Raw genomic sequence first — 55,578 nt, 5'->3', positions numbered from 1 at the left:
GCAAAGGAAACAGTGAACAAAACCAAAAGACAACTGAAGGAATGGGAGAAGATATTTGCAAATGACATATCAGATAAAGGGCTAGTGTCCAAAATCTATAAAGAACTTAGCAAACTCAACACCCAAAGAACAAATAATCCAATCAAGAAATGGGCAGAGGACATGAACAGACATTTCTGCAAAGAAGACATCCAGATGGCCAACAGACACATGAAAAAGTGCTCCATATCACTCGGCATCAGGGAAATACAAATCAAAACCACCATGAGATATCACCTCACACCAGTCAGAATGGCTAAAATTAACAAGTCAGGAAATGACAGATGCTGGCGAGGATGCAGAGAAAGGGGAACCCTCCTACACTGTTGGTGGGAATGCAAGCTGGTGCAACCACTCTGGAAAACAGCATGGAGGTTCCTCAAAATGTTGAAAATTAGAACTACCCTATGACCCTGCAATTGCACTGCTGGGTATTTACCCTAAAGATACAAACATAGTGATCCGAAGGGGCACGTGCACCCGAATGTTTATAGCAGCAATGTCTACAATAGCCAAACTATGGAAAGAACCTAGATGTCCATCAACAGACGAATGGATAAAGAAGATGTGGTATATATACACAATGGAATACTATGCAGCCATCAAAAGAAATGAAATCTTGCCATTTGCGACGACGTGGATGGAACTAGAGGGTATCATGCTTAGCGAAATAAGTCAATCGGAGAAAGACAACTATCATATGATCTCCCTGATATGAGGGAGAGGAGATGCAACATGGGGGGTTGAGGGGGTAGGAGAAGAGTAAATGAAACAAGATGGGATTGGGAGGGAGACAAACCATAAGTGACTCTTAATCTCACAAAACAAACTGAGGATTGATGGGGGGGAGGGGTGTTGGGAGAGGAGGGGTGGGGTTATGGACATTGGGGAGGGTATGTGCTATGGTGAGTGTTGTGAAGTGTGTAAACCTGGCGATTCGCAGACCTGTACCCCTGGGGATAAAAATATATGTTTATAAAGCTGTAAAAAAAAAAAAAAGAAAGAAAAAAGAAATGCCATATTCTAGAAATAAACTGAATCTTATATAAAATCGAAATTCACAAATAGTTTCATATAATTATACAGTCCAAACTGAGCTACACTATAATTTTGTGCAACATATTTGACAGTTTGTTTCTGACACAGTTTTTTTTTTTTTATTTGACAGAGAGAAATCACAAGTAGGCAGAGAGGCAGGCAGAGAGGCAGGCAGAGAGAGAGGAGGAAGCAGGCTCCCTGCTGAGCAGAAAGCCGGATGCGGGGCTTGAACCCAGGACCTGGGATCATGACCTCAGCCTAAGGCAGCAGCTTAACCCACTGAGCCACCCAGGCGCCCCCTGACACAGTATTTTAATAAGTAAAACATGTTTATTCGAGTGTTGGTATGGTAACAAAATTGGAACTCTCATTATACAACAGCAAAGGAATGTTTATTTACATTATACTATAGGAATCCCATTACATTTGTTTTTGTTTTTGTTTGTAGTGTTTTATTTACTATGTTCAATTAGCCAACATATAGTATATCATTAATTTTTAGTGTTCGGTGATTCATTATTTGAATTTTTTTTAACAACTCTGCAGGTAACACTATGCTCACCACAAGTGCAGCTACCATCTTTACCATGCAACACTATTACAATGCCATTGACTATTCCCTATGCTGTACCTCTTCTTCCTGTGACTTACTCATTACATAACTGGGAGCCTTTATGTCTCATTCCCCTCACCCCCCCACCCTCTGACAACCATCAGTTTTTCTAGGTATGATTCTACTCTGTTTCTTTATTCATTTGCTTTTAGAGTCCACATAGAAGTGAAATTGTATGGTATTCGTTTTTCTCTCCCCAAGTTTTTCACTTAGGATTATACTCTCTAGTTCTAAAATCTCATTTCCCTCTCTCTCTTTTTTATATATAGAGAGAGCACACACGGGGATGGGGGAGCAGCAGGAGAGGGAGAGAAAATCCTGAGCAGGCTCCACAACCATTGCAAGCCCAATGCAAAGCTGTCTCATGACCCTAAAATCATGACCTGAGCTGAAATCAGAAGTGGGACACCTAACTGACTGAGTGACCTGGGTGCCCCAAATCTCATCTCCTTTATGGCAAACAATATTCCATTGTATATATACAACATCTTCTTTATCCGGTCATCTATCATTGGACACTTTGGTTGCTTCCATATCTTGGTTATTTTAAATAATGTTCCAGTGAACATATAGGAGTGCATATATCTTTTCAAATTAGTGATCTTGCTTTCTTTGGGTAAATACCCAGTAGTGGAATTATTAGATCATATGGTATTTCTATTTTTATGTTTTCAAAAACCTCCATATTTTTTCTTCTGTCCATTAGTTTACATTTCACCAAGGTTTGTTTTTGGTTTTTTTTTGTCCACATCCTTGTAAACACAACATTTCTTGTGTTTTTGATGCTATCCATTCTGACAGATGTAAAATGATTTCTCACTGTGGTTTTGATTTGCATTTCCCCGATTAGTGATACTGAGCATCTTTTCATGTGCCCATTGCCATCTGCATGTCTTCTTTGGTAAAATGTTTGTTTAGGTCCTCTGACCATTTTTCAGATTGCTTGGGATTTTTTGGTATTGGTTGTGTAAGTTCTTTGTATATTTTGGATATTAACCCCTTATCGAATGCATTAGGACTTTTAAATATTTTAGACAATATTTATGATACAAGGTATGAAATACATCAATATAGTTATAATATAAAGCCTGAGTGACCACAGTTGGCTCCAATGTTACTCCATTAATGAGGTGTCCTAGGTCAATTGCCACCTACCTCTGCTGCTGTTACCTGGCTATATAGCCTGGGTGGGGACATGGCTCAGTGTTCCTGCTGCTTTTATCCCCTTGGCCTCCTCCATCTCTGCTGGTAAGCTGCCACCTGCTGCTGATCATCTCACCTGCACTTTTCTTATTCACAATGCAAGCTGTATTTCAGACTCTGAAAGACAGGGTTCTGAAACATCATGCCCAGCTTCCTAGTCTAGGACTTAAGGTTTTTCTAAAACCGGTGGAATGCACATTCATTGGAATATACATTCAGTGTATCTGATGGGTTCATGGCTCACCTTAATAATGTTGTTAAGATTAATGGAATAATGTCATAGCCTGTCCTATTCCTTTTGTACAGAAGGGTTCAGTTTATAATGCATGTTGTTTCCTGCTACTTTACTTCAAGTATGCAGTGGTATGGATGATCCTGATCTGGGTGTTTGTAAAAGAAACTGTGGTATTGTGAAAATGAGCAGAAAAATTGGCTTCAAGCCTCAAGAAAAACCAAGAATAATATGTGATTTAAAGGAAGAACACAAGACAACTCTAATAACTTTTCCTCACTATGGAGTTATAGACTTAAAATAGTTTTCACATTATCACAAAAAAAATTGCATGTGACATATCTAAAGCAGGCATTGCTGTCCAGATAATCTTTGATCATAACGGTAATACCAAAAAAGAAGCAACAGTACAAGTACATGGTTGATGAATCACCCAACCATGGGACAAGTTATGTTCACAATCCAAGTGAGTGCATAGCATAAATAGTATGCCTCCACAAAGTAAATGTTGCACTGCCTTTTTTTGGTATCAGCTGAACCTAACATTTTAGACTGAGACCATCTTAGAGGAAATTGGGATGGTACATAACACTCAGGTAACATCATAATGTGTTTCCGGATCATAATATTTGGTGAGCTCCAAAATACTTATCTTTGCATTTCCTGCCCTCCCTTTAACTAGTGTACAAATACCATTCAGGGCCCAGTAAATACCTGATGCAGAGCATGGATGATGGGAGTCTTATTCAATTTTTCGTGGTCTTATTGCCAGATGTCTAAAGCTTCATGAGCTGTCATCTTTGGATGTCAACATAGTTTTTACCAATAAAAGGTAAAAGAATAAATGGTACCAGATAACATCAAGTGATTTTATAAAGCTACAAAAAAGTATGTGAAGCTTCTTAAGTTGTGTATGTGAGACAAAATATAAAGGTGGATTTATTTTTATGAAATTACTTTTTACATGCTAAATGGATTTTTCGATAGATAGCACAAACCTTTTGATGTTAAATGTGTGAAAACAAGAATTCTAATGGGATTGTTTTTACTACTGGAACTAAATCATAAATTAATTGCAGTATTTTAAACCATAAAAGAAACATTATTTTGTTTATCCAATATGGATATCCACCTAAATTTTTATGAAATTAATTTCTTAAAAATTATATAGTAATTTTTGAAACATCTTATCAATGATTTTAGGTAGCAAACATAAGCAACTTCTTACCTTAGAAACTGCATAATCATGTGAGGTTTCTTTAATTCAAATATATAACAAAGAATATACATTTATCATTTCAAACAAATAAGGTAACTTTTTAAAATGATAGTAGCCACAAGAAAAAAGTAAGTCTATGTTTCCTCAAGTTTCTTCTTGTCTACGTGTTCAACAAATCTATCTTGTGAGAGACAGTTGGGAGAGCAGCTTGGAACTCACATACCAGATCTTCAATTTATGCATTGCTGATTTCACCTCTTTATTTCTCAATGTATAGATAATGGGGTTCAATATAGGTGTAAAAACTGTAGAGAACACAGAAAGGACTTTAACCACTGGGAAGTTGCTGAAAGGCCATGCATAAATGACGATACAGGGCCCAAAAAAGAGAGTCACTACAGTGATGTGGGCAGTCAGAATGCTGCGGGCCTTGGCCAGGCCCACTGAGGAATGATGTTGTACAGTGATTAGGATAACCATGTAGGAGATCAGCAAGAGTAAGAATGAAGTCACTCCCATGAGACCACTGTCCAAAAGCATCAACACTTCAGGGACATAAGTATCTGTGCAGGCAAGTTTAATGACCAACATAAGGTCACAGTAATAACTATCCACTATGTTTGGGCCACAGAAAGGCAAGTTTATAATGAAAGCTAACTGGCTCAGGGAGTGCATGATCCCAATGACCCAAGATCCTACCACCAGGCCTGTACACTTGCACAAGTTCATGATGGTTGTATAGTGGAGAGGTTTGCATATGGCTACATACCTGTCATAAGCCCTGGCTATAAGAAGTACCATCTCACCACCAGCAAAGACATGGAGCAAGAATATCTGGGCCATGCAGCCCTCAAAGGAGATAGTGTTAGATTCATGAAGGAAATCATGAATCATCTTGGGGGTTGCATAAGTGGCTAGAAACACATCAAGAACAGAAAGGTTACTGAGCATGATATACATGGGTGTGTGCAGGGCAGGTTCAGAAATCACAGTAAGGACAATGAGGAGATTGCCCAGCACAATGGTAATGTACAAGAAGTTAAACAACACGAAGAAGAAATATTGTAGTTCCCAGGAACTAGAAAGTCCCAGCAACACAAACTCAGCCACCCTAGAATAGTTTCCTTGATCCATGGTCTCAGGATACAAGAGAAATACCTACAAAGAGAACATTAATAGATTATTATCAAGAACAAAAAAAAGTAGACCACAAAACTGAAGAGTCTTCTCAACATTAATTTGAAACGATTTAGAATTAGTCCTGTTAGGAAGTGGTTTATCTGTAATTCTGACAAATATTTCTTCTCTAAGTTGTCCTTACTAATGAAGGAAAGCTATAACTCCATTTTATACACTTGTGGGTTAAATCTGATGGTAAAGAAATAACAGAATTGTATTAGGAAAACCACAATTAAGACAAGAAGCTACAGTATCCAGATTCTTGTACTAACTTCCTTGTGCTGCTGTTGTGCATTATCTGCTTGGGATTGCTAACAGGCAGCTTCAGTTCTTAGAGAATTCTCAAGAGACCACGTTTACATTTAATTTCCTGTTTTTTACTGTGGTTCTCCTTTTGCCTCTGTCCTTTACTACTTAACCTCCACAACTACACCATTAAAAGTGTTTAATACATAGTTTCTCTGAAGTTGTGATGTCTGTTTTGGCTTGAAGTCCCTTGAAGCTAACATTGTATTATATGGAAATAAGTGAACAGAGATGGCCAATATGTCAGAATAGAATACTGATAGACAAGGTAATGATAGCAATGAAATGCAAAGATCGAATTTAGTAACAGTGGTTGAAAAGGAGGAGTAAGTTAGGGGAAATTGGAGGGAGAGATGAACTATGAGAGACTGTGGACTCTGAAAACAAACTGAGGGTTTTGGGGGGGTGGTTGGGTGAGCTTGATGGTGGGTATTATGGAGGGCACATATTTGATGGAGCACTGGGTGTGATGCATAAACAGTGAATTCTGGAACAATTAATTCTGGAAGAGAAAAAAAAAAGACTATGATCTTAAAAAAAAAAAGGGTAGATCATTTGAAGATCAACTGTAACATGTTATTTACCAATGTAGAAGGCTTCCAAAAGAAATAATTATATCCAGGATATAGAATTTGTAGGCTTTGATTAGGATTTCTGTCACTTAATAAAATAAGGTACATTCCTTAAAAAATATCTGGCAACACCATACTTTCTCAGTAGGCAAAAATTGAGATAATGAACAATGAGAACAAAAATAAATAACATGATACAGAATTGAAATAATGAACAACTTGCAAATAGATTGTTAGATAATTGATTCTGCTTATGTTCTCTCGCAGCTTCTTTGGGAGAATGCAGGAAAAGCTTCTAAGGAGATAAATAAGGATTTGAGAATTCATTTTTTTTAAATTGTGTTTAGAAACACAAGAGTCTTTTAATTGAAAGGAAGGCCGTTAGTTTATACTTTTTTTGCAATCCGTGCCCTCTCTAATACCCACCACCTGGTTCCCCCAACCTCCCACCCTCCCCACTTCTTCAAACCCTTCCGATTGTTTTTCAGAGTCCATAGTCTCTAATTGTTCACCCCCCCTTCCAATTTCCCCCAAATGCCTTGTCCTAACTCCCCATGTCCTCCATGCTATTTGTTATGCTCTACAAATAAGTGAAACCATATGATAATTGACTCTCTCTGCTTGACTTATTTCACTCAGCATAATCTCTTCCAGTCCCGTCCATGTTGCTACAAAAGTTGGGTAGTCATCCTTTCTGATGGAGGCATAATACTCCATAGTGTATATGGACCACATCTTCCTTATCCATTCGTCCGTTGAAGGGCATCTTGGTTCTTTCCACAGTTTGGCAACTGTGGCCATTGCTGCTATAAACATTGGGGTACAGATGGCCCTTCTTTTCACTACATTATATCTTTGGGGTAAATACCCAGTAGTGCAATTGCAGGGTCATAGGGAAGTTCTATTTTTAATTTCTTGAAGAATCTCCACACTGTTCTCCAAAGAGGCTGCACCAACTTGCATTCCCACCAATAGTGTAAGAGGGTTCCCCTTTCTCCACATCCCCTCCAACATATGTTGTTTCCTGTCTTGCTAATTTTGGCCATTCTAACTGGTGTAAGGTGATATCTCAATGTGGTTTTAATTTGAATCTCCCTGATGGCTAGTGATGATGAACATTTTTTCATGTGTCTGATAGTCATTTCTATGTCTTCATTGGAGAAGTGTCTGTGAACATTAAACTTTTTACAACAATCTGGTGTGCCGAAGGTGGTTGTCTACAGTTTTCATGTAAGGAAATTGAGACGCAGAAAGGTTAACTAATGTGTTCATGATTATACAAACAGCAAGTAACAAATCCAGAACCTCATCCCAGTTCTTCAAAGCTTTTTCCACAGTCCTTGACAGTGGAATCTCTAATGGAACCTAAAGGTATGGTATGAGGAATAGGCAAGTAGAATTATCAAGATTAGAAAATGAGAAAAAGTAGTTGATGTAAAGCCCTATTAAATATTACTAAATGTATCATAAATGCACTTGATGATAATAACCCTTCCTAGTTACAAAGGTAAGAGGCTGATATGTATTTTGTTTTCCAAAATTGTTAATGCTTTTGCCTTAAAGGGGTAAATTCTAGTTTAAAATGTATTAGCCTGGAAAACTTTATGCCCTGGTAATATTTGCTAACTGGGTTGTTACTATATTGTACTGTACAAAGGTTCTCCCAAAAGTAGCATAAAAAAAAACAAGTGAAAAGGAAAAATAATCAAATGAATGAACAATGAATACTGTGACAAAATAACAAAAATGGAACCATTCCAAAGAATATTTAGATCAATAATTATCACTTAGAATGAGAAGGGGCATCCTCCCTGGAGCATTCTCTTGTGGGGAAGGGAATTTGTATTCAAAAGGATAAAGTATGGTTTAAGGAAGGATAAGGAATAAAACTATTCTTATCTTTTAATTTGGTTAGTCACCTATGAAGTCACAACTTTCTTTTAGTAAAAGTGAATGAGAAATAAAGGGGTGTGGGAAGCAGGAGAAGAAAAATGCCAGAAATCTTCACAGAGAGTGATGCTTCATCCTTGTTCTGAATGCCATTTTTGTCTCGGTGTTGGACTGGGCTGGGATGAACTATGATAAAGATAAAATGATGTCACTGTGCTCTTGTAAAGTCTCTTCTCACTTTTTCAAAAGAAAAAGAAAACTTAGAACCAAAGGAGAAAAAAAAAAAAAAGCTCACATGTTACAGAAATTGATCCTTGAATCATTTTCTATCACACCCAAGTCAAATTGTATATACTAGACTAACATGGATATAAATATTTTACAGTCAAGGCAAAAGAATTTTCATAAAACTATAAGTCCAAATATCATAAACCATTGCTTTAATTTCCTTTCTGTAGTTTATTAAAAGTCTCATTAACATTTTCCAAAGATTAAATCCCAAGTAAATGTATCAAGCAAATGGTTGACATAAAATAAACAAACCTGATTCAGTTATCTGAAGATTTGTAAGGAAACTGAAGTAAGTGTTGGCTTCTTTCAAATCAAATTCTCTTATAAGAGAGTAGAAAGAAAAGAGCTACATCAGATGTGTATATGCTTTTGAGCTGAGATACAACTACAGTAAATATTGACTTGGGCAAACCTCAGCATTCTTTTTCACCCTTTTTCCATTTTATCATTTCTTTACTTCATTCTAGATTGTAGATTGAACTGGGACTATGGGAGAATAGATGTGTCCCATGGTGATTTTTTGTCATTACATATTCACTGATTTGTCAAACAGGGAAAATGGCCAGAGAGTCAAACTACTTTTACCTTTGTCTTAGCAACAAATCAAGCATTTCCCCTGTGTCTTACTTATTACCAATTATATGCACTATGTTTCTAATAGATTTAGGGAAATTTTGACATGTAGGGTTTCTGAAATACTTCAACAAGAATTGAATCTTCAGGGCCACCTGGGTGGCTCAGTTAGTTCAGCTCCGCCTTCAAGTTCAGGTCATGATCCCAAGATCCAGAGGTTGAGTCCTGTGTTGGGCTCCTTGCTCAGCAGGGAGCCTGCTTCTCCCTCTGCTCCCCCTGCTTGTGCTCGCTTGCTCTCTTTCTGACAAATAAATAAAATCTTAAAAAAAGATAATGAATCTTCAGTGATATTCCCTGACCTTAGTGGAAAAACGGAAAAATTCAGAGAACATCTAATCCCCCCAATGGAGATAATAAATTCCTCTTTTAAGATTATGCTGAGTGAAATAAGTCAAGCAGAGAGAGTCAATTATCATATGGTTTCACTTATTTGTGGAGCATAACAAATAGCATGGAGGACAAGGGGAGATGGAGAGGAGAAGGGAGTTGAGGGAAATTGGAAGGGGAGGTGAACCATGAGAGACTATGGACTCTGAAAAACGATCTGAGAATTTTGAAGGGGTGGGGGGTGGGAGGTTGGGGGCACCAGGTGGTGGGTATTGTAGAGGGCACGGATTGCATGGAGCACTGGGTGTGGTGCAAAAATAATGAATACTGTTATGCTGAAAAAATAAATTAATTAAAAAAAATAAATTCCTCTTTTAATCTTAACTGTTAAATACCATTAATAGAGCATCCATTGTGGATGTATTCGCATTCCTGGCATAAATTCTACTTAATTGTGATATGTTATATGAGAATATCAGCCTGGATTTGATATGTTAACTTTTATGTAGGATTTTTGCATATAGATTTACAAGTGAAATTTGCCTGTAGTATTTTGGAATTGTTTGTGCTACCACATCTAATTTTGGTACTGAGGCAATGATAAACTCATAAAATTTAGTTGGAGTATTCAGAGAAGTATTTTTATACCCTAATCCTATCTGTTCTTTGAAAGATTAGAAGACATTGTGCATAAACTTCAGTCTGTCTTGGGACCTTATAGAAACTGGTATTATATGAAACTGGCATTTGGTGCCATATGTAAACCTGGTTAATTGGTCTTCTACAAGCTGTAAAATAAGATGTTCTGTGAAAGGTAAACACCACAACTTGTTATCTGAGTAAAACCATCAAAGCCAACAGAGTCTTGAGATATCTTTGAAGCTTATTGTGCTGGCCTGTACCAGACGATGTCTGCATTACTCTCATTGCTAAAAATGGTGTGTAGCATAGAACTACACTAGGATTAATTTTTTTACAAGAAGAAATTAAAACTAAATTTGTTTTTTACATACAGCAGCTCTGCTGAACAACATATATCTGACTTTTAAATTGCAAAGGTATCAGAAAAATTAATTTTTTATGTGTCATTTGTTGACTGATTTGGTTCAAGAAAGAATGTTTAAAGCTTTTTAAAAATACTTCAATTCTTAATGTAACTGTACCCTTCTTCATGGAAAGTCATAACCAACATGGCTACAGTAGACTTCCTAGTGGAATCCCGCACCACTTGCAGACAGCTTCTTTAACATATTAATTGTATTTGGGTATAGGACTTTGGTGTTCTTGGGTGTACTGCCTGGACTGCAATATTTATAGCATTGTGCAATGACAACTAGAAGAGGAATTATACTTCACTGATGCTTGTCTGGTAATACAGCTTTGTTCTAATGGAAGCTTTATGTGATGTGTGTGAAATTTGTGTTTTTTATATATAAATGAGTATAGTTAGATTAGTCTTGTTGTAATGCCTGTTTTAAGCTGTAAATGGTAAATATGTACATGAGGGACTTCTGATTTTTTGCAGTGTTCAATCCTAGTTTTGACTTATATTAAAACATTCCATTTTTCTTTCAATTTTATGTGCCTTAGTTCTCAGATCCACTGATGTGTACAGGTAGTTTCTGTTTATGTACCGTACATAATCATGCTATTCAGCATTGATGCTATTTTGTATTATGTACATAACAAAAGCCGCGTAGGGAGGGAAACAGCCACTTGTTTAAATAATGTTTGCATATTCTTTGGGTAAAGACCCAATAGCAAAATTACTGGACTTATGGTAATTCTGTTTTTAATTTTTCAAAGACTTTATTTATTTATTTGACAGAGATCACAAGTAGGCAGAGAGGCAGAGAGGGGGGGGGGAAGCAGGCTCCCTGCTGAGCAGAAAGCCCGATGCAGGGCTTGATCCCAGGACCCTGAGATCATGACCTTAACGGAAGGCAGAGGCTTTAACCCACTGAGCCACACAGGCACCCCTCTACTTTTAATTTTTGATGAATTTCCTATTATTTTCCAGTGGCTACACCAATATATATTCCCACCAACAGTGAATGAGAAGTTCCTTCATCTCTACATCCTCACCAGTGCTGTTTCCTGTGCTTTATATTTTAACCATTCTGACAGGTGTGAGGTAGATATCTCATGGTAGTTTTGATTTGCATTTCCCTGATGATTAGTGTTATTGAGCATGTGTTGTTATCTCTGTTGTCCATCTCTATTTTTTTTTTTTTTTTGAGAAATGTCTATTCTTGTCTTCTGCCTATTTTTTATTTGGATTTTTTGGGTTTGGGGGTATTGCGTTTTTAAAGTACTTTATATATTTTGGATATATAGCTTTATCAGCTATGTCATTTGCAAGGATCTTCTTTTTTTTAAGATTTTATTTATTTATTTGACAGAGAGAGAGAGGTCACAAGTAGGCAGAAAGGCAGGCAGAGATAGAGGGGGAAGCAGGCTCCCTGCTGAGCGGAGAGCCAGATGCAGGGCTCGATCCCAGGACCCTGAGACCATGACCTGAACCGAAGGCAGAGGCTTAACCCACTGAGTCACCCAGGCACCCCGCAAGTATCCTCTATTCAGTAGGCAGTCTTTTAGTTTTTTTGGTTGTTTCCTTTGCTCAGCAGAAGATTTTTATTTTGATACAGTTCCAGTAGTTTATTTCATTTTAATTTCCATTGCCTCAGCAGTCATATCTAGAATACTGTTCTTACAGCCAATGTCTAAGAAATTACTGCATGTGCTCTCTTCTGGGATTTTTTTTTTCTTCTGGGATTTTTATGGTTTCAGGTCTCACATTTAGGTCTTTAATCCATTTTGAGCTTATTTTTGTGTATGGTGTGTGAAAGTGGTCCAATTTCATTCTTTTGCATCTACCTCTCCAGTTTTCCCAGCACCATTGCTGAAGAGACTATCTTATTCCCTCTACATATTCTTGCCTCCTTTGTCATAGATTAATTGACCATATAATTGTGGGTTTCTTTCTGGACTCTCCATTCTGTTCCATTGGTTTACATGTCTGTTTTTGTGCCAGTACCACTATGTTTGATTACTACAGCTTTATAGTGTATCTTGAAATCTGGAATTATGATGCCTCCAGTCTTGTTTTTTTTCAAGATTGCTCTTGGTATTCAGAGTCTTTTGTGGGTTCATACAAATTGTAGGATTATTCTAGTTCTATTAAAAATGCTGTTGGCATTTTGATGGGGATTGCATTAAATCTATAGATTGCTTTGGATAGTATGGATATATTAACAATATTTGTTCTCATACTCCATGAGCATGGAATAGCTTTCCATTTGTTTCTGTTTTTTGTTTGTTTGTTTGTTTTTAACATTCACTTAATTAACATATAATGTATTATTAGTTTCAGAGGTAGAGTTCAGTGATTCCTCACTTGTAATCACAACCAGTGCTCATCACATCACGTGCCCTCCTTAATGCTCATCACCCAGTTACCCCATCCTTCCACCCATCTCCCCTCCAGCAACCCTCAGTTTGTTTCCTGTGACTAAGAGTCTTTTATGGTTTGTCTCCACTTTTTTCATTTTTAATTTCTTTCATCCATGTTTTATAGTTTTCAGAGAACAGGTCTTTTATCACCTTGGTTAAGTTTATTCCTATGCAGTTTATTGTTTTTTGGTGCAATTGTAAATGGGATTGTGTTTTTAATTTCTCTTTCTGCTACTTCATTATTAGTGTATAGAAATGCAATGGATTTCTGTATATTGATTTTGTATCCTGTGACTTTCCTGAATTTATTTATTAGTTCTAGTAATTTTTTGTCAGAGTCTTTTGGGTTTTCTATAAATAGTATCATGTCATCTGCAAATAGTGGAAGTTTTAATTCTTTCTTACCTATACAGATGCCTCTTATTTCTTTGCTTTGTCAGATTTCTGTGGCTAGGATTTCAAATACTATTATACTATGTGTAATAAAATTGATAAGAGTGGACATCTTTGTCCTGACTTAGGAGGGAAATGCACAGTTTTTGAGTATGATATTAGCTGTGGATTTTTCATATGGCCTTTATTATGTTGATTTTCATATGGTCTTTATTATGCATATCCCCTCTAAACCTGCTTTATTGAGGGTTTTTATCATGAATGGATGTTGTACTTTGTCACATACTTTTTCCACATCTATTGAAATGATCATATGGTTTATATTCTTTCTCTTGTTGATATGATGTATTGTGTTGATTGTTTTGTGACTAATAAATGACCCTTGCATCCCATGAATAAATCTCAATCACAGTGAATGATTTTTATTTTTATATATTGTTGGTTTGGTTTGCTAATACTTGTTGAGGATTTTTGCATCTATGTTTGTCAGAGATATTGGCCTGTAGTTTTCTTTTTTTAATAGTGTTTTTTCCAGTTTGGTATCAGGGTAATGCTGGCCTCATAGAATGAATTTGGAAGGTTTCCTTTCTCTTCTATTTTTTGGAATATTTTGAGGAGAATAGTTACTAACTCTTTTCTAGATGTTTGGTAGACTCCACCTATGAATCCATCTGGTCCTGGTCTTTTGTTTGTTGGGATTTCTTTGATTGCTGATTCAATTTCATTAGATAATCAGTCAGTTCAAATTCTCTATTTCTTCCTGATTCAGTTTTGGAAGGTTATATGTTTCTAGGAAATTATTCACTTCTCCTAGTCTGTCCAATATGTTGGCATAAAATTTTTCATAACATTCTCTATAACCCTTTGTATTTCTGTTTTGTCAGTTGCTTCTTGTCTTTCATTTCTGATTTTGATTAGTTGAGTTCTCTCTCTCTGCTTCTCTCGCTCTCTGTCTCTCCCTATCCCCCGTGTTTTTGTGCTCTCTGTCTTGTGTTCTTTGATATTTTCTCTTATGGTTGATTTCTAGTTTCAAAGGTTGTGGTCACAAGACATGCATGATATGATTTCAGTCTTTCTGAACTTGTTGAGATTTGTTTTATGACCTAAATGACCTTTATGACCTATGATGTGCATATGGAGCATGTTCCAATGTATGAAAAAAAATGTATTCTTTGCATGAATATATGTAAACAATGTTTTAGGATGGAATGTTCTGAATATATGATACATCCATCTCATCCAATTTGTTATTCAAAGCCACTGTCCTTGTTGACTTTCTGGCTAGATGATTTATACATTACTGCACAGGCAGTAAATGGGATATTAAAGTCCCCTGTTACTATTGTCTTACTATTGATTACTTTCTTTATGTTTGTGATTAGGGGCTTTATGTAATTGGGGGCTCCTGTGTTTTCTGCATAAATATGTACAATTGCTGTATCTTCTTTTTAAATTGTTCCCTTTATGATTTTTACTGTCCTTGTCTCTTGTTACAGTCTTCATTTTAGAGCTTATTTTATCTGATGTAAATATGGCCACCCCAGCTTCCTTTTTACTTCCATGTGCCTGATAAATGCTTTTCTATCTCTTCACTTTCAATTTGCATATGTCTTTAGGGCTGAAATGAATCTCTTGTAGGTAAAATGTGTATTTTTACCTTCTTTATCTTCTTGCTTCTTTATCCATTCTGCCACCTTTTGTCTTTTGACAAGATACTCTTTAGAGTTTCTAGTCCATTTGTATACAAAGTAATTATTGTTAGGTATGTACTTATTGCCATTTTGCTACTCATTTTATGGTTGTTTTTGTATTTCTCTGTTCCTTTCTTTTCTTGGGCTATTCTCTCATGATTTTGTTGGCTTTCTTTAGGGGAAACTTGGATTCCTTTCTCTTTGTTTTTTTCATATCTATTACTGTTTTTTGATGTGGTTACCATTAGGTTTATTTATAATGTCTTATGCATATGACAGTCTGTATTAAGTTGATGGTCACTTAAGTTTGAGCTCATTCTAAAAGTACTAAATTTTTACTCCTCTCCTACCCGGGTTTTAGGCACATGGTATCATATTTTACACCCTCTTATTTTGTGAATCCCTTGACCAGTTTTTTAAAATATAATTTTATTGCTTTTGTGTTTCTTGCTTTTCTTACTCCTGCTTATGGTGTTTGCTTTTCACACAGAGTCTTCTTTATCATTTCTTGTAAGGCTGACTTAGTGATGATGAATTCCTTTAGCTTTTTTATCTTTCCCCATTCTCTCTCCTTCCTTTCTGAATGATAGCCTTGCTGGGTAGAGTATTCTTGGTTTTAAGAGTTTTTCTTTTAACTCTTTGACTATATTATGACACTTCCTTCTGGCCTACAAACTTTCTGCTGAAAAATCTGTTGATAGCTTTATAGCTGTTTATTCCCTCAGCGCATTTTTACTTTCAGCTATTGAGTTTATCTCTGATTTGTTATTTATGCTTTTTATCTCTTTGTTGAGGGTCTCATGGAGGTCCTTCACTCTTTCTTAAGTCCAGAGAGTATACACTGAGGGAATAAATAGAATAGAAAAAGTGGGGGAACAGATCAGCAATCTGGAGGACAGAGTAAAGGAAAGCAATGAAGTTAAACCAAGAGAGACTCCTGACTACAGGAAACAAACTGAAGGTTGCTGGAGGGGAGGCAGGTTGGGGATGGAGTAACTGGGTTTTGGGTATTAAGTAGGGCACATGTTGTGATGAGCACTGAGTGTTATACACAACTGATGAGTTATTGAACACTATATCTGAAACTAATGATAGTCACTTTTAAATTAACATAAATTTGTTTCAGGGATACAGGTCTGTGATTCATCAGTCTTACACAATTCACAGCACTCACCATAGCACATACCCTCCCCCAGAGTCCATCACCCAGCCACCCCATCCCTCCGATTTCCCTCCCCTCCAGCAACCCTCAGTTTGTTTCCTGAGAAAAGAGTCTCTTATGGTTTGTCTCCATCTCTGGTTTAATCTTGTTTCATTTTTCCCTCCCTTCCCCTATGATCCTCTGTCTTGTTTCTCAAATTCCTCAAGTCAGTGAGATCATATGATAATTGTCTTTCTCTGATTGACTTATTTTGCTTAGCGTAATACCCTCTAGTTCCACCCACGTCACTGCAGATGGCAAGATTTCAGGGGTTTTATGATGTCTGCATATGTGAAACTAATGATATTAGATATGTGGCTCAATTAAATTTAAAAATCACAACAAAAATCCTCTCATCTTTATAAAATTAATCATCCTCACAGAATCATATAAATTTAAAGACTGTCAAATTGCTCAGTGTATTTCACTACACTCTGAAAGTACATGCAAAAAGTTCAGATGAATTCGGTTTCCATGGTGTTTTCTTTCCCTTGGTTTTCAGTCTGGAAACATGCATCCAAAAATCTCCATGCAAAATAGTAAATGGGAATAAACAGGGAAAGAAGGGAGTTTATTCATTTCTCTTGTTGACTTTTTAAAAAGATGTTATTTATTTATTTAACAGATACAGAGATAGTGAGAGAGAGCATGAATGGGGAGGAGAGGGAGAAGCAGACTCTCGCCAAGCAGGGACCCAGATGCATGGCTCCAATCCCAGGATCCCAAAATCATAACCTGAGCCGAAGGCAGATGCTTAACCAACTAAGCCACCCAGGTGCCCCTCTCTTGTTGACTTTAACTGTTTTTTTTTTCCCAAAAGTTCATTTGAAAACAAGGTTTCATTGGGCATTGTTGAAGTCTGAAAATACTTTCACACTTTTACAAAGAGTGTGAAGATGTTCAAATGCTACCATCTACCAAAAACTTCTTCCATTTGGCAGTACAGTCCAGTGACCACATTAGCCCAAGCTCTTATCAGTAGAAAATTACTTCACATAAGACTATATCATACAAAGTTTTACTTTCTAAGAAATTATTTACTGATCTATGCATCTATGCCTTTACCTTAATAATATGAAGGATCAAACATCATCATTCTTATTCTGACCAAAATTGTGGTGAAAATCTATTCTAAAATCAGTAAACCAATTTAATAATTAATCATTGTAAAGAAGCCATCACACACTAATTAAACAATAACTCAGGATTTTTCTTGATTCATAAAAATTATGAGCAGTGAGGAAAATAATCTCTGGAGACTTGAATAAATATAAAAGTCAAAGTAGGTTTTTTTTTTTAATTTTTAATTTTTTATAAACATATATTTTTCTCCCCAGGGGTACACCAATGTAGTTTTCTAATGGAAGTTGTTTTAAAACTCTCTTATAAATTTTTTAAATGATAAGGTGAAAAATGGAAAATAGAAGTTACTTTTAATTTTCCAAATTAATCCTGATATACATTAATTTTATGCATAGATACAAATACTGAAAATTTATAAAATGAAAATTTACCTTTCAAATTAAACATGTCAGTTCTTAGCTCAGGAGAGTATCAAGGCCCTTAAAGATATCCAAAGTAGATCAGAACAATAGTACAATAACATTCATTGAACATGTATATGAACATATATTATGTAAGTCATTCAAAGGAATGACTTCCTTTATTCCTCCAATAACTCTGCAGTGTTAGTACTATTATTATCTCCTTTTACAGATGTTGAAGCTGAGGCTAAGAGATATTAAGTATCTTGTTCAAGTTTACAACACTAACAAATAGTAGAATTGGCAATTAGAGCAGATAAAACATACCTGAGTCTAAGACTTTTACCCTCTGTACTCAGGGTGGATCCAGGTTCCATAGAACCTAAACTCTGTCTAGTCTGAAGGGACTTCTTTAAGAAAATAAAGAATCAAAATTGTGAGTAAATTGTTGTTAAAGTCTATTCCAGGACCTTGGAGGAAACACATGCAAAGAACAGGGTTTGATATAAACCCACCCCCATTACACTCTATCGTATTATGAAATTTTCCTCAAATGTTTTTGGAAGTATACATCATGTAGAGTTTTTACCACCATTACAAATATCCAGTTCCTTCACATATTACTATTTACATTTTATCATTTCATCTAGACCTGATTTTTAATATTTTTCACCTGCATTTGATTATTGTGCTTAATTTTACAAAACTTTTTTTTTTTTTTTAATTTTGAAAGCCCACAGGCTTGTCATTGTGAAGCTTCCCAAACACCTAAAGGAGGAGGGAGTTGTCATCAAAGTCTTATAGATTATCCTAATTGCAATACTCTCTCAATTGTGTTACTGGGAATTTAGACCATTTAAAGCCATTCTCAACCTGGTATGTTTATATTAGCTGGTTTCTGTTCATCTAGAATGCTTTGAAAACTTTATTTCTTTAGTTGTAAATGGCACCATCTTTACTACTGCGTGGGGAGCCCGCTCCCTGTCACTGTACTTACTTACCCTCATGTAAAAGAGTGTCAGCAGAGGGATGAGGACACATGGTGATAAATAATCTACCTAGAGCTCCTAATTAAGATTTAAGTTTTATGTAATACATAGAGATTGATTGTACATTTGCTGTTCATGCTGAGCCACCAGGAAAGGTAGTAGGTAGATCCCTTTGCATACAGAAGTCCTTCAGAGGCTGTGATCCTTTTCATTCTCAGCTGCAGAGTCTTACTGTAATTCCAACTATTCAGTATCATTATTGACTTCCCTTGCAGAGTTGCCCACTAATCAGTTGCACCTTTGAGGGTTTTGGCAAATGTCCTTGAATTTTATCATTCTCCACACACATACTGAAGATTGATGACATTCCTTTGAAAAGGCTCGACAGTTTTATCTTGCAAAAAACAGTCCATTAAAAAAAATTCACTGTTCAAATGAATGTATTATTTGAAAGAATTATTTATGGAATTTATAAAACACTGGCTAGAAAATTTCTACATAAATGAATTTCTTGATCCTAAGATTATTTGCACATGTAGCTGAAAGCTCACTCTCTCTCTCTCTCACACACACACACACCACACATCCTGAATTGGTCCATTTGTATCCCTATTTCAAGTAGAATTATGCTATTATCTTGTGAATATAAACACATGCCAGGGCGCCTGGGTGGCTCAGTGGGTTAAGCCGCTGCCTTCGGCTCAGGTCATGATCTCAGGGTCCTGGGATCGAGGCCCGCATCGGGCTCTCTGCTCAGCAGGGAGCCTGCTTCCCTCTCTCTCTCTCTCTCTCTGCCTGCCTCTCCCTCTACTTGTGATCTCTCTCTGTCAAATAAATAAATAAAATCTTTAAAAAAAAAAAAACACATGCCAGTCTAGTGTTGGTACTGTAGGCATTTTTACCCAACAATTTCAATCATTCCTATGTTTTTAACACAATAATATCACACATTATTAACTGTAAATGTGTTACCTTATTTAATATTTTAATAAAAAACATACTGATGAAGAAAAAACACATTTCTCCTATCATTTGGCTTAAAATGAACAGTTAGGAATTTCCTTTTCTTAATTTCTATCTCATCATTGGTAATTAGTGCATATATAATTCTTGTTTTTTTATATTTTCTCAATAATGCCAAAGAAGAACAACTTGATATTTATCAAATACTGTGGTTGTAACAGATATTTTCTTGTTCACAAAAAGTTGGACAATATACTGAACACAATATATAAGTATAATTTAGTCAATTTCAAATAACAATTAGTTCTTTCATGTTTGCCATCATTTAAAGAGGATTTGCAAGGGGAGGTGAACCATGAGAGACTATGAACTCTGAAAAACAATCTGAGGGTTTTGAAGGGGTGGGGGGTGGGAGGTTGGGGGAACCAGGTGGTGGGTATTGGAGAGGGCACAGATTGCATGGAGCACTGGGTGTGGTGCAAAAACAATGAATACTGTTACGCTCAAAATAAATTAAAAAAAATTAGAAAAAAATAAAGATGATTTGCAAAGCAAGACATAGGAAAATTATTTCTCATGAATTTCAATGCTTGCAATTCAAGTAACTACCAGCAGGTGGTAGTGATAGCTTGTGTACCTTAAAGCTAATTTTTAACCTTTTTAAAACTAAAAAACCTATTTGTATAAAGGAATATACTGATTACATTGATAATGTATTACTAAGCACAGATTTACTATTTTTGCAACCAAATACTAAAAGAAAAAAGTAATTTAACCAAACTGTAAATCAATGTAATACTTTAAAGTGAAACCACAGGCTTTCCATAAATTATCTTAATTCCAGTCTTAACTTCCCAGCCATTAAACTCACATAGTACCTGTATAAACAAAATGTAGTGCTTTGAAACTCATTTTGTTATATTTTCTAATTTGCAGAATTCCTCAGCCTCTGTAATCATAATGCATTATAAGAAGTTGTCATGGCTGTATTTTTTTGCTTACTAGCTAGGAGTGGTGGAGACTCTTCTACTTATAGCATTCGCTTTGGACATCATCAACATTCATAATTAAATATATCTAGGATTTTCTTCAGTAGAAAAGATTACAAATTGTTTAAAATGTTAAGTAAGAATGTTTCAGGGATAGATGTAGGAAATCATTGTCTGTCAGAAGATACTCCTATAGCAGTATAGTGTTTCTAAGGCTTATAGAAATCTTACTAGTTTGCCATACTTTAGGGACAATTCTCTAAGTAACTCAGTGATTTGTTGTTTGTTTTATTTTGTTTTTAGAGAGAGAGACCCCACCAGGGTGAGGAGGTGGTGAGGAGAGGGAGAGAGAGAATCCTAAGTGCACTCCATGCTGTGTAACTATCCCTCAGAACAACATACTGCTTAAAATATAATTTATAAGAAATTATACTAGTTACCAAACATGCTTAGATATAGCCTTAAGAAAAACATGTACTAGCAACAGGCTTCTGGGGGAGAGGACGATATACATACTTGAAGCCAAGCAGCTGAGGATGCCCGGCTCACTCAGGGCAGAACGCCACCTGCTTCAATTTTCTGTTATCTCCCCTTCCCAGGAGCATTAGCAGTTAGTCAGACAATCCTTTTCTTTGGTCTTGCTCACTATGGGTCATATACTATGTGACCAGACATGTTTTGCCTTTCTTCTTATGTATCTACAAGACTCATGATCAATGTTAATCTACTCCAGCTTCTTTGTTGATTGTTACTCACTTTCTAATAAATATGAGACTAAGGAGTTGTTCAGGGCGACAGTTACAGTGCTGAGCATGGAGCCCAATATGGTGCTCTATATCATGACCCTGAGATCATGACCTGAACAGAAATCAAGAGTTGGATGCTTAACCGCTTAAATGACTGAGCCACCAACATACAACTCTCAGTGACAAGTTGTATATAAATGCTATTATCTTCTAGTTCCCCTTTAATCTCTACTTCCTCTTCATACTTTTTGTTCATCTTTTCCAGTGAATAGATTATTAGTATTGACTCTCCTACCTGGAACAAGGACTCTTGGCATTTTTATAGATAGTCTTCATTTCTGGAAGAAATTGTTTCTGTCAATTTGCTTTTCTGAAATCTAACATGTATTTTAAACATATGCAAGTAGTTTTAATATTTACAATTTGATTGCAATTTAATCCAATTATAATTTGATGAGAACTCCAGAAATAAAAGCCTAGTCACAATGCTGTGTACACAAAACTGTGGCATACAATGCCCAGGAAGTTAAAACTAGAACTAGAATTTAAGGCTAAAAATAATGCAAAGGAGTCGTCTTCTTGGGATTCAGAAGCCTATTTTTCAGTTTCCTCATAGCTGTCTTCACTTCTTGATTCCTTAAGGTATAGATTATTGGGTTCAGAATGGGAGTGAAGATGGTGTAAAACACAGACAGGATCTTATCTATAAGGAAACTGTTTAGTGGCCACATATAAATGAAGATGCATGGCCCAAAGAACATGAGGACAACAATGAAATGAGCTGTGCAGGTAGAAAGGGCCTTAGAAGATCCTTTTGAAGAATGATGCTTGATAGTAACCAGGATAATAACGTAAGAATTGAATAAAAGAATAAGGCAGGATAAGGCAATTATGCCACTCGTTGAGATCATGAAGAGGCCCAGAACATAAGTATCCACACAAGCCAGCTGGAACACCACAGGAAGGTCACAGAAAAAGCTGTCTACTTCATTGGGACCACAGAACGGTAATGTGAGAGCAAATATGACCTGACTCATTGAATGCATGACTCCCACAACCCAGGAAGCCACCACAAGTGCAGTACACACCCAGGGATTTATGATTGAAGCATAGCGGAGAGGCTTGCATATTGCAATATACCTATCAAGGGACATGGCCATAAGTAAAATTATTTCAGTACCAGTAAAAAGGTGTAGAAAAAATATCTGGGTGATGCAGCCATCAAAGGAAATGGTTTTGTGTCCAGTGAGGTAGTCTGTAATCATCTTAGGAGTGGCAAAGGAAGCAAGTGACATATCAATGATAGAAAGGTTGGTAAGCAGGAAATACATAGGAGAATGTAGGTGAGAGTCAGCTATAACCATGATGACTATGAGGCTGTTACCAACCATTGTTGCTACATAAAACAGTGAAAACACCATGAAGAAAAACAGCTGAAGTTCCCAGGACTTAGAGAGTCCCAGCAAGACAAATTCAGAAATAGACTTATTGGCCACATCCATTATCCTGATTGATAGCTGAAAACCTATATCAAAGTAGAAAAAGAGAAAATATGATTCTATTTAAGCAAAAGGTACAGGAATCCACTTTCATAGACTTTGGTTCCTCTATGAAAACTCATCTTTACTATTCTTTCCATTTTCATTGGTATGTTGGTTTGAAAGATAATTATAGAATATTAGAGATCATAGTGAAATACCACTGAAGTCATAGCTATTAAAAATAACACTTTCTTTCTTGGTATTAAATAGCAATCAAACTGAGATTATATCATCCAGAAGGTATCTACTTATCTACATATTTGTCCATCTATTCATCTACATAATATTAAAGGTAATAGCTAAGTAAGCGCTTGCTCTAGGATGACAATGTGTTAAACAGACACACACACACACACACACACAATTGAGTCTTTTAGAATTCATCCCTAAGAATATCCTTACTGAAAGAACATATAAAAATTGTATCACATGTAAGTGCCATAGAAAGATTTCAATGAACAGTTGCAGAGCTCTTGTAAATTTCCAGAGATTTTTAACATATTCAGATAAACTATCTCGTTGAACCAATCAGAAACAGAGAAAATAAGTAAAAATCCAATGTAAGAAGACTGCTTTATTATCAAGTTTAGTGCTATATAGTTATATAGCCAAGGGAAAGGCATTTAATTTTTTTTCATCATTTCTTTTTTTGTTAAAGTATGAGTCTGTTTTTCTTACAAATAATTATAATTCTATGACTTAAAAATTTATCTTTGTCTCCTAAAGACTGTATCACCTCATTTCTACAGGAAAGAGCTCAAAGATTAAGTTCTTTAGTTTCTCCCCTGTTTCAGTTCTCCCTTTATATCTGCCAACATATGTAAACTGTTTTATTTATCTCAGCTCCAAGGAATAGGGTTAGGAGATTGGAAGTAGGAAAGGCAGAGATTTAAAATCTTTCAGTAGAAATTATTTGTGAAACACTTAAACTTACCAGCTGTACAGTAGAATCAGGGCTTTAGGTTATTCTGTATTAAGTATTATCTGATAGAGAGCATATAGGTAATTTTAAATATAAATAAATGACCTAGTTGAATCATTAGTTGTTTAGTACCTCTAGATAAAATCTTGTAGGAACTTGGGGATTGACCAAGAAAACATCTTGCAATGGGATTCATTAAATAGGAAAGATGGTGTTATTTGGTTTACAACAGGAATATATGTCAAGAGTCTTATGGGAGTTTACAATGATTATTTTCACCTGGACCAGAGAGATTCAGAGATTAGAAGTTGAAAAACCCATCATTTAAGAGGTAGCCAGAAATCTCAGATCAATAAGTTTTGATAAGCACTTCTGATCAGCTAACCCTGTTCTAGAGGCAGCAGAGAATAAAATCCAAAAACATTAACCTCTGCTTCAAGTAATTTATTATTTGTTTGGAAATATTAAATGCCATAATTAAAAAAGATTAATGAGGGGCACCTGGGTGGCTCAGTGGGTTAAGCCGCTGCCTTCGGCTCAGGTCATGATCCCAGAGTCCTGGGATGGAGCCCTGCATCGGGCTCTCTGCTCGGCGGGGAGCCTGCTTCCTCCTCTCTCTCTGCCTGCCTCTCTGGCTACTTGTGATCTCTCTGTCAAATAAATAAATAAAATCTTAAAAAAAAAAGATTAATGAAAATATACAGACAAATAAATCTAATGTTCACACAATTCTCAGAGATAATGAGTGAATGAAATTTTAGATAAGTGAAAATTTGTAATGTGCTTAATTAACCAAGAAAGTGTTATTGCAGAAGAAATATCATGCCTTTGACCTAGAATGAAAACTAAAATCTTGATTGGTAAGAGAAAAAAATGCACATGTGTAATAAAACAGTGCAACTAATTTGCAAGAGCAAGATATTCAGTTAGCAGGTTGAAAGAAAAAAAAAATGCAGTTGTCCTAGAAAGAATAGCTTCATTTGAATATACTAATGTAAAAAAATATGTCTACAATGTCATCTCAAGTGAAAAGCAAATTGCAGAGTAATGTGTATTATATTATCTTGATTTTATAAAATCAAACAAAAACAAAGCAAACTAGGCTATTAAGAAAATGGAGGGCAGAGAGATGATGCATTTTCTCATTTATATGTATTTGAATATTTTTCACTTCTTTCTATTTTTTACTGTTTTTGTGTCAAAAACTTGTACAGAAGTGTTCATGGCCATACTATTCACAACAGCAAAAGGTGGAAACATCTATCAACTGATAAATGAATGAACAAATGTGCTATAACCATGATTGCAATGGATTACTATTTAGCCATAAAATGAAGTATGAAGAGTGATTATATGCTATAGCATGGAATAATCTTAACAACATTCTAAGTATGGTGAGTGCTGCAAAGTGAAGTGTGTAAACCTGGCGATTCTCAGACCTGTACCCTTGGGGATAAAGATACATTATATGTTTATAAAAAATTTTTAAAAATGTAATTAAAAAAACCCTTCTCAGTGAAAAAAGTCTTTTAATATATGTATGGGTGTGTGCAGGTGAAAGAACAGAACAAAATCACAGCAAAAGAGCTTCATTAAATGGATAAAAGCAATATACCTGATAAAGATTTCAAAGTAATGGTCATAAATATTCTCACTGGACTTGAGAAAAGAGTGGAGACTCGTAGAAAATTCTTCAACAGAGAGAATGGAAATATAAAAAAGAACAATCAGAGGTGAAGAACTCAATAACTGATATTAAAAATACACTAGAGTGAAGTACTTAGTCAGTTAAAGAGGCTGGCTCTTGATTTTGGCTCAGATCATGATCTCAGGGTCCTGGAATTGAGCCCAACACTGGACTCTACACTCAGCAGGAAGTCTGTTTGAGATTCTCTCTCCCTTTGCCCCTTCCCCCTACTCATGGATGTGCTCTCTCTTTCAGATGAATGAATCTTAAAAAAAAAAATACACTAGAGGGTATAAATAGTAGTTGAGAGGAAACAGAAGAATGAATCAGTGAGCTGGTAGAATAATGGAAAGCAACCAGGGAGAACAGCAAAAAGAAAAAGAATAATAAAATATTAGAGTAGGCCAAGGGAATTCAATATTATCAAGGAAAATACATTCACATTATAGGGATTCCAGAAGGTTAAAAGAGAGAAAAGGGGACGGAAAAATTATTTGAAAACTCCTCTAATCTGGGGAAGGAATCAGACATCCAGATCTATGAGGCACAGAGATCCACCAAAAAAGTCAATCCAGGAGGTTCACACCAAGGAACATAATAATTAAAATGGCAAATGGACTATGTCCTTCAGTCAAAAGATGAAACATAAAAAAACAATCAAACTACAAAGACCTGTCCATATACTGCCTATAGAGACTCATTTCAGACCAAAAGACACATGCAGTTTAAAAGTGAGGGAATGGAGGAACATTTATCATTAAGATGGTGATAAGAAGAAAGCTGGATTGTTTTTCAGAGTCTGTAGTCTCTCATTGTTCACCTCCCCTTCCAATTTCCCCAATCTGAAGGGTTTGAAGAGATGGGGGGGTGGGAGGTTGGGGGATCCAGGTGGTGTGTATTAGAGAGGGCACGGACTGCATGGAGCACTGGGTGTGGTACAAAAACAATGAATACTGTTATGCTGAAAATAAATTAAAAAAAAAAAGATTAAAAAATAAATTAAAAAAAAAACCTAAAGAAATATTTACTTTATTACCTAACTTGTTAGCAATAAATGAGAATATTTAAGATATGATTTTAATATTTTATAATATGCCTATTAGAATAGTTTAAATGTAGACTACCCAGGAAAATGAAAAATTAAATGTGTCTCATGGAAAAAAAAAAGAAAGCTAGAGTAGCAATACTTACATCAGATAAAATAGACTTTAAACACTGTAACAAGAGACAAAGGACACTGTATCATCATTAAGAGGACACTGCAATAAGAATATGTAATAACTGTAAATATTTATGCACCTAAAATGACAGCACCCAAATACATAAAACAGTTAATAGCAAAGGCAATACATTAAAAGTAGGGAACTTTAACACTCCACTTACATCAATGGACAGATTATCCGAACAAAATCAACAAAGAAACTATAGCTTTGAGTGACCCATTGGACCAGATGGATTTAACAGATATATTCAGAACATTCCATCCTAAAAGAGCAGAATAAACATTCTTTTCAAGTATACACAGAGCATTCACCAGAATAGATCACATAGTAGGCCACAAAACAAAGTCTCAACAGATTCAGAAAGACTGAAATCATACCATGGCATTTTTTTTTTTTTTGGCCATGCCTCTTTTCTGACCACAGTGCTATGAAACTAGAAATCAACCATAAGAAAAAATCTGGAAAGACCACAAATACATGGAGGTTAAATAATATGCTACTAAACTATTAATGGGTCAACTAAGAAATCATAGAATTCAAAATGAACATAGAAACAAATGAAAATGAAAATACAGTGGTCCAAAACCTTTGGGATACAGCAAAGCAGGTCTAAGAGGGATGTTTATAACAATATAGGCTTATCTCAAGAAGCAAGAAAAATCTCAAATAAACAACCTAACCTGACACCAGAAAGAGCTGGAAAAAGAACAACAAATAAAACCTTAAACCAGAAGAAGGAAATAATAAATATTAGAGCAAAAATAAATGATATAAGGGCACCTGGGTGGTTCAGTTGGTTAAGCATCTGCCTTTGGCTCAGGTCATGATTCCAGGGTCCTGGAATTGAGCCCCACCTTGGGCTCTCTGCTCAGCAGAAGTTCTACTTTTCCCCTCTAAGTGTTTGCTCTCTCTCTCTCTCTCTCTCTCTTACATAAAATCTAAGAAAGAAAGAAAGAAAGAAAGAAAGAAAGAAAGAAAGAAAGGGAAAGAAAAAGAGGAAAAGAAAAAGAGAAAAAGCACAAAAGAAAGAAATGATACAGAAACTAAAAAATGAAAAAAATCAATGAAATCAGGATATGGTTCTTTGAAAAAATTAATAAAATTGATAAACCTCAGTGTGTGTGGGTAGCTCAGTTGGTTAAGTGTCTGCCTTTGGCTCAGGTCCTGACCTCAGGGTCCAAGGATCAAGCCCTGCATTGGGCTCCCTGCTCAGCAGTAGTCTACTTCTCCCTCTCCCTCTGCCCCTCTCTCCATTCATGCTCTCATTCTCTCAAATAAATAAATAATGTCTTTTAAAAAATTGATAAACCTCTAGCCAGGCTCATCAAGAAAAAAGAGAAAGGGCCCAAACAAACACAATCACAAATGAGAGAAGAAAACTAACAACCAACACAACAGAAATATAAACTACTGTGAAAAACCATATGCCAACAAATTAGACAACATAGAAGAAACAGATTAAATCCTAGAAACATATAACCTCCCAAAACCGAAACAGGAAGAAATAAGAAATTTGAACAGACTGATTACCAGCAAGGAAATTGAATCAGTAATCAAAAAATTTCCAACAAACTAGAGTCCAGGACCAGACAGCTTCATAGGCAAATTCTACCAAGCATTTAAAGAAGAGTTAATACATATTTCTTCTCAAGCTATTCCAAAAAATCAAAGAGGAAGGAAATTTTCCAAATTCATTTTATGAGATTGGTATCACCCTGATACCAAAACCAGATAGACACCACAAAAAAAAAGAGAACTACAAGACAATACCTCTGATGAACATGCAAAACTCTCCACAAAACATTAGCAAACCAAATGAACAGTACATTAAAAAAAATAATTCACCACCATGAAGTGAGATTTATTTCCAGGAATGCGAGGGTGGTTCACTCTTTGTAAATCAACCAATGTGATACATCAATCACATCAATAAGAGAAGGGATAAAAACCATATGATCATTTCAGTAGATGTAGAGAAAGCGTTTGACAAAATACAACATTCACTCATAATAAAAGCCCTCAAAAAAGTGGGTTTAGAGGAATATACCTCAATAGAATAAAGGCCATATATGGAAAACCCACAGATAACATCTAACTTAACTAAGGTCAGGAATAAGACAAAGATGTCCACTCCCACCCACTTTTATTCAACATAGTAATGGAAGTCCTGGTCACAGGAGTCAGACAACAAAAAGAAATAAAAGGCATCCAAATTGATATGGAAGATATAAAAGTTTCACTGTTTACAGATGACCTGACACTATTTATAGAAAATCTGAAAGACTCCACCAAAAAACTACTTGGACCTGATAAATGAATTCAGTAAAGTTGCAAGATACAAAACCAATGTGCAGAAGTCTGTTGCATTTTATACACTAATAAAGAAGCAGCAGAGGGGCACCTGGGTGGCTCAGTGGGTTAAGCCTCTGCCTTCGGTCCAGGTCATAGTCTTCGGTCCTGGGATCGAGCCCCGCATCGGGCTCTCTGCTCAGCAAGGAGCCTGCTTCCTCCTTGATCTCTCAAATAAATAAGATCTTAAAAAAAAAAAAAGGCAGCAGAAAGAGAAATTAAGAAAACAATCCCATTTACAATTGCACCAAAAATAACAAAATACCTAGGAATAAACCTAACCAAAGAGGTGAAAGACCTGTACTCTGAAAACTGTAAAACACAGATGAAAGAAATTCAAGATGACACAAAGAAATGAAAAGACATTCCATGCTCATGGATTAGAAAAACAAATTTTGTTACAATGTCTGTATTACACAGGAGGAGGAGTTAAGCTGGTGGAGGAGTAGGAGGGCTCTGAGTTTGTCCTTCAAACCCAGTTTAGATAGTTACTAAATTATTCTGAACACCCAAGAAGTCAATTGGAGTTCTGAGAGAACAAAAACTTCAAGTCTATAAGTAGAAAAGCAACCACCTTTTGGAAGGTAGGATATGTGGAAGCTCACTTGGGAGAGTTATAACCATGATGCAGTGGTGAGGAGAGAGCCTGCTTGTGGAGGCTACCCTAAAGTATTGGAGTGCAAAATCTGAACTTTTTACTTGATTACTGTGGGGGATGTCCCTGCATTAAAGGTGCTCAAGTGGTGAAGTGGGGCAAAATCCCAGGAGTGACAGGGTGGTCTGTGGATCCACTGGGTCGCAGGAAGAACAGGTGACACCAAGGTGCTGTGCTTTTCCCAGGCATTGAAGCTGGGAAGCTGGCTGAGGGCAGCGGGTCTTGCTGCCAGCTTTTTGGTATAAACTACAGACCACAGCACAGTTGTGCAGCTGCTTTCCTTGGACCTGCTGGGAAGCCTGACAAGACCCTTCTCCAGAGAAACAGTACAGATCCATGCCACAGACATCCCTAAAAATTGGAATTTTGAAACTGTCAGGCGCCTAAGATAAAAAGGCTCAGACATGGCCAGAGTGAACATAGGATCATAAGGAAACCAGGAAAAAGAAAAAAATAGGGTGATTGGCTGCTTTTCTGTGAGGGCTCACTGAAGAGTAGGAGGTGTGAACTTTCACCTCCCAGGCTAGAGAGCAAGGCTCAGCCATTTTCATCCAGCCCATCAGTGCTAAAAGCCTTCAAGGAGGAAAACAGCACCACCTAGTGGAGATGGGAGCCTCTTACATCAATTCCCCCACCTACCCTAACTCTCCCACCCAACCCCCAACCTGCCCCTGAGGAGCCTTTCCATTGAAACAAGTCAGCCTGAGAATCAGCCCCAGACCCCACCCCCAGAGGACCAGCATAAACAACTCATACCAAGTTTATTGGTAATAGAGTGCTGCAAAGCTTCACCTCTAGGGGAAATAAGATTGAGCTTCCTTTTTACTTTTATTCTTTCTGGGTTTTTTTTAAGATTTTATTTGAGAGAGAGAGATTGAGAGTGAGGGGAAAGGGGCAAGCAGACTGCACTGAGTGCAGAGCCTGATGCAGGGCTAGATCCAGAACTCTGAGATCATGACCTGAGCCAAAATCAAGAGTCAGAAGTTTAACTGACTGAGCCACACAAGCACCCCTATTTCTTTTATTTTTATTATTTTTTCATTTATTTTCTTAAATTTTCCAATACCCTTTTAAATTTATTAATTTTTTAGATTTTTGTATGTGTTCTTTCCATATATATATATATATATATATATTGTTTTCTGTCTATTTTTATTTTTTTATTTTGGGATCTAGATTCTTTCAGTAACCAAACTGAAACACACCCAGGATCTACATTTTTTTTTTCTGATTTTCTTGTTTTGTGTTTTTGTTTTGTTTTCTTTTTCTTTGTTTTTTGCTCTTTCTTGTTTTTTGTTTATTTTTTGTTTTGTTTTGTTTTGTTCTTTTTTCTCTTCTTTTCTGGACAAAATGACAAGTTGGAAGATTCACCCCAAAATAACAAACACAAGGTAGAATTCACAGCCAGGGACTTAATCAACGCAGATATAAGTAAGCTATCTGAACTAGAATTTAAAATTATTATAAGGATACTATCTGGGCTAGAAAAAAGCATAGAACACACTAGAGAATCCCTTGATGCAGAGGTAAGAGAACTAAAATCAAGTCAGGCCAAATTAAAAATGTCATAACCAAGATGCAAAGGAGCAAATCAGTGATATAGAATATAAAATTATGGAAAATAATGAAGTAGGAAAGAAGAGGGACCACAAAGGTATACTTAGAGAGCTTAGAAACTTAGTAAATCATAATAGCATGGATACCATAAGAGTACCAGAAGAGGTTTATTCAAACAAATTATAGGTGAAGACTTCCCTAATCAGGGGAAGGACACAGACATCAAAATCTAAGAAGCACAGAGAATTCCCATCAAATTCAACAAAAGCTGGCCATCACCAAGGCATATCATAGTCAAATTCACAAAATACACAAAGAAATAGTCTAAGAAAGAATCCTGAAAGCAGCAAAGGAAAAAAAGGTCCTTAACTTACAATGGAACACAGGTCAAGGTCATAGCAGATCTGTCCACAGACACAAAGTGAGCCAGAAAGGAGTAGAAGGAAATATTTAAACTGCTGAATGGGAGAAATATGCAGCCAAGAATTCTCTGTCCCCTAGACAGAGGGGAAGTGGGTGCAGAGATCAGTTAAATAGGTGATGGGGATTAAGGACAGCACTTGTGGTGAGCACCAGATGTTTATGAAAGTGTTGAGTCACTATATTGTACAGCTAAAACTAATAATAGACTGTATGTTAACTAATTGGAATTTAAATAAAAACTTTAAAAAATAGATTCTTCCATAGATGTAAGGTTAAAAAATAAAATTAAAATTAAAAAGATTATATAGGGTAATAATTAAACATAGTATAACATTTATAGGTATAACATGTGTAACAATAATATCACAAAAAAGAGGAAAGGGGAATAGAGCTATATAAAAGTACTGTTTGTAGTTCTCACTGTAATTCAGTTAATATAAATCTGAAGCCGATGCTGATAAGTTAAGGTACACAGTAAGACCTGTAACAACCACTAAGGAAATAGTTGAAAAATAGGGGTGCCTGGGTGGCTCAGTTAAATGTCCAACTCTTGATTTTGGCTCAGGTCATGATCTCAGGATTGTGAGATCCAGCTCTGTGTCAGGCTCTGTGCTGGGCATGGAACCTAAGAGTCTCTCTCCTTCTCCTTTTGCCCCTCCCTCACTTCTCTCTCCCTCCCTCTTTCACTCTCTCCCTCTCAAAGAAAAAAAAATTTAAAAAAATCATTAAAGCAGTTTAACTACATTAAAAATATTCAATGCAAAATAAAATAGTAAAGGAGAAATAGAAGAATTTAAAAAAAAACATGAGACATGAGAAAATAAAAAGCAAAATGGCAGATGCAAATCCAATAATATCAATAGCAACTTTAAATATGAATACATTAAATAACCCAATCAAAAGACAGAACTTGTCAGACTGGATAAAAAGCAAAATAAGATAGAGCTATATTCTGTTTAGAAGAGACACATTGTAGAGTCAAAGATAGGTATTGCAAGTAAATTATGGAAAATAATATATCATGCATACAACAACCACAAAGAAGCTGGAGTGAGTATACAAACATCAGACAAAATAGATTTTATTTTTTTTAAGATTTTATATATTTATCAGAAAGAGATCACAAGCAGGGGGAGAGGCAGGAAGAGGGAGGAGCAGGCTCCCTGCTGAGCAGGGAACCCATTACGAGACTCGATCCCAGGGCATTAGGATCATGACCTGAGCCGAAGACAGATGCTTAAGGGACTGAGGCACCCAGGTGTCCCAGACAAAAATAGATTCTAAAACAAAAATCTACTAGAGATAATAAGAGACATTTTATAATTATAAAGGGTCAGTCCATCAGGAAGATATAACAATCAGAAACTCTGTAAGCCTAATAACAGCACGAACATGAAGGAAAAAGTGACAACAATGAGGAGAGTATAGACAATTCAACAATAATAGTTGGATCATAGTTGGAGACTTCAAAACCTCACTTTCAATAGTGGTTAGAACAAATAGGCAGAATATCAAGGAACTAGAAGACGCAAACAATACTATAAATCAACTAAATCTGATATATATCAATAGACTAGTTCACCAAATAGCAGTATATATATTTTCAAATACATATGTCATTCTCCAGAATGGACCATATACTAGTCCATGAAACAAATGTCCGTAAACAGATTGAAATAGAAACAAATGTGTTCTCTGACCTTAAAGGAATAAAGTTAGAAATCAATTAAAAAAACAATTTGGTAAACTCACAAATATGTGGAAATTAAATAATACATTTCTGAGTAACCAACTCAAAGAAGTAATCAAAGGAACATTGGGATATTTTAGAGGTGAATTAAAATGAAGAAACAACATGCCCAAACCTATGGGATGAGCTAAAGCAGGAGTGTTTGCAGAGAAATTCACAAAAATTTTTTTCTTTTTTTTTTTAATTTCTGTTCAGCACCACACCCAATGCTCCATGCAATATGTGCCTCTCTTAATACCCGAAACCTGACTCCCCCCAACCTCATATGCCCAGCTCCTTCAAAACCCTCAGGTTGTTTTCAAAATCCATAGTCTCTCATGGTTCACCTCCCCCTCCAATTTCCCTCAACTCCATTCTCTTCTCCATCTCCCCATGTCCTCCATGTTATCTGTTCTACTCCACAATAAGTGAAAAAAATGATAATTGACTCTCTCCCATTGACTTATTTCACTCAGCATAATCTCCCCCAGTCCTGTCCATGTTGCTACAAAAGTTGGGTTTCATCCTTTATGATGGAGGCATAATATTCCATAGTGTATATGGACAACATCTTCCTTATCCATTCATCCATTGAAGGGCATCTTGGTTCTTCCCACAGTTTGGCAACTGTGGTGATTGCTTCTATAAACATTGGGGATACAGATGGCCCTTCTTTTCACTACATCTGTATCTTTGGGGTAAATATGCAGTAGTGCAATTGCAGGGTCATAGGGAAGCTCTATTTTTAATTTCTTGAGGAATCTTCACAGTGTTCTCCAAAGTGGCTGCACCAACTTGCATTCCCACCAACAGTGTAAGAGGGTTCCCCTTTTTCCACATCCTCTCCAACACACATTGTTTCCTGTCTTGCTAATTTTGGCCATTCTAACTGGTGTAAGGTGGTATCTCAATGTGGTTTTAATTTGAATCTCCCTGAAGGCTAGTGATGATGAACATTTTTTCATGTGTCTGATAGCAATTTGTATGTCTTCATTGGAGAAGTGTCTGTTCATATCTTCTGCCCATTTTTTTTTAAGATTTATTTATTTATTTGACAGAGAGAGTTCACAAGCAGGCAGAGAGACAGGCAGACAGAGAGGAGGAAGCAGGCTCACTGCTGAGCAGAGAGCCCGATGCGGGGCTCGATCCCAGGACCCTGAGACCATGACCCGAGCCAAAGGCAGTGGCTCAACCTACTGAGCCACCCAGGCGCCCCTCTTCTGCCCATTTTTTGATATGATTATCTGTTTTGTGTGTGTTGAGTTTGAGAAGTTCTTTATAGATCCTGGATAGCAACCTTTGGTCTGTACTGTCATTTGCAAATATCTTCTCCCATTCCATGGGTTGCCTCTTTGTTTTCGTGACTGTTTACTTTGCTGTGCAGAAGCTTTTGATCTTGATGAAGTCCCAAAAGTTCATTTTTGCTTTGTTCCCTTTGCCTTTGGAGACATATCTTGAAAGAAGTTGCTGTGGCTGATATCAAAGAGGATACTGCCTATATTCTTCTCTAATATTCTTATGGATTCCTGTCTCACATTGAGGTCTTTTAGCCATTTCGAGTTTATCTTTGTGTACAGTGTAAGAGAATGGTCGAGTTTCATTCTTCTACATATAGCTGTCCAGTTTTCCCAGCACCATTTATTGAAGAGACTGTCATCTTTCCACTGCATATTTTTTCCTTTGTTGAAGGATTATTTGTCGAAGATTAATTGACCATAATCTTTTGTCAAAGATTATTTGACCATAGAGTTGAGGGTCCATATCTGGACTCTCTACTCTGTTCCACTGGTCTATGTGTCTGTTTTTATGCCAGTACCATGCTGTCTTGGTGATCACAGCTTTGTAGTAAAGCTTCAAATCAGGTAACGTAATGCTGCCAGTTTTATTTTTGTTTTTCAACATTTCCTTAGCAATTCGGGTCTCTTCTGATTCCATACAAATTTTAGGATTATTTGCTCCAGCTCTCTGAAAAATACCATGGAATTTTTATCAGAATGCCATTAAAAGTATAGATTTCTCTAGGCAGTATAGACATTTTAACAATGTTTATTCTTCTGATCCAAGAGCATGGAATGGTCTTCCATCTTTTTGTGTCTTCTTATATTTCTTTCCTGAGTGTTCTGTAGTTCCTCAACTACAGATCGTTTACCTCTTTGGTTAGGTTTATTCCCAGGTATCTTATGGTTCTTGGTGCTATAGTCAATGGAATCAATTCTCTAATTTCCCTTTCTGTATTTTCATTGTTAGTGTATAAAAGCCACTGATTTCTATACATTGACTTTATATCCTGCCATGTTACTAAACTGCTGTATGAGTTCTAGTAGTTTAGGGGTGGAGTCTTTTGGGTTTTCCATATAAAATATCATGTCATCTGCGAAGAGAGAGAGTTTGACTTCTTCATTGCCAATTTGGATACCTTTTATTTCTCTTTGTTGTCTGATTGCTGTTGCTAGGACTTCTAATGCTATGTTGAACAAGAGTGGTGAGAGTGTGCATCCTTGTTGTTTTACTGAGCTCAATGGGAAGGCTCCAAGCTTTTTCCCATTAAGGATGATATTTGCTGTGGGTTTTTCAAAGATTTTTTATTTTTTTTTTATTTATTTGACAGAGAGAGAGCATAAGCAGGCAGAGAGGCAGGCAGAGAGAGAGGAGGAAGCAGGCTCCCCGCTGAGCAGAGAGCCCGATGCGGGGCTCGATCCCAGGACCCTGAGATCATGACCTGAGCCGAAGGCAGCAGCTTAACCCACTGAGCCACCCAGGCGCCCCTGCTGTGGGTTTTTCATAAAAAGATTTTATAAAGTTCAGGAATGTTCCCTCTCTCCCTGTACTTTGAAGCATTTTAATCAGAAATGGATGCTGGATTTTGTCAAATGCTTTTTCTGCATTAATTGAGAGGACCATGTGATTCTTCTCTCTTCTGTTATTGATTTGTTTTATCACATTGATTGATTTGGGAATGATGAACCATCCTTGTAACCCAGGGATGAATCCTACCTGGTCATGGTAGATAATCTTTTTAATGTGCTGTTGAATCCTATTTGCTAGGATCTTGTTGAGAATCTTAGCATCCATATTCATCAGTGATAATGGTCTGAAATTCTCCTTTTTGGTGGGGTCTTTGCCTGGTTTGGGGATCAGGGTAATGCTGGCTTCAAAGAAAGAGTCTGGAAGTTTTCCTTCTGCTTCCATTTTTTGAAACAGCTTCAGAATAGGTGTTATTTCCTCTTTGAAAGTTTGGTAGAATTCCCCAGGGAATCCGTCAGGTCCTGGGCTCTTGTTTTTTGGGAGGTTTTTGATCACTGCTTCAATCTCGTTACTAGATATCAGTCTATTCAGGTTGTCAATTTCTTCATGGTTCAGTTTGGGAGTTTATAGTTTTCCAGGAATGAATCCTTTCATCTAGCTTGCTTAACTTATTGGCATATAACTGTTGATAATAACTTCTGATGATTGTTTCTACTCCTTGGTGTTAGCTGTGATCTCTCCCTTTTCATTCATAATTTTATTAATTTGGGCTTTCTCTCTTTTCTTTTGGATTAGTGTGGCCAATGGTGTATCAATCTTATTGAGTCTTTCAAAAAACCAGTGTCTAGTTTCATTGATACGTTCTACTGTATCTCTGGTTTCAACGTCTTTGATCTCAGCTCTAATGTTGATGATTTCCCTTCTTATGTGTGGAGTTGGTTTGATTTGTTGATTCTCCAGTTCTTTAAGGTGTAGAGACAGCTGCTGTGTTCTGGATTTTTCCATTGTTTTGAGGGAAGCTTGGATGGCTATGTATTTCCCCCTTAGGACTGCCTTTGCTGTATCCCATAGTTTTGGACTGAAATGTCTTCATTCTCATTGGTTTCCATGAATTGTTTAAGTTCTTCTTTGATCTCTTGGTTGATCCAAGCATTCTTAAGCAAGGTGGTCTTTACCCTCCAGGTATTTGGGTTCCTTCCAAACTTTTCCTTGTGATTGAGCTCCAGTTTCAAAGCATTGTGATCTGAGAATATGCAGGGAATAATCTCAGTCTTTTGGTATCAGTTGAGTCCTGATTTGTGACCCAGTATGTGGTCTATTCTGGAGAAGGTTCCATGTGCACTTAAAAACGAGTATTCTGTTGTTTTAGGGTGGAATGTTCTGTATATATCTATGAGGTCCATCTGGTCCAATGTGTCATTCAATGCTCTTGTTTCTTTATTGATTTTCTGCTTTGATGATCTGTCTATTTCTGAGAGAGGCATGTTAAGATCTCCTACTATTAATGTATTCCTATCAATATGACTCTTTATCTTGATTAATAGTTTTCTTATGTAATTGGCTGCTCCCATATTGGGGGCATAGATATTTACAATTGTTAGATCATCTTGGTGGATAGTCCCTTTAAGAATGATGTAGTGTCCTTCTGTTTCTCTGACTACAGTCTTTAGTTTAAAATCGAATTTATCTGAGAATCACTACTCCGGCCTTCTTTTGAGGACGATTGGCATGAAAGATGCTTCTCCATCCTTTCACTTTCAGTCTGGGTGTATCTTTACGTTCAAAATGGGTCTCTTGTAGACAACATATGGATGGGTCCTGTTGCTTTATCCAATTTGCAATCCTGTGTCATTTTATGGGTGCATTTAGGACATTCACATTCAAAGTGATTATTGATAGATACGTTTTTATTGACATCGTGTTACCTTTGAAGTCTTTCTTTCTGTAGATTGTCTCTATATTTCTGTTCGATGATATTCTTAGGATTTTTCCTCTTTTATAGAACCCCCCTTAATATTTCCTGCAGTGTCGGCTTGGTGGTCGCATATTCTTTTAAGCCTTGCCAGTCTTGGAAACTAACTCTTTATCTCTCCATCCATTTTAAATGTCAGTCTTGCTGGATAAAGTATTCTTGGCTGCATGTTCTTTTCATTTAGTGCCCTGAATATATCTTGCCAGCTTTTTCTGGCTTTCCAGGTTTCTGTGGACAGGTCTGACGTTATTCTGATGGGCTTTCCTCTGTACGTAAGAAGCTTCTTTGTCCTAGCTGCCTTCAAGAGGGTCTGCCTACAATTATAATTCTTCATTCTTACTATTAGATGTCTCAAGGACTTTTGAGAATCTATAATCTTGGGTGGAGATCATTCTGCCTCTAGCACATGAACGCTGGTCTCATTCGTGAGATTGGGAAAATTTTCATGGAGAACTTGTTCCACTATATCTTCTAGACTTCCTTCTTTCTCCTCCCCTTCCGGGATTCCAATAATTCTGACATTGGAAAGTTTCATGGCATCATTTATTTCCCTGATTCTGTTTTCGTGGCTTCTAAGCTGTTTGTTCCAGGCTTCCTCCTGATCCTTTCTCTCTATCTGTTTGTCCTCCAATTCACTAATTCTATCTTCTGTCTCAGTTACTCTAGCTTTTAGAGAATTTAGATTAGATTAGAACTCATTGAGAGCATTGTGAACATCATCTCTGGTGGCTTTCAGTTCTGTCCTAACATTGTGAACATCATCCCTGGTGGCTTTCAGTTCTGCCCTGATCAATTCCATTTGGTCATCCATGGCTTTCTCCAACCTAGCTATTAACTGGAAAATTGTTAGCCTGAATTCCCTTTCTGACATATTGTCTATGTCGATAGCCATTAGTTCTGTTGCAGAAGGCCCATCTTCTGAATATTTTTCTTCTGTTGGGCATTCCTCCTCATCATTTTGGTGAGAGATGGCTGAATAGATGTAGCTGGATATATCGACCGTGGTGCAGTCAAGGTGCACCCTGGAACGCTTCTTAGCAACCAGGAGTCCCCACCCAAACAAGAGAAAAAAGAAAAGAAAAAGAAAAAAGAGAGAGAGAGAAAGGAAAAAAAGGGAAGATAAAAGAGAAGGCTCAGCCCAAATGAGCCCCAAGGTAGGATTTATGAAGTATACAAACAAAAACAGACAAACAAAAAGACTGATAAAAGTATATGACAGAGAAAAAAAAATATATATATATATAAAAAAAAGAACCTCGTCAAAAAGAACCCCAAGTATAAGATTTATATACTATCAGGACAAACACAAATACACAGATACACTGTCGGAAGAAGATGGGAGAGTGGGTATAAATTCTCACTGTGGGCGAGGAAGGTTATTTTGATTCTTCCTGGATGTATCTTGATATCTTTGTTAAAGGACTCAACTTTCCTAAGATAAAGGGTGATTACAAATTGGTTTACCTATAGGGGTAGCATTGATTGGGGAAAAGGGATTACCTTGAAGTTTAACTCTATATTAATATTAAAAAATAAAATAGCCATTTATATGTCTTCATTGGAGAAGTGTCTTTTCATATATTCTGCCCATTTTTGATATGATTATCTGTTTTGTGTGTGTTGAGTTTGAGAAGTTCTTTATAGATCCTAAATATCAGCCTTTTGTCTGTACTGTCATTTGCAAATATCTTTTCCCATTCTGTGGGTTTCCTCTTTGTTTTGTTGATGGTTTCCTTTGCTATGCAGAAGGTTTTGATCTTGATGAAGTCCCAAATGTTCATTTTTGCTTTTGTTTCCTTCGCCTTTGTAGACATATCTTGAAAGAAGTTGCTGTGGCTGATATCGAAGAAATTACTGTGTATGTTATCCTCTAGGATTCTGATGGATTCCTGTCTCACATTGAGGTCTCTTATCCATTTTGAGTTTATCTTTGTGTATGTTGTAAGAGAATGGTTGAGTTTCATTCTTCTACATATAGCTGTCCAGTTTTCCCAGCACCATTTATTGAAGAGACTGTCTTTTTACCACTGTATATTTTTTCCTGCTTTGTCGAAGATTATTTGCCCATAGAGTTGAGGGTCCATATCTGGGCTCTCTACTCTGTTCCACTGGTCTATGTGTCTGTTTTTATGCCAGTACCATGCTGTCTTGGTGATCACGGCTTTGTAGTAAAGCTTGAAATCAGGTAACGTGATGCCCCCAGTTTTATTTTTGTTTTTCAACATTTCCTTAACAATTCGGGATCTCTTCTGGTTCCATACAAATTTTTAGGATTATTGACTCCAGCTCTCTGAAAAATACCAGTGGAATTTTGATCAGAATGGCATTAAAAGTATAGATTTCTCTGGGCAGTATAGACATTTTAACAATGTTTATTCTTCCTACCCAAGAGCATGGAATGGTCTTCCATCTTTTTGTGTCTTCTTCAATTTCTTTCATGAGTATCAGACACATGAAAAAATATTCATCATCACTAGCCTTCAGGGAGATTCAAATTAAAACCACTTTGAGATATCACCTTATACCAGTTAGAATGGCCAAAATTAGCAAGATAGGAAACAATGTGTGTTTGATAGGATGTGGAGAAAGGAGAACCCTCTTACACTGTGGTGGGAATGCAAGTTGGTGCAGCCACTTTGGAAAACAATGTGGAGATTCCTCAAGAAATTAAAAATAGAGCTTCCTATGACCCTGAAATTGCACTACTGGGTATTTACCCCAAAGATATAGATGTAGTGAAAAGAAGGGCCATCTGTACCCCCAATGTTTATAGAAGCAATGGCCACAGTCGCCAAACTGTGGGAAGAACCAAGATGCCCTTCAACAGACGAATGGATAAGGAAGATGTGGTCCATATACACTATGGAGTATTATGCCTCCATCAGAAAGGATGAATACCCAACTTTTGTAGCAACATGGATAGGACTGGAAGAGATTATGCTGAGTGAAGTAAGTCAAGCAGAGAGAGTCAATTATCATATGGTTTCATTTATTTGTGGAGCATAACAAATAACATGGAGGTCAAGGGGAGATGGAGAGGAGAAAGAAGCTGAGGGAAATTGGAAGAGGAGGTGAACCATGAGAGACTATGGACCCTGAAAAACAACCTGAGGGTTTTGAAGGGGCGGGGTTGAGAGGTTGGGGGAACCAGGTGGTGGGTATTAGGGAGGGCACAGATTGCATGGAGCACTGGGTGTGGTGCAAAAACAATGAATACCGCTACGCTGAAAAGAAATTAAAAAAATAAAATATATGGGAACCCCTCCCCCCAAGTATACTATATTAGGAAGGGGAAAGTAGATAGGACTTACAGAAAAGAATAAAATAACTATATTCAATTAAAAAAAAACATAATAAGTATGTCAAGTATTTGGCCCAGCAATAGAAGCCATAGAAATCTAGGTACATTTCATACAATTATAAAATTATATATTCTAGAAAATTAAAGCTAGTGTGACGTATCGTATCATGAAGATCAATAGTAATGTGAGGACAGAGTGAAAAAGGAATGAGGAAGGAAGAATTGCAAATACAGGAAATTTTGTGGAAATAAATAAAAATAAAGAATAAACTAAACTAAAATTAAAAAAAAAATAAAAAATAGAAAAGCCAAAGAAAACACTGGTATATGTATCAAAAAGTTCATATTAAAAGGTTATTATGGAATTTGATGTACTGGACATCTTACTGTGATGGTAAATAGGTTAAAAATATCTATATAAAAAAACTATGATAAAGAACAAGAATAGTGGGAACGAATTAAAAATAAAAGTTTTATCTATAAAGTAGAGGTGGTGGTTTTCTTGTCTTTTTTTTTCCTGGTTGGTTTTCTGGGGGAGGGGCCTGCCACGTGGGTTTTCAGGCAATGTTCCCTGAGTTAAGTCCTCCCAAACCCCTCAAGTGGGGGTGGGCTCTGAGGAAACCGGTTTTTCAGGCTGTTGTTTTCTGGGGGTTTTTATGTTTGTTTGTTCATTTTTTTTCCTCATCTTGACAGCTTTTGATGGTTTTTGGAGGTCTAGAAGAAAGCAAACTGCACCCCGACCTCCTTCTCATCGGAGTCTGTTCCCCTCTGTGTGCACATAAGTTCCCCCTCGGCTGCTGGCAGATCAGCCTCCGAGTCGCGGTCCCTTTGGACACAGGAACTCCTGCTTGTACCCAAAACCACGGCAGTGGCAGCTGTCTGGGCAGCTCCAGATCACCAGAGAGGTTCCAAGCAACGATCACACACTGAAATTTTCCCACTGGCCTGGGCTGGGAGTGCCTGGTCTTTCCGGGTCCGAGAGCCTGTGTGCACCTCTCTCAGGGGAGGGTGTTGGACGCGCACGTCTCAGGCTCTGATAGCACTTTACGGCACTTGCGTGGAGAGTGCAAAAAGGTTGTACTTCTGCCAGCTGGCGAGGCTCCCAGCCCCCCATGGGAGACAGACCCCACATGTTCTCAGGTGCGCTGGTGGCTCAGGGACCAAGACCTGGTTTCTCCACCGAACTCTTTCTGGCTCAGGGCCAGGGTGGCTGTCCTGGGTCCGGGGACTTAAGCCCCTGTCCCTAACCACCCCAATTCCCACAATTTTTCCCCGTGATCCTTTGCTCTTTTTGAGTGCTTTCAACCAGACTCCAAGTTAATGCTGGTCCCCAGATGCAGGGCATTCTCATACTGGGGAATTACTTTCCAATGGGTCACCTCTGGTGGCTCCCTCCCCCTTTTGTTTATCTTCTGATACCAGTCCAACGTTCCCACTCCACTTTACCTTCCCACTGGCGTCTTCTGCCCCCATAGAGATCCAGACGTGTATAGTTCTGATCTCAGGCTGATTTCATGGGTGTTTGGAGTTCTTTGGTAGGTAATCAGCTCACTTTAGGGTACAGGTTGAAACGGTGCCTCCTCCTATTTCCCTGCCATCTTGTCTCTCCCCCCCAAAATTTACAGAAATTTTAAAAAAGAATAAAGGTCTCAAATCAATAACCTCGTCTTCCACCTTAAGACACTGAAAAAAAAAAAAAAAGACAAAACTTAATGCAAGGAAAAGCAACTAAATGAAGATTAGCACAGGAACTGATGAAATACAGAGTAGTAACATAATAGGCAAAATGAATGAAACCAAAATGTTCTTTGAAAAGATCAACATAACTGATAATGATTACCTAAATTGACAAAGAGGAAAGGAGATAAGAGTCAAATGACGAACATAACTCAGCAAGGGATACCAGTACTGACCTTACAGAAATAAAAAAAATTACAATAAATACTCTGAATAATTGTATGCTAATAAATTACATAGGTGAAATGAACAGATTCCTATAAATACACAAAGTACTTAAATTGACTAGAGGATAAGTAAACTGAGTAGACCTTTAAAAAAAAAGGAAATGAGAAATGTGAAATAATTGTAATGGGATGTAAGAAATGCCACTTTTCTTTGATAGTTCTCCATTGGTTGATATTAAACTTGGTTAGCCTCTTTTGACCACTGTATTTTAATTAGTGGTAATAAAAGGTACACACCTTTCATAATTGGGGTTAAATTATGCCAGGTATAATTTTTAATACAATTTTTAACTTAATAAAATATATTTTGGGAACTAGTAATACTCATTAACTGCTTTTGCTACCCCTGCCTTAGCTCCAAATATTCAACATTGTCTCTTGTGCTGAAACTTTAACACCCAAATCTAAACCCCTAAACATTACACTACAATCCAGAGAGTCTTATATTACTAACTATATTTTACTCCTCTCTTCCTTTCCCTCTTTCCCTGATGCTATGCACATTTGATCTACCCTTTCCCTCTCTTTATCCTTCTTGTAAATACCATCTGTTACATAGAGAGCCCACAACATTTTGAAAGATGTGTTACAAATGTGAATTATTATTATTATTATTATTTTGTGTGTGATGCTTAGTGGGTTAAAGCCTCTGCCTTTGGCTTGGGTCGTGATCCTGGGTTCCTGGGATTGAGCCCCACATGGGACTCTCTGCTTGGCAGGGAGCCTGTTTCCCCCCTCTCTCTTTCTCTGCCTGCCTCTCTGCCTACTTGTGATCTCTGTCTGTCAAATAAATAAATAAAATCTTTAAAATAAATAAATAAGTAAATAAATAAAATAAAACATGTGAATTAAAAGAGACCTCTGGGGCTCCACATTTTTGTAGACCTGAAGTAGGCTGAGGGAACTACTCAGCGGAAAATATAGGCCATTTCCTATGGAAAAAGGAAAATGATTCATAGTTTGGAGCCAAGAGCTGCTTAATTCAGTGGATCAGAGAACTACCCCAGGGGAGGCAGAACCAGGCCCAAGTCAATAAATATTTCCTGACCCTTGAGTCAGGGAAACTGATGAAATGTACCCAGAAATATTTCAGAATAGCTGTGGGCCAGGGCCTGCTTTGTCTTCTATCTCTTCTTTTTGCATTGCCACACCCATTAACTGATTATAGTCTCATCATTATATGTTGAGTTTGTGAAGATTAGAGCATTTCAGAAATACCCATATTAAGAATATCTGCACCCAAGGAGTGACATGTACATCTGGAGTGGGTACAATGAAAAGATCATGCCATAATTGCATGGGACTTTGGAGGTCTTGCAATTGAGTGGGCAGGTTTTCTATCTGGGAGGAATGTAAATAATTGTGTCCAGAGAGTGGGTAGTGACATATGGAAAACAGTAACCAGAATATTTTACATCTCCTTCAAATAAGTGTTTGTTTGTTTGTTTTTTGTCTAACCCCTTGAATCTTTGTTGGCCTTGTAAATTGCCCTTCACAATGAAAAGTGGCTATGGGATTGTTGCTTGAGTTCCAGAGCTGAGCCCTGCAGCTTTTATATCCATCATGTGTGTAAACAAGTTAAGGCTATTGGATATAACATACCATGTGGAAAGAGAGAGTCCGCATCCACTTTAAGCTACTCCAGCTGAGCATCAAATAACCCATCCTAGAGGTTCTAGCACCAGCCAAGCTCCCTAAAAAAATTTTTTTTCACTTTAGCCAACTTTCTTTTTTCTTTTTTTTTAATTTTTTAATTTATTTTCAGCATAACAGTATTCATTGTTTTTGCACCACACCCAGTGTTCCATGCAATCCGTGCCCTCTCCAATATCCACCACCTGGTTACCCCAACCTCCCACCCCCACCCCTTCAAAACCCTCAGATCGTTTTTCAGAGTCTGTAGTCTCTCATGGTTCGCCTCCCCTTCCAATTTCCCTCAACTCCCTTCTCCTCTCCATCTCCCGTTGTCCTCCATGTTATTTGTTATGCTCCACAAATAAGTGAAACCATATGATAATTGACTCTCTCTGCTTGACTTACTTCACTCAGCATAAACTCTTCCAGTCCCATCCATGTTGCTACAAAAGTTGGGTATTCATCCTTTCTGATGGAGGCATAATACTCCATAGTGTATATAGACCACATCTTCCTTATCCATTCGTCCATTGAAGGGCATCTTGGTTCTTTCCACAGTTAGGCAACCATGGCCATTGCTGCTATAAACATTGGGGTACAGATGGCCCTTTTCACTACATCTGTATCTTTGTGGTAAAGGGATAGAGGGAACATTCCTGAACGTCATAAAATCTATCTATGAAAAACCCACAGCAAATATCATCCTCAATGGGAAAAAGCTTGCAGCCTTCCCATTGAGATCAGGAACACGACAAGGATGCCCACTCTCACCACTCTTGTTCAACATAGTATTAGAAGTCCTAGCAACAGCAATCAGACAACAAAGAGAAATAAAAGGTATCCAAATTGGCAGTGAAGAAGTCAAACTCTCTCTCTTCGCAGATGATATGATTCTTTATATGGAAAACCCAAAAGACTCCACCGCCAAATTACTAGAACTCATACAGCAATTGAGCAACATGGCAGGATACAAAGTCAATGTACAGAAATCAGTGGCTTTATTATACACTAACAATGAAAATACAGAGAGGGAAATTAGAGAATTGATTCCATTTACTATAGCACCAAGAACCATAAGATACCTGGGAATAAACCTAACCAAAGAGGTAAAAAGGATCTGTACTTGAGGAACTACAGAACACTCATGAAAGAAATATAAGAAGACACAAAAAGATGGAAGACTATTCCATGCTCTTGGATCGGAAGAATAAACATTGTTAAAATGTCTATACTGCCTAGAGCAATCTATACTTTTAATGCCATTCCAATCAAAATTCCACCGGTATTCTTCAAAGAGCTGGAGCAAATAATCCAAAAATTTGTAAGGAACCAGAAGAGACCCCGAATCGCTAAGAAATGTTGAAAAACAAAAATAAAACTGGGGGCATCACGTTACCTGATTTCAAGCTTTACTACAAAGCTGTGATCACCAAGACAGCATGGTACTGGAATAAAAACAGACACATAGACCAGTGGAACAGAGTAGAGGGTCCAGATATGGACCCTCTACTCTGTGGTCAAATAATCTTCGACAAAGCAGGAAAAAATGTACAGTGGAAAAAAGTCTCTTCAATAAATGGTGCTGGGAAAACTGGACAGCTATATGTAGAAGAATGAAATTTGACCATTCTCTTACACCGTACACAAAGATAAACTCAAAATGGATAAAAGACCTCAATGTGAGACAGGAATCCGTCAGAATCCTAGAGGAGAATATAGGCAGTAACCTCTTCGATATCAGCCACAGCAACTTCTTTCAAGATATGTCTCCAAAGGCAAAGGAAACAGAAGCGAAAATGAACTTTTGGGACTTCATCAGAATCAAAAGCTTCTGCACAAAAAGGAAACAGTTAAGAAAACAAAGAGGCAACCCATGGAATGGGAGAAGATATTTGCAAATGACAGTACAGACAAAAGGTTGATATCCAGGATCTATAAAAAACTCCTCAAACTCAACACACACAAAACAGACAATCATATCAAAAATGGGCAGAATATATGAACAGACACTTCTCCAATGAAGACATACAAGTGGCTATCAGACACATGAAAAAATGTTCATCATCACTAGCCATCAGGGAGATTCAAATTAAGACCACCTTGAGATACCACCTTACACCAGTTAGAATGGCCAAAATTAGCAAGACAGGAAACAACATATGTTGGAGGGGATGTGGAGAAAGGGGAACCCTCTTACACTGTTGGTGGGAATGCAAGTTGGTGCAGCCTCTTTGGAGAACAGTGTGGAGATTCCTCAATAAATTAAAAATAGAGCTTGCCTATGACCCTGCAATTGCACTACTGGGTATTTACCCCAAAGATACAGATGTAGTAAAAAGAAGGGCCATCTGTCTTCCAATATTTATAGCAGCAATGGCCACGGTCACCAAACAGTTTTCCTGTTTTGTCATTTGTTTGGGATGTGAGAGTCAGCATAAAGTAGTAGTCACTCTGCTCTGATCATTATACATTAGATAACATGCAGATGCAGCAGACATGCCAACATGTTCCTGCTTATTTTGCTCTCTGACACCCAATTCCTTTTCCTGACTGCTGGATTTGAGGATCCATAGTAGCCACAAGACATGATCATGTGCTTTGTTGCTTATGTACAGAAGGAACAACTTCACATAATTTTTTACCAGCTTCTTTTGTATGACCCTACCTCATTGGCTAAATGGGCTTGGTTTCTTAGATTGACTTTTTGGTGTTGCCTCTCATTCTGCAACTACTCATTTCATATTTTCACTTCTTCAGGTCCTTCCACAATTGTTCAAGTCTGGTATCTATGATTAAATCCCTTATCCTATAATGTGTAGTGGCTCTGCTTCCTAAACTGATTTCTGACTGATAGAGTTCCTAATCTAAGTAAAAACTAACAACCCAGATACATTCAAAGAAGCTTTTTTACAGAACTGAGATTTTGATTTATAACTAAATTCTATTCCTCTTAGCTATTTCATTAATTTCTTCAGCTTTATTTTATTTTGGCTTATGCTATATTCTTTTCCTAAATTTTGAGTTGGGAATTTAATTCATTTTTGATATGTATTTAAAGCTATACAGTTTCCTCTGATCAAAATTTTAAATATTCTTTATAGATTCAGAGATGTTATATATTTATTATCATGAATTTTAAGAAAATCTCTAACTTTGGTTTGTAGTTTATTTTTTAGTCACCAGGGTTTAATAGAAGATATTTAAGAAATCTACAGGGCTCATGTCCTTTTTATTTTTATTTTTTTCTGTTCTACTCAGATATAATTAATATATAACAGTATATAAGTTTGAGGTAATACAGCTCATTGATTTGATGCATTTATATATTATAAAATGATTACCACCACAGTTACCTAACCCTTCCATCACTTCATATAATTACCATTTCTTTTTTTTTAAGATTTTATTTATTTATTTGACACAGAGAGAGACCACAAGTAGGCAGAGAGGCAGGCAGAGAGAGAGGGAAGCAGACTCCCTGCTGAGCAAAGAGCCCATTGCAGGGCTTGATCCCAGGACCCTGAGATCATGACCTGAGCTGAAGGCAGAGGTTTAACCCACTGAGTCACCCAGGTGCCCCTACCATTTCTTCTTGTGGTGAGAAAATTTAAGATGTGTTCTCAGCAACCTCCAAGTATGTAATACAGTATTAACTATAATTACCACACTCTACATTGGATCCACAAAACATACTTGTCTTATAAATGAAAGTTTGTACCTTTTGACCAACATCTCCCCATTTCTCCCACTCTCTAATCCGTGGTAACCACCATTTTACTCTTTTTCTCTAGGTTCCGCTTTTTTAGATTTTTACATGTAAGTGATACCATGTAACACTTTTATTTCTCTGTCTAACTTATTTCACTTAGCCTAATGCTGTCAGGGTCCACCCATATTACTGCAAATGGCAGAATTTCCTTCTTTCTCCTGGCTTAATAATATTCCTCCCCATGTATATACCACATCTTCTTCATCCATTCATCTGTTGACTGATACTTCAGTTGTTTTTATATCTTGGCTATTGTGAATAATGCTACATTGAACATTGGAGTGTTATATCTCTCAAAGATCCTGATTTCATTTCTTTTGTATATATCCACAGAAGTGACATTGCTACATCATTTATGGTAGTTCTGTTTTTGATTTCTGAGGAACCTGCATATTGTTTTCCAAGTGACTGAACCAATTACATTACCAGCAGTGGTGTGCCAGAGTTCCATTTTCTCTACATCCTAGGCAACACTTATTATCTATCTTTTTTTTTAACAATAGCCATTCTAACAGGTGTGAGGTGGTTTTGATTAGCCTGTCTTTTGAAATTAGTATTATTTCACTTAAATTTCACTGCAAAAACCAATATTTTTTCTGAAGCTGAGTATGTTTTATATTTTTCATTACAAATGAAGAATTTAAAATGCAAAATAATGTGGTAATGTATTCAAGGTAATATGTAAAATCTTACCCTGTGATGTGAACCCAAGACTCCAAATCTGACATCTAGTGCTCTTGATATTACACCAGCTGCATATAATGTAGTTTCACCAGATTATTTTCTTTTACCTTATGAGTACAAGCTAGGCACTATGTAAATATTTTAAAATTTATTGTTAATAGAGAAATAGTTCATAGTCTTCTAAATTGTATGGGTTATTATGCTGATTATGTAGAGATACTAAGGACTTGATAACCATTCACTGTCCTTTATATATTTAGAATGTATCAGCTATTTCTTCACTTTTCATTCTCTTTTCTTCCCCTACTCTGTAATGATTCCAGTGAATATTATAAAACCTAAACTCAACCATTCGTTGATTCTATTATTTATAGTATAATTTTTTTCTCCAAACAGAGAAACACAGCCCTTATTCTTAAAAATTAGTGGAGTAACAGAGAGATAACATTTGTAATTCCACAAGTCAAATTAATAGATCTTACTTGACTTTGCTGTGGTCCAAGGAAAAAAGTAGTTATCCTTTATGGCTTCCCTGCCCCACAATATCCATACAGTGTACATAAAGCACTTAATAACAATATAATATTTTGTGATCCATCTTTAATTCTGACAAAACTAACTTGAGTGTTTTAATAACTCTCACTGCAACTGGAATATCTGTTTATTCCCCAAGCAGCTTCTGGTCTTTTTCATGCCATGTAATTTACTGGATCAATTCTTACTAATAAAGACATTATAAATACAAAGGTCCCAAGGATCGTGAGCCTCCTTTACTTAGAAATAAGGTGCAGTATTGATATGAGGTTACTCTGGAGCAATTGTCATTGTTTGTAGGTACTAGCTGAATTTTACAGTATTAATATGTGCATGGAAAGGATCTTTAAATCATCCAGATCAACCCACTTATATTATTTATGAAGAATCAAGGCACCAGTTAATTTTTTAAATTATCTAGGACAAGATTTGAATTCACATTTTCTGAATCTTAGGTTGCTGCTATTTCTGCTATGCCAATTTAAGTGAGAGCTGTAACATCCATTTTAATATCAGGTATGTGGGTGCAGAAACAAATCTAAAAGTTTCTGGAATGTATAAAGTCAGAAGAACAATGTGGGATTAAAGAAGGGACACCCAAACTTCAGAGGGGAAAAAAGCCAACAAGTACAGTTAATTGCATGTATAAATTGGTTTAGTCTTAGAACAGTTCATTTAAAATATACTTATGGCAGGGTTTTGAGAAAGGAAAAAAAAAAAGCTTGGTTTTGTGGCAACATGAAAGGAATTTGTCATGAATCTTAAGTATACATCCTCTCAGTTGGCTTTCAGTGCAGTTGTAGAGTCTCAGATCTCAGTAGAAACTCGTTTACCTAAGAAATCTAGTTTTAACTTTTGAGGCATATAGTACTATCTAACTTCTCCTAGATTCACCATTATCCTCTTCTGTCTATATATAAACCTGTCTCCTATTTGTTTCAAGTGAACTCCTGAAACAGGAAGAGTGTTCTGCTTCAAACTGCTTTGGTGAAAGTCTATAAAATCTAGCAGTTAAAAAATATCTGATTTCAGGCAGCATGTTACTTGATGGTCTTTCAATGTAAAATATACTTGGAAATGTATGAAACCTTCAGACTCTAGCTACATAATGTTCACCAACCTTGGAAAATTTTTGGCCTTGATGGTTTGGAACAGGGGTTATTCATGTCTGCATAATTGGAATGAAGAACTGAAAATGAAAGGCTGTTTCATTTTTATTCTGGACAATCTCCATTGGAAAATCAGAACATACTATGTTTCTCCATAGCCATTTCCCCTCCCATTATTTCTGTTCCTTCATCCTAATCACTGTAAGGAGACAGTGCCCACATTCCTTTCCACTTTTGTTTTCCCACTAAATGATTCCATGATTCTCAAATGTTGTTCACTCCAGTCCTTCAGTCATCATGATGTTTTGAAAAAGGTTACCATTCCCTCTCCCTTTAAAACTTGTTGGAAGTAAGCTGTGAATTTTCTTTATGTATTTTATAAAGTGAGAAGTAAGTCTTCAAATAGCTGAATTTTTATTTCTTTCATGAAGATTTTCATCTTAAAAGCAAATTTCTAAGTCTAAGAATTAATCTCCAGTTCAATCAAGTAAGATATCTGGAAAGTCCATGGGGAAATATTTGACTACTGTGAGCAGGGAAGTGATAAAACAGGGAACAATTTGGTAGTGGGCTGCCACTAAATTATTTCATGCAAAAAAAAAATCTCATTTTGGATTTGATCACTGTATTTTTTCCTAGTTCTCCTCCCACTGGAAATGTCAGAGTCCTTCCAGAAATCAGACTGAATGGCCTGGAATAATCAGTCAGTCATAACTGAATTCATACTACAGGGTCTCTCCAGTTCTTGGGAACTCCAGATCTTCTATTTCCTGTTTTTCTCCATAGTATATGCAGCCACTGTACTGGGTAACCTCCTTATTGTGCTCACCATCCTGTCAGAGCCACGCCTTCACTCACCATGTACTTTTTGCTGGGCAATCTCGCTTTCATTGACATGTCTCTGGCTTCATTCGCCACCCCCAAAATGATTGCAGATTTCCTCAGTGAGCACAAAGCCATCTCTTTTGAAGGCTGTATCACTCAGATATTTTTCCTGCATCTGTTAGGGGGTGCTGAGATTGTGTTGCTGATATCTATGTCTTTTGATAGGTACGTGGCTATATGTAAACCTTTACGTTACTTAACCATCATGAGCCGAAGAATGTGCATTGGGCTTGTAACACTTTCCTGGATTGTTGGCATCTTCCATGCTCTGAGTCAGTTAGCATTTACTGTCAATCTGCCTTTCTGTGGACCCAATGAAGTGGATAGCTTCTTTTGTGACCTCCCCTTGGTGATAAAACTTGCCTGTGTAGACACATACATTCTGGGCGTGTTCATGATCTCAACCAGTGGCATGATTGCCCTGGTGTGTTTCATCCTCTTGGTGATTTCCTACACTATCATCCTGGTCACTGTTCGGCAACGTTCCACTGGTGAGTCCTCTAAAGCACTGTCTACTTGCAGTGCCCACTTCACTGTTGTGACCCTTTTCTTTGGCCCATGCATTTTCATCTATGTATGGCCTTTCACAAATTTCCCAATAGACAAAGTGCTCTCAGTGTTTTATACTATTTTCACTCCCCTCTTGAATCCAGTGATCTATACCTTTAGAAATAAAGATGTCAAGGATTCCATGAGAAAACTTAGCAGACATATCTTTAAGTCTAGGAAGACTGATTTTACCCCTTGATTCCTCATACAAAAATTAAATACTTGCTCTGCATTTATCCTCCTCATTCAGTTGATCAACAAAGTGATGCTACTGCAGAAACTGATAAGTTTATGGCAGAACTATTTATGTAATCAGTCTCAGCAATTACTGAGTTCTGGTCATGTTAATTGTTCCTCATACAATATAACATTAACTACAGGGCACATCAAACCTATACTCAGCATTTACCACACAGAGATCTACCTTTTGGAATATTCAGCTTCTGTCAGATATAAACATTATTTGAGTATTCCTTCCCCTGAGACATAGGCATGCTTTAAGGGTAGGTTTTTCTCTAGTCTCTTGTAATAACCTCTAAGAAAAGAGGGCAAGTGTGAAAGCACCAAAACCTAGTATAGTAGCCTATACACTGAAGTTACAATGAGATTTTTTTATTGCTGACAGAGGTGCTGATGAATGGATTATTCTGGTTCAAAAGTCAGGAAATGTGGAAGGTTCTTTGTAAGTAAGAATATTTGGTATTTAATGTTTTTATAACCCATCTTTTTTTTAAAGATTTTTTATTTATCATTTGACAGATAGAGATCACAAGTAGGTAGAGAGGACAGGCAGAGAGAGAGAGAGGAGGAAGCAGGCTCCCTGCTGAGCAGAGAGCCCGATGCGGGCTCGATCCAGGACCCTGGGATCATGACCAGAGCCGAAGGCAGAGGCTTTAACCCACTGAGCCACCCAGGCGCCCCTATAACCCATCTTTGATGAGAGTAATAATGTACCTCATTATATTCTGTCCCTAAGTTCCCTAGAGGATTATCCAATTTTAAAACAGTATAGTTGACTCCAGAAAATTCCTGTAGTCTTATATATTAAATATTATATGTGGTATACAGCAAATTCCAGGCACACTCCCATTCTAGAAAACGAAACTAAGACCCAAGGACACAGCTTTTTCAGGTTCATGCTAATTAGGGGCAGGATCTAGGTCATTCATCTGCAAATAGAGATGTATCTTTATTTTCTAAGCAGTAACAAGTTATTTTGGAGCTATGTTTGTTGTATTGTTTTTATAATCAAAAGGTATCTTATAATTAGTAATGTCCTAAAGGATCTTTGCCATTTTCGCCCTGGTTAAACACAGTATTTGACTTAAGGAACCTATGAAATAGTAGTCCTTCAACATATTTGATATAGTTAATAACTGGAGTTTTTAGAACATAGAAATCATCTAACAGTATCTATTTATTTTACAGATGATGAAATTGAGAATCAGGGAATAAAGTAACTTTCCCAAGTTCATACACCCATATGATGACAGTCTGTCCTAGAAAATGCCTGTCTTCTCTATCTCTGTCTCCCTCCATCTCTGTCTCTCTCAACTGAACAAGGGCTAGGTTATCTTCAAGAATATTTGGTCATTGTCATTCTGAGAGTTGCACATAGGAAAAATGTTTAATGCATATAAGTGGACTAACTGTAACAACAAATAATTATCCAACAGCCTGCCATTGTCAAAGTTTGCATAACATTGTGATATTATACTAGGTTGGGTTTAGGTAAAGAGAGTTGAATATATAGAGATGGCCAATGGTATAAACATATTGTAAAGAGTTAAAAGATAAACCAATCATTAAGGGAATGGAAGAGCAGATAAATGGAAAAACAGATGGATGGTGGGGTTGGATGTATAGCAGGGTAAATATGTAAAATCATAAATAAGTGAATAAATATCTTAACTATATTGACTCAGTAGTCTGTGTACTAAATCTATACAACTGAAAATTGCAATTGTCACTTGTTTAAAATTATTTAAAAGGTTATTGGATTTAGTAAAGTCAAAATGGGATACTCTTAAATGTGTTTCTTTTTTTTTTCTTTAAATCTTGTTTTATTTTTTCAGTATTCCAAGATTCATTGTTTATGCACCACACCTAGTGCTCTATGCAATACGTGCCCTCCTTAATATCCACCCATCATCCCATCATCCCACCCCCCTGCCTTCCAAAACCCTCACTTTGCTTCTCAGAGTCCACAGTCTCTCATGCCTTATCTCCCCGTCCAATTTACACCAATTCACTTTTCCTCTCCTTCTCCTAATGTCCTCCATGTTATTTCTTATGCTCCACAAGTAACTGAAACCATATGATAATTGACTTTCTCTGCTTGACTTATTTCACTCAGCAAAATCTCCTCCAGACCAGTCCATGTTGCTAAAAAGTTGGGTATTCATCCTTTCTGATGGAGGCATAATACTCCATTGTATATATGGACCATATCTTCTTTATCCATTCGTCTGTTGAAGGGCATCTTGGCTCTTTCCACAGTTTGGTGATTGTGGCCATTGCTGTTTTGAACATGCATCTGTTAGCCATTTCTATGTTTTCTTTGGAGAAGTGTCTGTTCACATCTTCAGCCCATTTTAGATATGATTATCTGTTTTTGGGGTGTTGGTTTGAGGAGTTCTTTATAGATCTTGGATATCAGCCCTTTGTTTGTAGTGTCATTTGTGATTCTCAACAATATCTTAGCTAATAGGGCACCTGGGTGGCTCAGTGGGTTAGGCCTCTGCCTTCGGCTCAGGTCATGATCTCAGGGTCCTGGGATCAAGTCCCACATTGGGTTCTCTGCTCAGCAGGGAGCCTGCTTCCCCCTCTCTCTGCCTGCTTCTCTGCCTACTTGTGATCTCTCTCTCTCTCTCTCTCTCTGTCAAATAAATAAG

At 36.9% G+C, this 55,578-nt stretch overlaps 3 protein-coding genes across 3 annotated transcripts; 1 reads left to right on the top strand and 2 right to left on the bottom strand.

Moving 5' to 3' along the window:
* Nucleotides 1–4,521: 4,521 nt before the first annotated feature.
* LOC125104409 (olfactory receptor 4K15-like) lies at nucleotides 4,522–5,481 on the bottom strand. The gene has a single exon (XM_047737044.1). The coding sequence runs from the start codon at nucleotides 5,476–5,478 to the stop codon at nucleotides 4,522–4,524; it is 957 nt and encodes a 318-aa protein (XP_047593000.1). The 5' UTR covers nucleotides 5,479–5,481.
* Nucleotides 5,482–22,002: 16,521 nt separating this feature from the next.
* Nucleotides 22,003–22,953, bottom strand: LOC125104958 (olfactory receptor 4K2). Its single transcript, XM_047737903.1, has one exon. The coding sequence runs from the start codon at nucleotides 22,951–22,953 to the stop codon at nucleotides 22,003–22,005; it is 951 nt and encodes a 316-aa protein (XP_047593859.1).
* A 28,983-nt stretch (nucleotides 22,954–51,936) lies between these two features.
* Nucleotides 51,937–52,883, top strand: LOC125104842 (olfactory receptor 4K3-like). Its single transcript, XM_047737695.1, is given in 2 exon segments — nucleotides 51,937–52,108; nucleotides 52,111–52,883. Coding segments are annotated over 2 exon segments (945 nt in total).
* Nucleotides 52,884–55,578: the final 2,695 nt, after the last annotated feature.

Source organism: Lutra lutra, chromosome 7, assembly GCF_902655055.1.
Source record: "Lutra lutra chromosome 7, mLutLut1.2, whole genome shotgun sequence".
NCBI classification, from domain to species: domain Eukaryota; kingdom Metazoa; phylum Chordata; class Mammalia; order Carnivora; family Mustelidae; genus Lutra; species Lutra lutra.
The sequence above is the reverse complement of the archived record's forward strand: the minus strand, read 5'-3'. Positions and strand labels throughout refer to the sequence as shown.

Bases quoted from the DNA above. Each gene is read 5' to 3' on its own strand.
- LOC125104958 (XM_047737903.1), bottom strand. From the start codon at position 22,953: ATGGATGTGGCCAATAAGTCTATTTCTGAATTTGTCTTGCTGGGACTC.
- LOC125104409 (XM_047737044.1), bottom strand. From the start codon at position 5,478: ATGGATCAAGGAAACTATTCTAGGGTGGCTGAGTTTGTGTTGCTGGGA.